At 48.6% G+C, this 71,054-nt stretch overlaps 1 protein-coding gene, 1 non-coding gene and 1 pseudogene across 4 annotated transcripts; 2 read left to right on the forward strand and 1 right to left on the reverse strand.

The window, feature by feature from the left end:
- Window positions 1–13,448: 13,448 nt before the first annotated feature.
- Window positions 13,449–39,571, reverse strand: PDIA4 (protein disulfide isomerase family A member 4). Of its 3 annotated transcripts, none has more exons than XM_024249665.3 (10): window positions 39,058–39,571; window positions 31,655–31,835; window positions 28,993–29,198; window positions 24,956–25,094; window positions 22,194–22,399; window positions 21,885–22,043; window positions 18,178–18,329; window positions 15,909–16,065; window positions 15,154–15,387; window positions 13,449–14,211 (listed from the first exon to the last, which is right to left on the reverse strand). In XM_024249665.3, exons 1-10 carry the CDS (start codon window positions 39,143–39,145, stop codon window positions 13,796–13,798), a joined length of 1,938 nt encoding a protein of 645 aa, XP_024105433.1. In that variant the 5' UTR covers window positions 39,146–39,571; the 3' UTR covers window positions 13,449–13,795. The 3 variants fall into 3 exon arrangements, with proteins under 3 accessions (XP_024105433.1, XP_024105432.1, XP_054416685.1); XM_024249664.3 differs by having other exon boundaries at window positions 15,909–16,068; window positions 39,058–39,556; XM_054560710.2 differs by having other exon boundaries at window positions 22,277–22,413; window positions 39,058–39,413.
- An 8,877-nt stretch (window positions 39,572–48,448) lies between these two features.
- Window positions 48,449–48,560, forward strand: LOC112134423 (U6 spliceosomal RNA). The gene has a single exon (XR_002915856.1). It is a non-coding gene; the product is annotated as a U6 spliceosomal RNA (small nuclear RNA).
- An 18,935-nt stretch (window positions 48,561–67,495) lies between these two features.
- On the forward strand, window positions 67,496–67,758 carry LOC100448563 (cytochrome c oxidase subunit 6B1-like; annotated as a pseudogene).
- Window positions 67,759–71,054: the final 3,296 nt, after the last annotated feature.

The following is a 71,054-nucleotide window of genomic DNA, read 5'->3' on the forward strand; positions in this document are numbered from 1 at the left end:
GTATCTACCCAGAGGGAAAAAAAAATGTCATTATATGAAAAAGATGCTTGCACATGCATGTTTATAGCAGTACAATTCGCAATTGCAAAAATATGGAACCAGCCCAAATGCCCATCAACCAACAAATGGATAGAGAAACTGTGGCATAGGGCTGGGCGCAGTGGCTCACGCCTGTAATCCCAGCACTTCGGGAGGCTGAGGCAGGCGGATCACAAGGTCAAGAGTTCGAGACCATCCTGGCCAACATGGTCAAAGCCCGTCTCTACTAAAAACACAAAAATTAGCCGGGTGTGGTGGCGTGCACCTGCAGTCTCAGCTACTTAAGAGGCTGAGGCAGGAGAATCACTTGAACCTGGGAGGCGAAGGTTGCAGTGAGCCAAAATCACACCACTGTACTCCAGCCTGGCAACAGAGCAAGACTCTGTCTCAAAAAAAAAAAAAAAAAGATAAAAGAAACTGTGGCATATATATACAATGGAATACTACTCAGCCATAAAAAGGAATGAATTAATGGCATTTGCCGCAACCTGGATGGAATTGAAGACTATTATTCTAAGTGAAGTAACTCAGGAATGGAAAACCAAACATTGCATGTTCTCACTCATAGTGGGAACTAAGCTCTGAGGATGCAAAGGCATAAGAATGATACAATGGACTTTGGGACTTTGTCAGGGAAAGGGCAGGAAGGGGATGAGGATTAAAAGGCTAAAAATTGATTTCAGCGTATATTGCTCTGGTGATGGGTGCACACCAAAATCTCACAAATCACCACTAAAGAACTTACTCACGGCTGGGCGCAGTAGCTCACGCCCGTAACCTCAGCACTTTGGGAGGCCAAGGCAGGCGGATCACGAGGTCAGGAGATCGAGACCATCCTGGCTAACATGGCAAAACCCTGTCTCTACTAAAAATACAAAAAAAAATTAGCCGGGCATGGTGGTGGGTGCCTGTAGTGCCAGCTTCCTCTCATGCTATGTAGACGTCACACCTGGTCCAATCCATCTTTGGGCCCCTGGTAAATCAGACACTGCCTCCTCAAGCCTGCCTATAAAATTCGATGCACTCCACTGAGGTCTGGAGGTCCCATTTGGGTGCACCTCTCTCTCGAAACAGACAAAGCTGTTCTCTGGGCCAGGCGGGGTGGCTCACTCACACCTGTATTCCCAGCGCTTTGGGAGGCTGAGGTGTGCAGATCACATGAGGTCGTGAGTTTGAGACCAGCCTGACAAACATGGAGAAACCCTGCCTCTACTAAAAATACAAAGTTAGCCGGGCATAGTGGCGCATGCCTGTAGTCCCAGCTACTCGGGAGGCTGAGGCAGGAGAATCATGTAAACCCTGGAGGCGGAGCTTGCAGTGAGCCAACATCGCATCACTGCACTCCAGCCTGGGCGACAGAGCAAGACTCTGTTTCAAAAAAAAAAAAAGAACTTACTCATGTAACCAAATACCACCTGTTCCCCCAAAATCTATAGAAATAGAAGCTTTTAAAAAATTAAAGGCTGGGCACAGTGGCTCACTCCTGTAATCCCTGCACTTTGGGAGGCCAAGGCAGGCAGATCACCTAGGGCAGGAGTTCAAGACCAGCCTGGCCAACATGGCAAAACTGTCTCTACTAAAAATACTAAAAGTAGCTGGGTGTGGTGGTGCACGCCCGTAATCCCAGCTACTCGGGAGGCTGAGGTAGGAGAATTGCTTGAACCCAGGAGGCAGAGGTTGCAGTGAGCCAACGTCACGCCACTGCACTCCAGTCTGAGAGACAGAGCAAGACTCCATTTCAAAAAACTTTTTTTTTTTTTTAAATGTTAGCTCTCAGGGTTCAGAATCATTTTCCCTGGCTGACTGGACACAAGCTAATAAGAAACTAACAGACATAAACTAACAAGGTAACAGACGCAAATTATCAGAGCTGAAGTTTCCCTTTTCAGTTAAAAAACAACAAATCTGACCAAGTACCAGATAAGAGAATCCCATACAGTAAAAATGCAAATACTTGTGTAGTTTCACAGAAGGCTGTCATTGTCCCCGAAGTCTGTTCTCATTGGGTGGAACCCAGGGCCCAGGGGTCAGTTTGGAGTCCCATATTTTAAAAAAGACGTCAACAAAGGAGAACTTCCCAGGGCAAGGTGAGCAAGATGGTGACACACACTTCCTCCAGATGAGTGATTCTTGACTTTGCAAAAATGCTTTCAACTAACAGTCTGGTGGTTCCTCAAAAAGTTAAATACAGAACTACCATATGATCCCAAATTTCCACTCCTAAGTATATATCCCAAAGAGCAGAAAACATGTCCACACACAAGTCTGAGCACAAATGTTCACAGCAGCACTATTCACAATAGCCAAAATGTGGAAACAACCCAAGTGTCCGCTGAAGCAAGGATGGATAAATGACGGGGGTACGCGTGTATAATGGAATGCTATCCATCCATAAAAAGGAAGGATGAGGCCGGGTGTGGTGGCTCACGCCTGTAATCCCAGCACTTTGGGAGGCCGAGGCAGGCGAATCACGAGGTCAGGAGATCGAGACCATCCTGGCTAAGACGGTGAAACCCTGTCTCTACTAAAAATACAAAAAATTAGCCGGGCGTGGTGGTGGGCGCCTGTAGTCCCAGCTACTCGGGAGGCTGAGGCAGGAGAATGGCGTGAACCCAGGAGGCGGAGCCTGAAGTGAGCTGAGATCGCGCCACTGCACTCCAGCACTCCAGCCTGGGTAACAGAGCAAAACTCTGTCTCAAAAGAAAAAACAAACAAAAAAAAAAAGGAAGGATGTTCTGACACATCCTACATGGGTGAGCCTTGAAAACATTATTCTAAGTGAAAGAAGCCAGACATAAAAGGTCACATATTGCAGGATTCCATTTATAGGAAATGTTCAGAACAGGCAAATCCACAGAGAGAATGAAGATCGGTGACTGCCAGCAGGTGCTGGAGGGCGTGACTGTTTAATGGCTACAGGATTTCCTTTGGGGCTATTAATGTTTTGGAACTAGTTTTGTACAACAGCAAGAATGTACTAAACGCCCCTGAACTGTACCCTTAAACATGGTTAATTTTATGTTATGTGAATTCCACCCCAGTTTTTTGTGTTTGTTTTTGAGACGGAGTCTCGCTCTGTCGCCCAGGCTGGAGTGCAGTGGCGTGATCTCGGCTCACTGCAACCTCTGCCTCCTGGGTTCAAGTGATTCTCCTGCCTCAGCCTCCCGAGTAGCTGGGACTACAGGCATATGCCACTATGCCCAGCTAATTTTTTGTATTTTTAGTAGAGATGGGGTTTCACCGTGTTGGTTAGGCTGGTCTCAAACTCTCGACCTCAAATGATCCATCTGCCTCAGCCTCCCAAAGTGCTGGGATTACAGGCGTGAGCCACCATGCCCAGCCCCCACCCCAGTTATTTAAAATACTTTCAACTAATAGTATCCCATTTGATCTGGTCCTCTTAACGGTCTTGTGAAGTGAGTAGGACTGGTGATATTTTTTCTTGTTTCCCGTTTGAGAAAAATGAGGCTGGGAGGTTTGCCCAGTTAGTAAGCTAAGTGATGGCAGATGGGGTCTCAAGGAGTCTCTGATTCCAGGACCAGTGTGGTCTCCGCCATTCCCCTCTGCATCCCTTTCATCGCACTCCACTGGTGCAACACCTCCCGGGGCACGGTGGGGTCATGGAGGGTGGTCCCATAGCCCTTGTGGTCAGCCCTGCAGAGAAGCCTGAAGGGGCTTTGGGGCCGTCTGCTGAGGTTCATGCTGCCTTGACCCTTGGACTTGCTCTCCTGGTCAACTGCAGCAGAAACGCAGTGCGGCACATGGAGCTGCTTCTTCCCAGGAGGCCAGGGCCAGGGCCACATCCACCGGCTGAGCCAGGTAGGACTCGCTGCAAAGGCTGAGGCTGGCGTGGGTGACGTGGAGTTGCTTCTGAATGTTACCTTCAATAGACAATGGAGGTAACGTTGAAAATCTTGGCCGGGTGCGGTGGCTCACACCTATAACCCCAGCACTTTGGGAGGCTGAGGCAGGCAGATCACCTGAGGTCAGTAGCTCGAGACCAGCCTGGCCAACATGGCAAAATCCCATCTCTACTAAAAATACAAAAATTACCCGGGCGTGGTGGCTCGCACCTTGGCATTGTGGGGCTGTGCCAGTGAGGCTCCTGGGGCACCCACGGAAAGGCGGTCTCACTCGTAGGGTGTGGGGCATGGGACTGGCACCACTCTGACCCTCCCATGTGTGAGCTGCTCTTTGTCTCCTCATCTGTTACTGCCCTGGATCAGAGGGAAATAAACAGGGGACAAAAACAAAAACCTGGGGAAACGACACTTAAAATTGTGCAAATACCAAAACCTGGAAGGAAGTCACGGCTTTTCCTTCTGCCCATGTAAACATCCACCTGGAGAGTGAGCTGGAAATCAAGTGTCTCTCTGCTTGAACCCTCCAGCCTTTATTTTTATTTTTTATTTTTATTTAAGTGCTAACCGATAGTAATCCAGCCTTTAAATTGTGAAAATAAAACTAACAATAGGCCGGGTGCAGTGTCTCATGCCTGTAATCCCAGCACTTTGGGAGGCCGAGGCGGGTGAATCACTTGAGGCCAGGAGTTCAAGACCAGCCTGGCCAACATGGCAAAACCCCATCTCTACTAAAAATACAAAAATTAGCCAGGTGTGGTGGCTCGTGCCTGTAGTCCCAGCTACTTGGGAGGCTGAGGCAGGAGAATCACTTGAACCCAGGAGGCAGAGGTTGCAGTGAGTGGAGAGCGAGCCACTGCACTCCAGCCTGGGCAAAAGGTCACATATTGATGGAGACTCTGTCTCAAAAATAAACAAATAAAACTAAGCAACAATAAAAAACAAAACAAAAAGTGTCCCAGAGCTTCCAGGGTCCCATGAGGGAACTGGGGTCCCTCTGACCTTCACAGCCACCTGGAAAGGGCCTGGGGTCTGAGTGGCCCCCTGCAGCCGGGGCTTCACCAGGGTTGTGCCGAAACTATGCCCTGTGCAGTCAGACCTGTGGTGCTGGTCCCTGCTTGATCTGCTTTTCCTGGTTCAGGTCACTGCACAGGCTGGAGTGGTCTTCAAAGTGAAAATGGGCGCACTTGGCTGCTTCCTGATCAGGCACCCGAGATTGCAGCTCTCGGCCCCTGTGGGTCATGTAACTGACACCCCTCAGCACAGCCAGGCTTGGGGCACTGGGTCTCGCATCAGCACCCAAGAGATGCTCAAGCCCGTGGCTCCTCCCTCCCTGAGGACCTTGGTTCATGACTTGGCTACTTTCCTTTCAATCCCTCAAAACACGAAGGGTCGCCCACATGCCCTTCCCCACTGTCCCCCCAGGGTGCTGCCATCGGCCATTCTGCAGCTTGCTGGGTGTGGGGATGGACATTTTCAGACCTCAGGGTGACTCCCAGGTGTTCCCCTGGTTACAGAAACGACTTTGTCTCAGGCAGCACTAAGTCACAAGTAACTGAAACTATAAAAATATCTATCCTTAGCCTTCTCTGGAATTTGAATGGCCTTTGCCTGGCCTGACCACCTCGTTTTCACAGCCTCAGCATCTGGGTTTTCCCTTACAGATTTCATCCTTTTCAAAAGGAGGCTGCCTCCTCTGTCCCTGTCTCTGTCTTCCTCACAAGTAGAGCCTCCTAGGGTCAGAGAGAAGGCTCACAGGCACCAGCTGGGTCCCCTTTGACAGGGTCAAGGGACATTCCCCTCACCTCCAGCCTGGTCCTGGGCCAGCCATCTTGCCTCAGTTGGGAAAGTTTTCTAAACAGCCTTTCTGAAGATCCAGGAGTTCTTTACCTGAACTCTTACGGGACAAGTGTGTGCTGCAAACAGCCCCTCTGGAGAGCAGCACAGGCCCCCGCTTTAGCTGCTTTGGTTTTCACAAAGAGGAGGGGATCTGGAAAGAGGGGCTGAAGAGGTAGAGCTACTGTGGCCTGTGATCAGAGTAGAGGGATTGTTTCCGGGCCCATGACTAGGAGCAGGAGCCTGGCAGCCACAAGGTCACAGCATTTAGGCACCTGGGCTGGCGGCAGCAAAGGGGACAGGTGGAGTCTACGCCTTGTGCTAACTCAGCAGAGAGCCTTGAACTCTCAAGGTATCGAAATGGAACATACTCGGCAAGCATTCAACCCTGTGCAGTTTGGGTTTCTAAATTATTTTTATTATTAGAGACTGGGGTCTTGCTATGTTGCCCATGCTGGACTCAAACTCCTGGGCTCAAGTGATCCTCCTGCCTCGGCCAACCAAAGCTCTGGGATTACAGGCGTAAGCCACTGCACCTGGCCTCCCATGCAGTTTTGAATACTTGGAAGTATCCCGGCCAGCTCTGTGGCTTTGGGCAAGGCCATCTCTTCTCCAATTCTCAGTTTCCTTAAAAGGAGGGAGTTTGGCCAGGTGCAGCGGCTCATGCCTTTAATCCCAGCACTTTGGGAGGCCAAGGCGGGTGGATCACTTGAGGCCAGGAGTTCAAGACCAGCCTGGCCAACATGGCAAAACCCCATCTCTACTAAAAATACAAAAATTAGCTGGGCGTGGTGGCGGGTGCCTGTAGTCCCAGCTACTCTGGAGGCTGAGTCACAAGCATTGCTTGAGGCAGAGGTTGCAGTGAGCTGAGACTGCGCCACTGCATTCCAGTCTAGGAGACAGAGTGAGAATCTGTCTCAAATAAAAAATAAAAATAAAAAAAAAAGAGGGAGTTCGAAGTGTCAAGGCTTTGGAAGGAACAGCAGATTCTGGTGGGCTTGAGCCTAACTAGCCCTGCCACCAGAGGACTGTTGCTGCTTCCATGACTCAAATTAGTCTTGGGGTGACCAAAAGGCAGTGATTAAAAAGTGGCCACTGGCCGGCTGTGGTGGCTCACACCTGTAATCCCAGCACTTTGGAAGGCCAAGGTGGGTGGATTACCTGAGGTCAGGAGTTCAAGACCAGCCTGACCAACGTGGCGAAACCCTGTCTCTACTAAAAATACAAAAATTAACTGGGCATGGTGGCACACACCTGTAATCCCAGCTACTCAGGAGGCTGAGGCAGTAGAATCACTTGAACCTAGGAGGCAGAGGTTGCAGCGAGTCAAGATCACACCACTGTACTCCAGCCTGGGCGACAGAGTGAGACTCTGTCTAAAAAAAAAAAAAAAAAAAAAGTGGCCACCAAGCACGAGGTGTAGCAGGTCTCTATGGCTCTATGGGGTATGCTACTAAGAGGTCAGAGAATGGGGAGGCTTCTGAGCAGGACAGCTCCTCCAGGCACTGTGACAAGGCGACCCATGGCATGAGCATTGAACCCCAGGCAAGGGACCATTCTTGTGTCCCAATGCGGTTGAAGCACTTATGCCGTGCACTCAGTAATCCAGCCAAACAACCCTGACTGCAGCCTCAACTGCAGCTCCAGACTGGAATCTTCAGCTTTTCTAAGGGAACTCCTCCTCCATTTTTAAACCTTTGTTACAATCGGGGCATCCTGTATGCTGGTTTGTTTCTTGAGGTTATAATACTATGAGGAAAAAAAGGGAGATGTTGACTTAGATCAGACGTTTCTAACTAAATGCAGCCCTTAAGTGCCTTTCTTTGGCCTATCCAGTGTTGATAAGACCATTTGAGTTAGATCTAACACTTAAAAATTGGGTGATTTCACATAAAAATGCCTGGCTTTTCTTGAAAAACCAGAAGAGTAACAGCAGGCTCAGATTCCCACCAGCAACAAGTGCCTGGGGCCAAGCAGCAGCACCTGCTTCAGGCAGGACAGAGGACCACAAGTGCACCATGGTCGCCACCACTCCCCATCACCCCTTGCCACACTTAACCTTGCCTGCCAGGTCCCTTGAACACTGGAGGTTTCAACCTCTGGCCTCCAGCAAACCCAACTGTCCATGAGTTCCAAGTAGGAGACTTTTGTAGCAGACTGGGGAGGGAGGATTCAAAGGCATGTTTTCAATTCAATCTGACCTGAGCCTACACTTGCTGTTAATAGATGAGAAAAGCCAGAAAGAATAGATAGAAGGGAATGGGAATGGTGGCTCACATTTGTAATCTCAGCATTTTGGGAGTCCAAGGCAGGCGGATCACTTGAGCCCAGGTGTTTGAGACCAGTCTAGGCAACATAGTGAGATCTCATCTCCACAAAAAAAAAACAACACAAAAACTTAGCCGGGTGTGGTAATGCACGCCCTGTAGTCCCAGTTTACTTGGGAGGCTGAAGTGGGAGGATTATCTGAGCCTGGCAGGCCAAGGCTGCAGTGACCCGTGATTGCGCCACTGCACTCCAGCCAGGGGGACAGAGTGAGACCCTGTCTCAAAAAATTAAAAAAAAAAAAAATTGACTCCTTTCCCACGACTCCTTCTCCAAGCTGTTTTCTAAAAAAACCCCTTCTGGCCCACGTCTGTAACCTCAGCACTTTGGGAGGCCAAGGCAGGCGGATAATTTGAGGTCAGGAGTTCGAGACCAGCCTGGCCAACATGGTGAAACCCACTCTCTACTAAAAATACACAAAAAAATTAGCCAGGCATGGTGGGGCATGCCAGTAATCCCAGCTATGCTGAGGCACGAGAATTGCTTGAACCTGGTAAATGGAAGTTGCAGTGACCTGAGATCGTGCCACTACACTCCAGCCTGGATGACAGAGCGAGACTGTCTTAAAAAAAAAAAAAAAGAAAAGAAAAACTTCTCACTTCTCAGTTTTTACTTTTCAACTAGAGGTCCTTTGTCCTCCTCCCTCTTCCACAGTCTCTCTGTAATCTAAGATGAGAACACGTTGAATTCAAGAGCTGTGCTCATCTTGCCTTGTGCTGAGCCGAGTGAAAAGAGTGTGGAGCGAGTGGTGTAGCTGAGGGGAGGGTCTGGCTTAGGTAAGAGAACCCCTTCTCTGTCTGGCCCCTCAAGCCTGGGCTTTCCAAGAATCTACAGTTCTCCATTTACTCATTCAAAAGGTGTTCAGTTACTGTTACTATGCGCTGGCCCTGGGCGGCCTCCCAGTTCCACCTCTATTTTTTTTTTTTTTTTTTGAGACGGAGCCTCACTCTATCACCCAGACTGGAGTGCAGTGGGTCAATCTCGGCTCACTGCAGCCTCTGCCTCCCAGGTTCCAGCGATTCTCCTGCCTCAGCCTCCTGGGTAGCTGAGATTACAGGCGCCCGTCACCTCGCCTGGCTAATTTTTGTTATTTTCAGTACAGACAGGGTTTCACCATGTTGGCCAGGCTGGTCTCGAACTACTGACCTGAGGTGATCCGCCTACCTTAGCCTCCCAAAGTGCTGGGATTACAGGCATGAACCACCACACCCGGCCCTACCTCTCACTTTTGCTTCCCAAGCCTTCTGCAAGATTTAAAAATACTAAGTACTAAAAACTATACTGAATACTGAATAAACATTAAATAGTCATGTCACTTAATAACAGGAACATGTACTGAGAAATGCATTGTTAGGCGATTCTGGCATTGCGTGAACATCAGTGCACTTCCACAGACCCTGATGGTACAGCCCGCTACACACCCTGGCTGGACGGTATAGTGTATCACTCCTAGGCTACAAACCTGTACAGCACGCTCCTGCGCTATTGTAAGCATTTGTGTATCTATGCATAGAAAATGTACAGTAAGAATATGGTATAAAAGATTAAAACAGTATGCCTATAAAAAGTACTTTCTATGAATGGAACTTGTAGGACTGGAAGTTGTTCTGGGTGAGTCAGTGAGTGGTGAGTGAATGTGAAGGCCTCAGACTTTACCGTCCACTACTGTAGACTTTATATGCACCACAAGCTTAGGCCACACTAAATTTCTTTTTAAAATATGGTAGCGGCCAGGCGTGGTGGTTCACGCCTGTAATCCCAGCACTTTGGGAGGCTGAGGCGGGAGGATCACCTGAGGTTAGGAGTTCAAAACCAGCCTGGCCAATATGGTGAAACCCTGTCTCTGATAAAAACACAAAAATTAGCCAGGCATGGTGGCACGCACCTGTAGTCCCAGCTACTCGGGAGGCTGAGGCAGAATAATTGCTTGAACCCGGGAGGCAGAGCTTGCAGTGAGCCGAGAATGCACCACTGCACTCCAGCCTAAGCGACAGAGCGAGACTCCGTCTCAAAGAAAAATAAATACATAAAAAAAATACGGTAATTTTGCTATGACGTTATGAAGGCTACAACATCACTAAGTGAAAGAAATTTTTCAGCTCCACTATAATTTTATGGGACCACTGTCATAAATGTGGTCCATCATTGACAGAAATGTCATTACTCGGTGCATGAGTGTACCTCTTTAATTCACTATAGTAGGAATCAAAGAATCAATCATGTCCACTCAGGTTCAATCCCTTTGCTGCATCTGGTAGGGTCTGAGGTTGTGCACCTGGTGGCCTGGAGGGTCAGATTTGTCCATGGGGCTCCTGGAGCCCTTCCTAGCTCACAGCCCTCACCCTAGGGCTGGCCCACCTTGACAGGGGACGCCTTGGTCCTTCCAAGGGCAGGTGTGTGCTCAGAAGACAGACTCAGCTGAGGAGACTTAGTGTTAGGAGAGCCGGTCATTCGGCAGCTCGTAGATCTGTGGGATGTGTAGTCAAAGCCAGGGACCTTGAAGTCAAAGGTCCTATCCATCTCCTGGAGGGAGACCCGGCCTGCCAGGGCTACAGGCTGTGAGAGGCTCTTCACCCAAGAACCCCACGGAAGTTTTCTTTGTTTGAGCTCCGTTATTTCCCAAGCCAAGTAACTCACAGATTCTATTCTAGTGGAGTGCATACTAACCTCCTTCGGAAGGCTTCAACACGTTCTAGGAGCTGCTGGTGCTCTGAAGGACACCTGTTCTGAGTTCTGCTCCAGCTTCCCAGTTTACCCGCCCTGCGGCTCTGGGGGAAATTCTTTAATATCTGAACGCTGCTTCCTTTTCTAGGAGGCAGAGGTGATATGACCTAGGCAGTCAAGACCTGTCCTGCCTCCATCACATCCTCAAAAAAAAAAAAAAAAAAGGCAGGGGTGGGGTGGGATAGGCACAGGTTTAAACATGGAGCAACATTTTGTTTTAGGTGGGTGATGAGTAAAGGGTGTGTGTCATCCCAGTCTCTTTACTTTTGCATATGCTGAAAAGTTTCATAAGTGACAAAACCCTTCATTCAGAAACCTGGGCATCTTATCCGTCTTCTCGGGTCCACTCACCCACCCTCAGCATCTGATCAGTCTCAGAGCCCCGGAGATCCTGCCCCCTTATCCCTGAGACCCACTGGCCACCCACAATGCAGTCCACCCTCGCTCCCTTGCTCCTGAGGGAGGTCCCACAGCATTGAGAGTGGCCTGCGCTCACATCCCCGCTCTGTTTGCTACTCAGCGCCACATCCCCCTCCTTTCTAGCTATAAAATGAACGCAAGAACCTACCTCACAGGTCACTTAAATGAGACAGTCTGGCAATGCTCAACATGGGTTCCGGCTTTTGCTTAAGGCGAGATAATGTTAACTGTTACTCGTTATCAATCTCAATCTCATCACATCACCTCCCTGCTTAAAACCATCAATGGTTCCCTGCAAACTAACGTAAAGGTCAAGCTCCTGAATGCAGGCCCCCCAACCTGGCCCCACCTCTCCTAACCTCAGCAACCCAGCCTCCCAGCACAGTGCTCCGTGGCTGGTGAAGGGGAAGGAGGGAAGTTCGCTTCCTCCTCCTCCTCCCAGCTCCTGAGTCGGCATCTCCAGGCCTGCACCTGGGACAGTCCCCTCTCTTGGGTTCCCATGGCCCCGTACATACCTTCCACCAATCACGCTGGGCTGTCATCAACCTACTTGCCCGTCTCCTTTCTGAGGTCCCTCACAGGTCCAGGGTAAATTCCTTCAGAGGTCCCGCCTTTTGCAGGCAATGTAGAGGGAGTTGACTCAGTTAAGACACTCTTGGGCTACCTGACTTCCATACTATTTCCAAAGAGGAAACATTTTGATTTTTGCCTCAGGGCCTTTGTACATGCTGGCCCCAAGCCTGGAACAATTACTCCTGGTATTTCCCAGACTTCAACATGCCTGTGACCCTCCTGGGATCTTCTTATACACAGAATAATTCAGTAGGACCGGGGCCCAGCCTGGGACTCCACATTTCTGACAGACATCCCAGTCATATCAAAGCTGCAGGTCCCTGGACACTCCTTTTTTGCCATCAACTCAAGCCAACTCCTCCTGAGGGTCTTGGCTTAGATGTCACTTCAGAGCAGGGCTTCCCTGACACCTACACGAAGTGAGGCCACATTGCTGCTCCTCCCCAGAGAGGGGCTGTCTTCCTCAGGGCCCTCTGAACCCATGGGAGCCCTACCAGGACACGAATCACTTTGTTCTCATGGTACAGCACTGAATGAATGGACTTCTGCTTCAGGAAACAGCCTTAATCGCTGCCCTACCCTGGGTCACAACTCCAAGCTTTTTGCCAGCGTTGAGGGAAGGGCCTTGAAAAAAGGGCCCATCCCAGGACTGAGGGCCACCTGCTCTCCTGATGTGAGGGAGGGCACGATGGTTGGGGGGTGGGTGCAGAGACTTCTCATCACACAGGGAACTTACAGAGCACGGCCCACCCACAACTCCCAGCCTGCCCTGGCCAGGCTTAACTTTACAGTGGATAATTGGGTAAGTCCACCAAGGCTACCCCTTCCTGGGAGACCCAATGCTTCCTGGCCCCACCAACCCCAGCAGCACACACTTGTCATTGCTTCAAGAGCTGCCATCAGCACAAGGATTTTCACCCTTGCCACTTTTCAGCCACAATTAGGAGCAGCTGAGTGACGGGGGAGGCATGGGGTGAGGAGGGTGATGGCTCATCTCGAACAAGCCCCTGTGATGAAATGAAGCCCAGGTCTCACTCAAATGCCCTGGAACCCTTACGGCACAGAATCACCTCTACACAAGGGCCGGTCCAGCTGAGCCCCCACCCCAGCAGAAGCACTGAGGGGAGACCTCTGAAGCTCCTCAACCTACGGCAGGATGATCCCCACCCACCTGTGTCCGGCAGCAGGTGGGGGCTACCTGCCAGGCCTCTGCACGGCTTCAGCTACACCCCGCTCCTGCCCCACCCCGAGGCTCCCAGCACAGACCAGATGTTTTCTAACGCGGTTCTTAATGTTCATTTTTAATCATGTTTTATCCCACTGTGACAGCCTACTCTACCTTTTCTGCCACCCCGCAGTATCTGCGTCTGGGTCCGGGGTCCTTTCTGCTCCGGCACTGGGGGCTCTCAAGAGGTGGGGCTGCCACACGGGTGGCCTCTCCCTGGAGCTGAGCCCACCCTGGGGGACCCTGGACCATGCCCCTTTGCCCCCGGCCCTTGGTTTGCAGGGAGGCTGCCTGGCGACGCCCAGCCTGAAACGGCACCCCTGGCAGGGTTGCTCAGTGGCAGCTCTCACTTTGTGCCAACAGGAAGCAATCAGAGACACATACCAGCAGTCAAACCTATGCCAACAATTTCTCAGACAACGAAAAAGCAAAGAGCAAAATCAACATGATTTGGCAAAGGAATTTTAAACCTTAAATTAAAAAAAGAAAACATTTTCACACAGAAGAATTATCTGCTTTGAGAAATAAAGAAATTAGAAGGTGTAAAAAAAAATTTTCAAACCCCAAATAATGATAAAAATAGATGTATCCTCTGTAAAAATCTGGACTAAACTATTCAGTCATTCATGGTTATTCAGTATTCAGAACATGAGGTGAAAACACCGAAGTATAAAAAAAAAAAAAAAAAAAAAAAGGAATCCGAGATATTGCCGTTTGTTGCCAGCCTCGGCGTGGACACCCTGACCACACGCAGGGAGTCTGCCTCCTCCCACCTTCCGCAGACCTCAGGCCTTCAAAGCTCTTCCTTGGTCCTGCTCAGTTTTGTGGCATGTTCTTCTATAAACTTGCTCAAATGCTCCAGATCTCTGTCTCCACCCTCAAATTTAACTGGGTTCTTTTTGTCCCCACTGGGGGCAAAGTAGATGGTGGGGAAGCCCTCCACCTTATAGCGGTCGCTGGGGATGTCGTTGGCAGTGGCGTCCATCTTGGCGATGACCAGGCCCTTTTGGCCCTTGTACTTCTTGGCCAGGCTGTTGTACACGGGCTCTAGCTGCTTGCAGTGCCCGCACCATGGCGCGTAGAACTCGATGAGGACGTCCTTCTTGGGGTCCATCACAATGGAGTCGAAGGTCTTTCCCACCACAACCTTGACGGGTCCCTTGTTGTTCTTGGGCACTGGCTGGGATTTGATGACTGGCTTCAGTTTTCCTGCCAAGGAAAGCAAGGCGGGAGGGGGCCGTCAGTGCTGTAAAGGCCAAAGATTCTGGGTGCTCTCTCTGGACCAGGCAGTGAGGCTGGTGTGGCCACCAGAGAGGCCAGTCACACAGGAAGAGCCCACTACTGTAGAAAGTAGTAGCCGCTACTCTCTACTCTCTCTGTCGCTGCAAAGGCCAGAGAGGTTGCAGGTGGCTCCAGCCCAGGCCTAATGGGCCATCGGGTCCTGTCAGAGAGGCCATCACAGGAGTCACTGCCCAGGCAGAGGAGTTCCCGTGAGCACTGGCACTGAGGGCCCGGGAGCCATGGTGGGGAAGTGCCAGGACAACCCACACACATTGGAAGAGCACAGTCTGCCCACAATGTGGCCAGCGCTGGGGGCCTGGGGCCATGTGCTCAGCCAAGATCAATAGAGAGGCTCTGTTTAAAGCCGCACAGCAAGGTGGCCGAGGGTGAAGAGGCTGTGAGTCAGGCTCTGAAGCCACAAGGGGTGTTCAGCGCACCCAGACTTTGCCCTGTCTGGGCTCCATCTTCAGATGCTCCCTCTGCACACCCCGGCCCTAGTCTGGAATTTTAGCACATCGACGCTGAAAATGTGCTAAGGCCACTGAGTGATGCTAGATAAGCCCTAAAATGGACTCCAAATCTTGCTTTTGCTTTCAAAGTAAACACTGGGAGAACTGCCAAGAAGAAAATAGTAACACTTGCAAATGTTCCTTCTTCTAAGCTATTCTGGTGCGTTGGAGTTTGGGGTCACACCCGACATTTCTCTGGACAAGAAGTCAGAGAGTCCCTCAGGGGTGAGAGGGGGCTGCTGGCTGACTTAGGGGGGTGTCGTGCCCGTGGCCAGAGCACCAGATGCCCCATGGCCTGTCTGGATTCTGCGTGAGGAGCACAGCAGCTGATGGGAGACCCCAGCCCCAGCCACGGGCTCACCTTTTTTGAAAGCAGTGACAAACTCGCGGAGGGTGTCGGAGTCAAACTCCTCCGGCTCCATGGCGAACTTCTTCCCACTCTCGTCAAGGATGGCGGCATTGACATCCTCCCCACTCTCGCTGAGTCCCAGGTCCTTCACCTCCCCAGCATAGTCCTCTTCGTCCGCAATGGCAAAGGTGTACTCAGGGAAGTCCTTGGCCACCTCTAGGACTTTGCTCCGCCAAAACTGAGTCGCTGAAAGGGACCAAGGGCCGTAAGCCAGGCGGCCACACAGAGCAAGTCCCAGCTCAGACTCTGAGATCACGCTTCAGGTCCTGTCGCTAACATTCTGACACTGCTGAAGCCCTGGATTTACCTCAATTGGAGGGAAACGCATTTCTGGAAAAGCCCCACTTGTCATGGGGGCCACGGCTGCAAGCCCAACAGGCCCATAAAACCTGTGCCCAGGTGGCAGGGCCACGCCTGCCTGGGGCCAGGGCTGGTCTAGTCCCAGCTCTGCAGCCTCTGAACTCCTCCAAGTCTCAGCTACCTCAACTCTAAGAGGGTTCTGGACCTGAATCTAAGCTCCCATCCTGCTAAAAAGGGACGCCATCAATTAAAAAATACACCTGAGTCATCAACGTGCAAGGGCCCCAGGCTGGGATTTCTGAGTGAGCCACGTACATACAGCCACACCTCCCTCAACACTCCACCTTGCCTGAAAGAACGAGTCCCCCCACCCCCCACGCCCGCAGGTCTTGGTGGGGGTCCCTCACCAGCTCTGTAATCAAAGCTGAAGTCCACACTGTAGTAGACGACCACCAGGGGGCGCCTGGTGTAGCGCTTAGCGTCGTTTGACGCCTTGCGGTGGCCAACCAGGGGCAGGGCATACTTCAGCACGAAGTCCTTGATGGCCGAGTCCTGGGTGGAGCCCTGCTTCAAAGAGGGAACAGGTGAGGGGGCCCACCATCTCCCCACCATTGTTCTTGAGTACAATGTTCGAGGGACTTCGGGGGAGTGGCGACTTTGAAGGGATCAGTCTCAGGAGGGAAAACACCCCGGGGCTCGACCCCACTCAAGCACAGCCCAGTCATTCCCTACTGTCTTTTGGGGCTCCTTTCCCTCCAGTGAACCGTAGGTGGCTTCTTGGGAAAAGGCAAACACCTTGGCCCTTTCCTTGGGGGTGTGAGCTCACTAACCCCAAAAAGAGACCACTCAAGGCAAGCCTGGCTCTTGGCAGACAGGAACGGTTATCACGGACTGGGCTGTGTGGAACTTTCCACCTTCAGCTTGTGCTATCTTCACGCAGGAGGTCCTGAGGGCTCACACTTCACAAGGACTGGAGTCCCTCACAGACATTGCCCTCCAGGGGTGGGCACAGCAAGGTCAGCCACCTGCCCAAGGCTGCACAGCCAGCAAGTGGTGGGTGGGCGGGCCTGTGAGCCCAAGGGTTTCTGTGGGGATGGCATAGTCAGGGAGGGGTCCTTGTGTGGCACTGAAGGACAGGAGGGCCCCGCTGGTGAGAAGGAAGCAGAAGGCACTCAGGGAGTAGGCAGCAGAGACTGAGGCAGGGCACGAGGCACAAAGAGGATCTGGCGTGACAGCACTGGAGGGCGGGATGTGCTGAAAAGGTGGGCAAGGAGGGCCTGGGAGACCATGCTAAGGCACAGATAATCCGACTATCTCCCAGGTGGCAGGAGGCCGTGGAGTCTTTAACCATGACATGGCGCTGTGTGCACTTCACTCACCAGGGAAACGCCGGAGGAACCGGGAGCAGCAGCAATGTGCCCAACAGACAAGACTGCACAGATCTTGAAGCATCTACTGAAAGCCACAGACCCCTTTCCTGGAACATGCACTCACACACAGAGCTGTGTCTGATTCTCGGGATCGATGGCCCCCCAAGCTCATCAGGACCCCTCTTCGGGCCCAGGATCTTATCTCTGGATGGAAAGAAGTGAAGCTGGGGGGAGGGGTCGCAGCAGCCACTGTGAGTCCAGGGAAGAGGAGAGCTGCCCTGAGCTTCAAGTTGGCAGAGAAACAGATGGGATGGACACACAGACCTTGAGAAGGAGGGACAGGACTAAAGACTGAGAAAGGAGACAGAGGACGTGGGGACCAGAAAGATTCAGGGTGGTTCTCTCCAAGGTACTGCCACGTTCTGGTGCAGGCCCCCGGGATTCCTGTCCTGTCACGCCCCCTCCTCCAGGTCCCATGAGAGCCCACAGGCCAAACAGCCAGGGTCCTGACACTATGGGCCAGTAGGATCTGGAAAGTCCCCTTCACCCCAATCTCAGCTCTGCTTCCCACCAGGAGCTGTGGGGTCCAGGGTGGGGGGTAGAGCTCACTTCTCTGCAGCCCAATCTCTGTTAAACAAAAGCTTCAAACTCAAACATCTAGGATCCTTTCAAATCTGAGATCTACTCACCGAAGTGCAGGGCCCCTTCTAAAACACTCAGAAGGCTGAATTGGCCCCAGGTTCCCCTTGGGCTGGGAACTCCCACTGCCCCTCTAGGGCTGAGTGTGTCACACTCTAGGAGGATGAAGTGCAGGGGTGCAATAATGGAAAGAAAGGCAAAATCCACCCGCCAAGCTCAACAGCTCCCTCTGGTGAACAGACAGGGCTGCTGTCCCTCCGTAGCCCCCAGCCCAAGAGGCCCAAACAAACACAACTTGGCCTCAACGGAGCACCACGTGCTGGCCCAGGCCAAACCCACAGTGGAACAGGCGCTGGAGGGAGACTGGTAATTGCCTGCCAGGAGGGACAAAGGGTGGCAGCAACTGTTCTGGCAAAACCAAGTGGAGCTCTGTCAGGCCCCAGGACCTGCCAGGTGTGCGGGAGCCCCAGACCTGTCCCTCCGGCAAACGCAGACCACGGGCCGCCTGCAGAAAACCTGTGTGGTGGGGAGAATGGGCTGGAAAAGGAGTTCCAGACCCTGCAGACAAAAGCAAAACCTCCAGGTTTGAAACCTCAGAGGTGGCTCAAAGCAGAGTCCTCACGCCTGCTGGGTGTCCAGGGCTGGCATGGCAGAGGGGCCCGCTTACCTGGACGTCCATCACATGGCTCCGGGGCTCATACTTGGACTGGAATTTCTCAGGCTGCATTACAACCAACTGCCCCTGGGAGACTTTCAAGAACTTTGCTATTTCTGTGCTGAAAGTGTGGTGAAATTTGTAATCTTCTCTCAGGTTGTTAGCTGAAACGTTAACAGAATAAGATGTAATTCTGAAAATTGCCTAAATGTCTGAGATTTAATTCGTTACCCCCATCAGCCAAAGCAAATGTTCTGAAAATGACCACTGCAGGCCGGGTGCGGTGGCTCACGCCTGTAATTCCAGCACAGTTTGGGAGGCCCAGGCGGGTGGATCACTTGAGGTTAGGAGTTTGAGACCAGCCTGGCCAACATGGTGAATCCCTGTCTCTACTAAAAATACAAACATTAGCCGGGTGTGGTGATGCAAGCCTGTAGTCCCAACTACTTGGGAGGCTGAGGCACAAGAATTGCTTGAACTGGGGAGGTGAGGTGGAGGTTGCAGTGAGCTGAGATCACACCACTGTATACTTTTAGCCTGAGGGACAGAGCGAGACTGTCTAAAAAAAAAAAGAAAAGAAAAAGAAAAAAGGAAAGAAAAAAAATCACCACCAAAAATTGTGTGGACAATTCCTATAACTTAAACACTTGAAAGGAGGTTCGTTTTTAAAAACTTGGTACAAGGTATAACATCTAAATCCTGGCCGGGCATGGTGGCTCATGCCTGTAATCTCAGCACTTTGTGAGGCTGAGGCAGGAGGACTGCTTAAGCCCAGGAGTTAGTTCATTTATTATTTATTTGAGACGGGGTCTTGCTCTGTCACCCAGGCTGGAGTGAAGTGACGTGATTTCGGCTCACTACAATCTCCATTTCTCAGGTTCAAGCCAATTCTCCTTCCCTGCCTCAGCCTCCCGAGGAGCTGGGACTACAGGCATATGCCACCATGCCTGGCTACGTTATGTATTTTTAGTAGAGACAGGGTTTCACCATGTTGGCCAGGATGGTCTCGAACTTCTGACCTCAAGTGATCCGCCTGTCTTGGCCTCCCAAAGTGCTGGGATTACAGGCATGAGCCACCGTGCTCGGCCAAGCCCAAGAGTTTAAGACCAGCCTGGGCAACATGGTGAGACCCCATCTCTATAAAGATAAATAACAACAACAACAACAACAAAAAAAAAAAACTGGAAAAGTTCACCAAAAAACAGCTAACTTGCCAGGAGCTGCTGTCGACTGATGTCTATCAGCAGCACGGATTCTTTGGCAGATGGAATATTCTGGAGCCCACATGAGCAGCACACAGTCCTATATCCCTATGTTGAGTTTTCACATCCAGCACCCTTCATGGAGGTTTAAATCTCCCTTCCTCGGGTTGGTGGGCTGCCTGTTTGTGGGCTGGAGTTCCGAATGAAGTTCTTTGGCTAAAGATACTTTTTACTTCAATCTGTGAAAATGCATGATGAAACCCCACGGTCTGAGGGCACCCTACCACAGGGCTGGGCGAACTTTCTTAGAAGGACTAGAGAGTAGTTTCGGCTCTAAGGACCACATAGTCTGTCCCAGCTGCTTAACTCTGCTGCTGCAGTGTGAAAGCAGCCGGACAGGGTGTGAACAAAGCTGTGTTCCAATGAGATGTCACACATGAAGACAGGCTATGGCCAGAATGGGTGTGTGGGCCACAGTGTCAACCCCTACCCTAGATCCTACAGGTAAACGCACCTTCAGTCCCTCCCCATTCTCCTCCCCGGGGCATCCAAACTCATCCTGGGCTGATTTTGAGATTTAAACATTGGGTGTCACCCTACCCTTGAAGGGCTCTTGGTCTAGAGGTTTGTGACTCTCAACTGGGTTATAGGACACATGTGGCTGAGATGGTAAACCATGTTTTTGGGAGGGCAGGGGATGGGGGAGCAGCCTGGATAAGCCTGTGGCTTTCAGAGTTAGATGGACTTAAATTCAAATGATAGTTTTGTGACCTACTAACTGTGTAGCTTTAGGCTTGTTAGTTATTAACCTTCCGAGCCACAGGCCCTTCTCTGTAAAACAGGGGCATTAAAATCCACTAAATAAGGCCACATGGGCTGGGTGCTGTGGTTCATGTCTGTAATCCCAGCACTGTGGGAGGCCGAGGCAGGAGGATCACTTGAGCCCAGGAGTTCAAGACCAGCTGGGCAACATGGCAAAACCTTGTCTCCACAAAAAAAATTAGCTGGATGTGGTGGCGCTCACCTGTAGTCCCAGCTACTTGGGAGGCTGAGGTGGAAAAATCACCTGAGCCTGGGGAGGTCAAGGCTGCAGTGAGTCGAGATCACACCACTGCAGTCCAGCCTGGGCAATCAGAGTGAGACCCGGTCTCAAAATAAATAAATAAGGCCACATCTATCTAGATGGCGCCTGTTTTAAGCCTCCAGGTGTCCCAGGGATTTGTAGTCAGTTGGCTTCAGGCAGACACAGACCCGCATCAAGAACTTCACCTCCTGCCCACCCCAGGACCACAAACTCTTTCATCCCACAGCCGCCCTCTCTGCTCCAGCCCCGCCAACCTGTCTGTAGAACATCTTGTGTCCCTGGGGCTAACCCCTCTCTCATAAGCGGGCAGACATAGCAGGCCCAGTGACTCTCGCCCCATCTGCAGCCCTAACCCTGCCCAAGCCAAATCATGGACTTTGACTCCTAGAAATGTGGTGCCAGGCCTGCCCGGGACCCACAGCACTGGAATCTGCATTTTTAACAAATTCCCTGGGGATTTGCATGCACATCAATGCACATAACTTGCAGTCAGACTTGGGGCTACGGAATCCCCTGCTGCCTACAACCCTGGGTGGGTTGGGGTTTCCTTCTGCAAGTTTCTTCCTGACTAGTTAGGCGTGAATAACAAGGCCACCTAATTAACAGATGAAGAGAATTTAGCTCTACTGGTTTTATACATTAATCTGCATTTGACTTATGCACAATTGTTATTGTAAAGCACAGAATCAGCACTAAGTAGCAAGCTGTGCATTTGAAAAATTATAATTAGTTAGCACTTAGCCAAGCTGGTTTTGGTGGAGGGGGAGAGGGTGGCACTCAGAAGACATCAATGAGGATGGCAAGGACCCTGAGTACACCCGTCCCCAGGCATCAGGAGCCAGACCAAGGCAGACGATGGATTTCAGGATGGGGCAACTGCTGCCTGCCCCTACCCCCGCAGAACACTATTGCTGACAGCTGTTCACAGTCATTTCACTCCTCAGGCTAGCAAGACTAGCATTTATAATGCACTTAGCATTATCAAGCACATTGCTAAGCACTTCATCTACATTATCTCAGTGTAATAACCTCTCAGAAAAGACCACCACCTTGGGCAAGAGACCACTAGGCTAACTGAGTCACCACCTGTGGTCACAGTGATAATAACTGGAAGAGCCAGGCCTTGAAAGCTGGTTTGATTCAGAATCCGGCACCTTACGGCCTCAAGACCTGCCCTCCTGGGCTCTGGAAGGCAGACATGGAGCTGGGACCAGTCTGACTGTGACCCTCCCCTGCACCGAGGCCAGGAGGGGCACAGGGGACCCATCTCCAGCCCCAGCCCCAACTCCAACCCCAGAATGGAAAGCTTATTCCCAGAGATGGCTCATCAAACCACCCCCTAATGGATGTCCCAGGAGCTTTCTGAAAAACCAGGCAACCGCAGACAGCCCAAGGCACGCACATTTTGTTCAGCCCAGAGGGCCACAACTCACCGGCATCCTGGTATTGCTGGTAGGCTGGGTCACTCTCCCCCTTAAAGACCCCGATGATGATGACATCATCTCCATCCTTCAGGAACTCCTGGACCTGCTTCAAGGTCAGAATCTCCTTGGAGGGAGGCCCGGACTGCTCGATCATGTAGTCAACGATTCCTGGGAGCAGGGCACATACCTGAGCAGGGGCACTCAGAACTGCCCACCTCCCATGGCCCATGCCTGCCAGCCCCCAGCACCTTCAATGGCAGCTTCCTGTTAGGGAGTTTCCCTTCCCCACTGTAGTGGGAAAGAAGGGAGTGGCCATACCGTATTTTTCTCGTGGGCCGTTGTAGTCATAAGGCCTTCCTTTGCGGAAAATTTTCAGGGTGGGGTAGCCAGAGACATCGAACCTCTTGGCCAGGTCTGTTTCTGCGATGGCGTCGACCTTCGCCAGGGGAATTGGAGGAGAACGCTTGCTGAGCTCCTTGGCGGCCTTCTCATACTCGGGGGCAAGTTTCTTGCAGTGTCCACACCTGCCAAGAGGAAACTGGTTTGTCAGGGGCTCATTCTAGTGTGGACTCACTTTCTAGCTAAACGAGCTGCAGAAACCCATCCTGTGCTCCCTAGTAACCCGGCCACACCCAGTAACCCTCCGAATGCCTCCTAGACCCTCAGGCCCTCAGGTGCTGTTGAGGGCGCTACCGCTGGACAGACACAAAGTTCATCCCATAGCATTCACACACTGGGGGTGGAGCATGCGTACACACACGTACAGGACACAGACAGGACATCACTAACTGCAGCACAGGGGAAAACAAGGAGAGGCCAAGAAAGACACTGTCCTGAGGAAGAGGACTTTCTTGGTTGTAGAGTTGGGAGCCAGCAAGGATAGAAATCACAGATGGCTTCAGAGAAGGAGTAGCAGTAGAGCTAGGATCCAAGGGACAGCGAGGAATTAGCCAGGAGGCCACGGGAAGTGGAGCAAAGAGAGGGTCGGCAGGTCCAGGTAATAAGAACAGAGGCATGGAGAACAGAAGAGCATCACAAACCCTCACTGACACAGATCACCCAGGGAGGAGATGAGAGAGAGTCCCCTGGAGTCAGTATTGCGTCACACAGCCCATTGCCCTCAAGAACTGGCCGGGCGCAGTGGCTCACTCCTGTAATCCCAGCACTTTGGGAGGCCGAGGCGGGCGGATCACCTGAGGTCAGGAGTTTGAGACCAGCCTGGCCAACATGGCAATACCCCGTCTCTACTAAAAATACAGAAACTAGCTGGGCAGGGTGGTGGGCGCCTGTAATCCCAGCTACTCGGGAGACCGAGACAGGAGTATCGCTTGAACCCAGGGGGCAGAAGTTGCAGTGAGCCAAGATCGCACCACTGCACTCCAGCCTGGGCAACAGAGCAAGACTCCGTCTCAAAAAAGAACCAACATCCCACACCCAGCTGGGGCCTGGCACACAGGAGGCTCTGTCCTGAGTTAAGATAAAACACCATCCTGTCAAAGTCCTTAGGACACCCAAATGAATTAAAGGGTGCATCCTGCAACTTCAAAACCATTTGTTGGCTGGCACAGCGGCTCACTCCTGTAATCCCAGTGCTTCCAGAAGCTGAGGCGGGAGGGTCGCTTGAGGCCAGGAGTTCAAGACCAACCGGGGCAACATAGCAAGACCTCATCTCTAAAAATATTTTTTATATTAGCTGGGCGTGGTGGCACACACCTGTGGTCCCAGCTTCTAGGGAGGCTGAGGCAGCACAATTGAGCTCAGGAGTTCAAGGCTGTAGTGAACTATGATGGTGCCACTGTACTCCAGCCCAGGTGACAAAACAAGGCCTTATCTCAAAAGAAACCTAAGAAAACAAAACAAAAAAACAAACAACCTCCCATCACACACACAAAAACACATCAAAAGACCAAAAAACTGTTCGTGAATAAATGGATAATTATCTTCTGAGGCATCATCAACCAGATCAGGGAAATCGCACTACACTCGCTGAGCGTGCACTGTGCAGCAGTCAGCTCAACCTGGCTCCTGAGCGAGCCACAAAGCAACCCACCAGTTAGATGTGCAGCTGCCACTCTTTCCTCTCACACCTCCCACCCATCAGGCCAGGGCCCCACGCATAGCAAAACAAGGGTCTGTGTCTCTCCAGCATCGCAGGGGTTAGGAGGGTGCCCCACATGTCCCAGACGCTTCCTTCCTTCTCTCCCAGATCATTTCCTTCTCTAACCACCCATCTGACTTCACTTTTCATCTGCACATCCAGCAACTCCCAGGTTTCTACGGCAGAATCCGTGGCCTCAGGTTTGGGCTTATCCAGGCATTGCCTGGAACAAGGGTGTCCTGGTCCCAAACTTGACCCCACAGTGCAGAAGGTGCAACCCGCCCCCACACCTGTGCATCAGCCATGGCCTCCACCTGCTGGTTCTAGGCCCAAAAGCTTCCTCTGCTTACTGACTCTCCCGGAGTCACCACAGAACACACCCATCTGAGGCGGTTCCTGCTGGCCTGATGGTCAGACGTACCAGGACTGCTCAAGAACCAGAACCACAGCTGACCCACCACAATATCACCAAGACAGATGGTACCCTGGGCCGTCTCCTGGGAAGGCAGATGGTCTCTCCTGAAGCTAGGCTCCCCTCTCCCTTGAGAGCCGTCTTTCTTCCGCTCTGCTGTCTACTCTGACTGCTCCCAGCTTATCCACGCAACTGGTTGTACGTCCCTCCTCTCCCCTCCCCATGAAGCAGCCACCTCAGTTCCCCAAGCTGGGCAGCTCAGACCAGCCACTGTACTTGCTCCCACTCCGACCACCTCTCTTTCTGCCATCTTCTTTCCTTTGGGCCCCTTCTCCCACCCAAGAATGGACTGCTTGGCAGCTCCTTCCACATCCACTCCCCCAACAGCTCTCTTCCATCCACACTTCTTCCAGAAGACCTGGAGCCTCAACCCTGGCCTACAACTCGTGCCCACCTTGCGCTCCTCTGCTGTTCCTGCCTCATGGGCAGGGGCCTGCCATCTGCACCTGCCACCCCGCACCTAGTGCCCAGCAGGGTACTGAATATGGGAAGGGCCTGACACCACCTTACCATGGGGCGTAAAACTCCACCAGAATGATATCTGCATCATTCACAACTTCATCAAAGTTCTCTTTGGTCAACGCAAGCGTGACTTCTGGTGGAGGCGTCCAGTCGGGCTGGGAGACTTCTCTGACCTTGGCAACAATTTCTGAAAGAAACCAAGCAAGACTGAGCACACAAGGCCCAAACTGGCAGGCACTTCACCTCCCTCCAGAAGCAGATGGGGAGGGGGAAGAAAGCAAGCGTCAGGGCCCACAAGAACAGGAGGTGTCTGATTTCCTGAAACCTGGCTGCATCTCTGCAGTTCTGGGGACACAGCCAAGAGTCAGAAGGTTCGCTGTTTCCCAACAATTGTCCATCGCATTTCCAGCCTGCAGACTTCTCCAGATGGCCTAAGACTTACTGATGATTGAGACTTCCTTTACCATCAGGCTATGGTACTAACTCCACGCAAACCCTCACCAACTCCCAATGGTTTTGATTACATACACCTATGGATAGCACTGTGGGGTATCTCCTGAACACATACAAAATGTATATATATTTAGTCATTCACATCTAATGTTACTATATTACATATGTCATAAGATGTACGCAAAAAAAAAAAAAAAAAGGAAAAATTTAAAAGAGGAGCAGTAGCTCCCATTGATCAAGGTGCAGTAGCATTACCTGAGAAGGCTTTTAAAAAATGCCCGTCTGTGGCCTCATTCCCCAGAAACGGATTCCAGGGCTGGAGTGGAACAATAAATTTGTTCTTAGGACGAGTGGTTGCAAACTGTCACTCTTTTTCCCCACTGCAGAATCTACCAAGGAGCCAAATCTAGAACCACTCCTGCAAAGTTGCAGTCTTCAAACTGAAACGTGCACAAGCACCTCCTCTGTGCACTTGCAGCATGAAGTGTCTGTCCTCTGCCCCCAGCCCACACCCAGGGGTCCTGAGGCACTTAACATGTAGGAGGCCTGTTTATCAAAACATAGCATACACTGCTGTCAAGTTTGCAAAACAGCCAAGTCTCTCGCAGTCAAATGTTGGCCACAGACCTTCAAACACATATGCCTGTTTACTTCGCAACAATAGAAGTACTCAACTTTTAGGCCAGGGGTGGTGGCTCGCCTGTAATCCCAGAACTTTGGGAGGCCGAGGTGGGTGGATCATGGGTGGTCAGGAGTTCAAGACCAGCCTGGCCAACATGGTGAAACCCTGTCTCTACTAAAAATACAAAAATTAGCCAGGCGTGGTGGCACATGCTTGTAACCCCAGCTACTCAGGAGGCTGAAGCAGGAGAACCCACTTGAACCCCGGAGGTGGAGGCTGTTCGGTAAGCCAAGATTGCACCACTGCACACTCCAGCCTGGGGGACAGAGGAAGACTCCATCTAAAAAAAAGAAGTACTCAACTTTCAACTTGTTTCAGATTAAGTTCTTTATGTACTGATATGGCTAAAACATATCTGTTAAATAAAAACATGAAGGTACAGGATAGTATTTGACATACACTAATAACTGTAAAAATGAGAAAATCTCTCTCAGACACATACACACACACACCTGCTTTTATGTATACAAAATATCTCCAAACAACACAGAAGAAACTTGTTACACTAGTGCCATTTTTTTTTTGAGACAGAGTCTCGCTCTGTCGCCCAGGCTGGAGTGCAGTGGCGTGATCTTGGCTCACTGCAACCTCTGCCTCCCGGGTTCACACCATTCTCCTGCCTCAGCCTCCTGAGTAGCTGGGACTACAGGCGCCTGCCACCACACCCAGCTAATTTTTTATATTTTTAGTAGAGATGGGGTTTAACTGTGTTAGCCAGGATGGTCTTGATCTCCTGACCTCATGATCCACCGACCTCGGCCTCCCAAAGTGCTGGGATTACAGGTGTGAACCACCACGCCCAGCCTACTAGTACCTTCTTAGAGGGGAGCTGGATCACCCAGGTTCAGGGAAGAAAGACTATTCATTAATCTACCTCTCTGAATTACCAAGTTTATAAACGTTATTACCCAGTCAACAAACTGTGACACTAAATATCAACGGAAGCGAATCCATTTTCTTTGTATACCCCACAGTGAGTACCATTGCTTAAAGGAGCAGAAGAGAGCCTCTTACACCATCTCAGAGATGTGATCTCAGATCACATCCAACTGACACCATGCTCCACAGATGAGATGCCAAGGCCTGGCAAGGGGAAGGCGCTCGTCCAGAACACAGGCCTATCTTATGTCTATGAGGACCGGAAGCCTATTCAACGCTCTTTCTCCTACTCCACACTGGGAATGGAAAATGCAGCCTCATCTTTTTTTTTTTTCTGCCAGTGATTAAGAGAGATTTGCCCTTGCTAAAGGACACCATGTTCATTACATAAAATTAAATAATTTTATTAAAATAAGAGGCCGGGCACAGTGGCTCATCACGCCTATAATCCCAGCACTGTGGGAGGCCGAGGTGGGCGGATCACCTGAGGTTGGGAGTTTGAGACCAGCCTGACCAAAATGTAGAAACCCCGTCTCTACTAAAAATACAAAAATTAGCCGGACGTGGTGGTGTGCCTGTAATCCCAGCTACTCTGGAGGCTGAGGGAGAAAAATCGCTTAAATCTGGGAGGCGGAGGTTGTGGTGAGCTGAGATTGCGCCATTGTACTCCAGCCTGGGCCACAGGAGCAAAACTCTGTCTCAAAAAATAAATAAATTTTATCAAAATAAAATTAAATAAATTTTATCAAAATTAAATAAATTTTATCAAAATTAAATTTTATCAAAATAAAATGAAATAAATTTTATCAAAATAAAATTAAATGAAAGTTAAATCATTTGTTCATTCATTTAATAAAATGTATGTAGTGTCTAATGTGAGCCAGGCAGGGATCCATCAGGCCAGACTGCAGTCATCCTCAGAGAATCCCTGGATGTGGCTCTCTGCACCTGTGGTTCTCAGCACATGGCTTTGAGCCAGCAGCAATGGCGAGCCCTGCACGCTTGTAAGAAATGCAAATTATTGCCCGGGCGTGGTGGTTCACGCCTGTAATCCCAGCACTTTAGGAGGCCAAGGTGGGTGGATCAGGAGGTCAGGAGATCGAGACCATCCTGGTTAACACGGTGAAACCCCGTCTCTACTAAAAATACAAAAAATTAGCCAGACGTGGTGGCGGGCGCCTGTAGTCCCAGCTACTCAGGAGCCCCAGGCAGGAGAATTGCTTGAACCCAGGAGGCGGAGGTTGCAGTGAGCTGAGATCATGCCACTGCACTCCAGCCTGGGCAACAGAGTGAGACTCCATCTCAAAAAAAACATAAAAAAGAAATGCAAATTATCTGGCCTGACTTGTACTGTATCTGGCCTGAAATGTGCTGAATCAGAAACTCTGGGGCTGGGGCCCAGCAATCTGAACAAGCCCTCCAGATGACTGACGCTTGCTAAACATTAAGAACCAGTGCTCTAGACCACCACCAAGACCCGTGACCTCTGATGTCATTTCTTAACACTCCTATTTATTTATTTATTTATTTTTTGAAATAAAGTCTCACTCTGTCACCCAGGCTGGAGTGAAGTGGCACAATCCCAGTTCACCACAACCTCCGCTTCATAGGTTCAAGCGATTATCCTGCCTCAGCCTCCCAAGTAGCTGGGATTACACTCATGAGCCACTACACCCAGCTAATTGTTGTATTTTTAGTAGAGATGGGGTTTCACCATGTTGGTCAGGCTGGTCTTGAACTCTGAACTCAAGTGATCCAGCTGCCTTGGCCTCCCAAAGTGCTGGGGTTACAGGTGTGAGCCACCATGTCTGGCCCATTTCCTAACACTCCTGCCCATGTTGAGTTTCAGAGTCTGAAATGTAAAGGTGCCTCGCCCCAACCCACCCTGCCCGCCCCCCTACTCCCCCTCCTACACCCCCTGCCCACGCCCCAAGAACAAATGAACATTCCAGAGGGCTAAGGCTCCTGAGAAGTCAGTCCCTGGTACCCTCAGCTTTTCTTCCTCTATTAACCAAATTCCCATTCCCTGCGGGAAAGAGTTCTTCCTCCATGAGCTCAGGTACCGGCTCACCTTCCTGGGTTCTGGAGCCCTCGTAGTCTACAGCCTGCCCCTTCTTAAGGATCTTGATGGTGGGGTAGCCACTCACATCAAACCTGCTGGCCAGCATAGACGCTGAGGTTGCATCGATCTTGGCAACAGGAATGGGAGGATCATTATCCTTTAATATGTTGGCAATTTTTTCATATTCCGGAGCAAACTGCTTGCAATGTCCACACCTAACAATTAGATTAGGAAGGGTGAAAAATGTTAACTGTACCCATGGAGATTTAAATCCAACAATAATACATACTACTATGGTTTGGATGTGGTTTGTCCACACCAAAATGTTGAAATCTGATCCCTAGTGTGCCAGTGTCGGGAGGTGGGGACCTAGTGGGAAGGGTTTAGGTCTTAAGGGTGGATCCCTCATGAATATGCAAATGCACTTTCAGGAATGTAGTTTAAGAGCTTGGCGTGGCCGGGTGCAGTGGCTCACACCTGTAATCCCAGCACTTTGGGAGGCTGAGGCAGGCGTATCACCTGAGGTCAGGAGTTTGAGACCAGCCTGGCCAACATGGTGAAACCCCATCTCTACGAAAAATACACAAATTTAGCTGGGTGTGGTGACAGGCGCCTGTAATTCCAGCTACTCAGGAGGCTGAGGCAGGAGAATCGCTTGAACTGGGAGGTGGAGGTTGCCGTGAGCCAAGACTGAGCCACCACATCCCAGCCTAGGCGACAAGAGCCAAACTCCGTCTCAAAAAAAAAAAAAAAAAAAAAAAAAGCAAGCTTGGCTTTTTCCTGGCCGTGTTCTCTCTGTACACGCCCACTCTCCCTTCCACTTCCTGCCAGGAGTGGAAGCAGCATGAGGTCCTCACCAGAAGCTGAGCAGATAGATGTCAGCACCATGCTTCTGTACTTCCCGGCTCACAGAACCGTGACTGAAATAAATCTCTTTCCTTTATAAATTACCGAGCCTCAGGTAGTCTGTTATAGCAACACAAAACACATCAACACACACACAAAAATGGGAACTTTTGGAAATATCTGCAGTTAAGAGGAGAGACACAACAAAACATAAAGGGGAAGACCAAAGGAGCTTCAAAGTCAAACAGGTCTAGGTTTAAACTCCAGCTCTGCCCTAGGGCAAATACTTTCAATATCTAAACCTCAGTCTTTGGCCTCACGCCTGTAATCTCAACACTTTGGGGGTCTGAGGCGGGCAGATCACTTGAGCCCAGGAGTTTGAGACCAGCCTGGGCAATATGGCGAAACTCCATCTTTACAAAAAATACTTTGGGAGACCAAGGCAGGTGGATCACTTGAGACTAGGAGTTCAAGACCAGCCTGGCCAACATAGTGAAACCCTGTCTATACTAAAAATACAAAAATTAGCTGGGTGTGGTGGCAGGCGCCTATAATCCCGGCTACTCAGGAGGCTGAGGCACAAGAATTGCTTGAACCCAGAAGGTGGAGGTTGCAGTGATCAGAGATCATGCCACTGAATTCCAACCTGGGCAAAAGTGAAAATGTCTCAAAAAAATTTTTTTTTGATTTCTCAGTTTTAACTTCAAATATGATAAATATTGATAAACACGACCCATATAAAAAGCCCTCTGAGGTCCTCACTTTTAAGAATGTTAAGGTCTCTTTGAACTAAAAAGTAAGAAATCTGATAATTTATGAAAGAGCAATATAACCTCATAGAGTCTTGCTCTGTCGCCCAGGCTGGAGTGCAGTGGCACGATTTCAGCTAGTTGCAGCCTCCCCCTCCCAGGTTCAAGCAATTCTCCTGCCTCAGCCTCCCGAGTAGCCGCGACTACAAGTGTGCACCACCATGCCTAATTTTTGTATTTTTAGTAGAGATGGGGTTTCACCATGTTGGCCAGGCTGGTCTCAAACTCCTGGTCTCAAATGATCTGCCCACCTTGGCCTCCCAAAGTGCTGGGATTATAGGTGTGAGCCACCATGCCCAGCCTATTTCGATGTTTTAAATATAACACTTGCTATGTGCTATGCTTGACCCTCAGGCACTGGACAAAAGTGAGTGTATCCTATTTGGTCTCAGAAGTGAAACAGAGAGGGCATGAGACAGAAAAGCAAAGCAGGAGTCATGAGATACAAAACAGTAGAGGAGAAGTAAGGGATGAGGTGGCACGAGAGCTCTAACGGACTGCACTAGGAGGGGTAAAGACAGGAAAAGAAGTGGGGATGCCTGACTGGTCCCCCCGCAGGGCCTATATGTGTAGTAAAAAATCCACCACACAGGCCAACAGCCTGCACTTGGGGCAGCTGCCTGAGCACCAGCCTTTGAGGGAAGAGGAAGGCAGGGTGGCCTGAGACAGGTCGGGGCAGAATCTATAACAAGTACGTGTCTGTTACCAACACAGGGCTCTGTGTCATTGCTGCTTGTTAAATGCCCGTCCCCCAGCTGTGACCATCAGAGGACGTATTCATGTTTAACCCACTGGACTGAGACAAGAAGACATCGCCTTCCATGAGGGCTGCCTCACTGGCCGTTCAACGCACAGTGGTAGAACGAGTGAGCTCCCAGTGTTCTTAAAGCTAGAGTGCAAATTCCTGCACCCAGACACTCCTATCCCACCCCCCAAGGTCTGGATGACTGGGTGAAGGGCTGAGCGAATGGGGCACAGCGCTTGTCCACCCGCAGGAATTAGAACGCAGTCCTTACCATGGAGCATAAAACTCCAGCAGCACTGTGTCTTTGTCAGCCACAAAATTATCAAAGTTTGCATCATTTAGGACCAAGACACCATTTTCTTCCTTAACTTCCAAGTCCTCTTCTTCCTCATCATCATCTTCCTCCTCCTCCTCCTCTTCATCCTCAATGGCATTTTCTCTGTTAGAAGAATCTGAGTGGAAAACATCCAGACTGGTTACAAAGCTGGTGGCGACTCTCCTTAAAACTTTCCTGGCTGGGCGCGGTGGCTCACACTTGTAATCCCAGCACTTTGGGAGGCTGAGGTGGGTGGATCACGAGGTCAGGAGTTCAAGACCAGCCTGGCCAATATGGTGAAACCCAATCTCTACTAAAAATACAAAAATTAGCCGGGCATGGTGGCACACGCCTGTAGTCCCAGCTACTCGGGAGGCTGAGGCAGAAGAATCGCTTGAACCCAGGAGGCGGAGGTTACAGTGAGCAGAGATCGCACCAATGCATTCCACCCTGGGTGACAGAGTGACACTCCATCTCAAAAAAAAAAAAAAAAAAAAAAAAAACTTTCCTAAAACTCATACACTTCAGAATGTGTCAAGTCCCGGGTGGTCCCTGGAGGCCCACCACGTGATTGGCTGGTAACATCAGGCCTCCCTCATGCCAGCAATTCTGTTCTAAGTTTGCTACTTAAAATTTCATTCAGAGGGAGGTCATGGCTAAATATTTGAAAACCACAGCTCTAGAATATAAAGTCCAAATGTCCCAGCAGAAGTTGGAGGGCAGCACAGACTACCCTTCCAGAGTCGCGGCCCCCTGCCTTGCTCTGCAAACCCTGCCCTGAGCCCAGATAGCCTCCGCATTGGCTACCTCCTCCCTACTTCCTTGTACCACCCTCTGCAGTCTTCCCGGGCCTTGCTCCTGTAGCTTGGGCTCCCCTACCCACGTCCCACACTCTGCGTTTCAGGGCACCGCATTTCGTGATCTCGCCCTAGCTTGTCTGTGTTCAAAGGTTATCGCTCACTGATGTGCCTCCTCCGCCTCACCCTGTATGCTTTCCACAGGCAGGGGCCTCAGTAACACCTCCCCCATCAACAAATTATCTGCCTGGCCCCAAGAGTACCAACAGGAAACAAGTACTCAATCTTGACTTTTCACTGCAGAGGATGGAATACTAATTCCATTTCTGAAAGGGGGTGGCATTTTACCTCATACCCATAAAAAATAGCCCTTCAGGTCTTACAATCCTTGAGGAAAAGGCTCAAGTGTGAAGGGGAAGAGGGTGGAAAATCACATTTTACTTATAAAGGCACCCCTGAGTAATTTCCAGGATGACAAATATAGAAATTGATGGGGTCAACATGTATCAAAAATCACACCTTTGCTTGGAAGCTAAGTTTTCCTCGTAGAATGTGAGAAATTGTGTATATTTTATTTTCAAGGTTCAACTTTTTTTATTTTATTTTTTTTTGCCAAACCACAGATACAAAGAACATGGAATTGCCGCTTTTATTAACCAGGTTCTCTGGCTACTGTCACACCAGTAAACAGAACTGGGCACAGCAAGCACGGTAATTTCATTAACGCTGAAGCCAGAATGTTTCCGGGGCCAATTATTCTTTTCTGGAGATGTGTCCCAGGAAGTAAATGAACGCTGCTAGTTACTGTTTTGGGCTGTGGGTGAGGTCAGGGTCTGAAAACCTGCCCCCGGGATCCCAGAACTCCTGGGGCTCACCAACTCTGATGATGGAACTCTGCGTGGACTCTGTGGCTGCCTGGCCACAGAGGCAGCCTGCACCCACCCCACATGGCCGTGCCTGCCCTCTGCTCCTCCAGCCTACTCCTTGGGTCTGTGTGGGGCAGGGAAAACGGGGAAGCTTTGTTCATCACTGTCAACATTTACCAATCTGCAAACTTTACAAAAAAGCCAACAAGAAAGTCCACCGGCACACTAGTCACCCGCACTCAGTCCTTTTCCTTTTAAGCATCCCACAGCTTTTCCTGACTTGCACATTCCTGTTCCAACTTAAGGCCTAGGATCCTCTTTTGTCGGAGGAGGGAGAAACAGCTCTAAAATGCCAAAAGCAAACCCACCCATCTGAGATGAGCCTCCTGCCTGCCACCCCTCCCTCCACACCAGGAACTCCCTAGGCACTGTCAGAAGTTCGTGGAGGGCAGAACACAGAGAAAGACAGCCTGGGCGCAGGCCCACCTCCCCTGGGGTCTCGGGACTGCGTGTGTCTGACAGTACAGGCAGGGGCCAGGCTGACATCTCTCCAAGGAGCAGAGGGAAACCCAGTGTTCCCAAGGTTTTCTGGTCTCCCTTTTCAGATCATTCTAGACCCCCAAGAGGGAGAAAAAAGAAAAGATCCTCTGCTCTGTGCTATTTAGAAAATCTTGCCCACTCTATTTACCTGTGTCTTTGAAAGAACCGTGTGAGGCTGAAAAACACATCTTGCTCTGATGTCATTAAGACTAAGCCCAAGTATTAGGTTGGTGCAAAAGTAATCGAGATTTTTGACTTTTTTTTTTTTAAATCCTGGGTGGTCCCTGGGGGAGACCGCCAGGGGCCCCGGCTGGCAGTTAAGTAGTGCTTTTGGACCATCCATATCCACTCTCACTACCTAGCTGCTCTGCCCAGTAGGAGTCAAAGTTACTTGCAAGCAGATGGGAAGATTGGAGGAAGGTCGGAAATAACGCACTGGGGAACTTAATCGACTCTTCCAGCTAGGAATCACAGCTAGGAGAGGAAGGGAAACTCACTAATTGGCTTGGTGCACAGCATAAGACTGACGTTTGCAGTGAAGAGGCCTAAAACATGACCACATAGACAACTCCTTTACAGGGTGAATTTTACAAAAAACAAAGACGTGTTCTTACCTACAGTCAGCCTCAAGTGGGCTCTCAACACTACAATGTGACAGAGCTCTCATGATTAAGTGGGAGCTGACTAGTCACCATGGGACACAGCATTCCTAAGAGGCAACTTCTTTCTTGACCCTTTTAAACAATGAATTTTGGCGAGACACGGTGGATCACGCCTGTAATCCCAGCACTTTGGGAGGCCAAAGAGGGTGGATCACCTGAGGTCAGGAGTTTGAGACCAGCCTGGCCAACATGGCAAAACGCTGTCTTTACTAAGAATACAAAAATTAGCTGGGCGTGGTGGTGCATGCCTGTAATCTTAGCTACTCGGGAGGCTGAGGCAGGAGAATTGCTTGAACCCAGGAGGCAGAGGATGCAGTGAGCCGAGATCATGCCATTGCACCCCAGCCTGCGTGACAAAGCGAGACTAACAACAAAAAAAAAGAATCCCATTATCTTTTTAAAGAATAAACAAAATGATAGGACATTCCCTATGTAATGAAGGACTCTCAAGGCCCCTACCTTTCCATTCCTCCCCAGCTCACAGACAAGCCCAAGATTGATTCCTCTGCAATTTGGGAAGGTGCTGGCTCTAGATTTCTATCTACCAGAAACCCACACATCCCTGCAAGCAAAACAGTCCACACTTTAGTGCGGGAACACTTTTCACTGCGCTTCATTTTTAAAGGTGGACATTCTAGGATAGAAAATACATCCAGGGCTGGGCGTGGTGGCTCACGCCTGTAATCCAAGTGCTCCTCTGGGAGGCTGAAACGGGCAGATCACGAGGTCAGGAGATCAAGACTCTCCTGGCCAACATTGTGAAACCCTGTCTCTACTAAAATACAAAAAAAAGTTAGCCAGGCATGGTGGCACATGCCTGTAATCCCAGCCACGCGGGAGGCTGAGGCAGGGGAATTGCTTGAACACAGGAGGTGGAGGTTGCAGTGAGCCGAGATCGCACCACTGCACTCCAGCCTGGCAACAGAGCAAGACTGCCATCAAAAAACAAAAAACAACAACAAAAAAGGCCAGGCGTGATGGCTCACGCCTGTAACCCCAACACTTTTGGAGGCCGAGGCAAGCGGATCTCCTGAGGTCGGGAGTTCGAGACCAGCCTGACCAACACGGAGAAACCCCATCTCTACTAAAAATACAAAATTAGCCAGGTGTGGTGACACATGCCTGTAATCCCAGCTACTCGAGAGATGATGCCATGGCACTCCAGCCTGGGCAACAAGAGTGAAACTCCATCTCAAAAAAAAAAAAAAAAAAAAAAAAAAAATACATATATATATATATATATATATATATATATATATATATATATGTATATGTCCAGAGCCTTTCAGCACCTTCTGAAAAGATGCAACCTTCCTCAGCATGAGACAAATGAATTCCCACGTTCAGCTCCACATTGCTTAGTCCACATGCTAAGGCCTCTCCTGAAATGTGGGACCCTCACCTAAGCAGGTTGCCGCAATCCCTGTCCACTCCCACGGGGCACACCTGATGACAACACTGGGTCCCTGCTTAGACGCATGCAGCTCCTTTTAGGATGTCCTCACTCTCCGTCCTCAGCTGATCACTCTCATCTCCCCCAGAGAAGTGCCTGAAACAGTTGCATAAACTCTACCATGCAGCCAATACTGAAGAGTTTGTATTAAACACAGAAACAAGAACTGTGTTATCAGCTATGGTAACCATTATAGCTGGTATTTATTGCATGTACCAGGCACTGTGCTGGGCTCTTAAACACACCACTTCACCCCTTAAGGGAGACTGTATTACACGTTATATTATACCTTACAGATGAAGAAACTGAGATGCAGGAACTTGAGTCACCTGTCCAAAGATCACAAAGCTACTTAGTGGAGGGTCCTGACCACTTAACTGCTATGCTGTATTGTCACATTAGATTTTCTTCCCAATACGCCCAAAGTTTTTGGTGGAATCATTTAGATTTTCCACATTTTTATGGCTCCGAAAATAATTATGTCTCAGGAATGAAAAGAGGAGGGCAGTTTAACAGTTCCTTAGCATGAAAAATAGGTGAATTTCCCCTTACTTTTAAATCTAAACAAACCAATACCACATAAAAGCAGGCAACAAACAGGATCAGAATATTTTCCTTTCCTATTTTAGCAGGAAGCATGTGTAGAGCGCAGGCACCTTCTAATCTGAGACACGGAAAGCCCTGCAACCGGAGGCTTAAGCCATCGGAGTTTAGGGTGTATTTAGTAACTATGTTAGGGGAAGGAGGGTATTTAAGTACCTAGACACCACTGTGCTGTCTAAATCTAAAATGTAACAGAAGCAAAAAGAAAAAAAAAAGCCTCGAGACTTGAAACACTTGAGGGGTGAGGTAGTGCAGACTTGAAATAAATCTGTTGGACAAGTTATCAGTGAATCTACGACAGGTTTTGACAATGAAAGGCCGAGGGATGCCCTCAAGGATGAGAAAGGGTCAAGGTAAGCCCACACCGTGGCTCACGCCTGTAATCCCAAACACTGGGAGTTTAAGGACGGAGGATTGCTTGAGGCCAGCCTGGGCAACATAGTGAGACCCCATCTCTACCAAAAAAAAAAAAAAAATAGCCAGGCTGGGCACGGTGGCTCACTCCTGTAATCTCAGCACTTTGAGAGGCCAAGTCAAGCGGATCACGAAGTCAGGAGATGGAGACCATCCCGGTTAACACGGTGAAACCCCGTCTCTATTTAAAAATACAAAAAATTAGCCGGGTGTGGTGGCACGTGCCTGTAGTCCCAGCTACTCGGGAGGTGGAGGAAGGAGAATCACTTGAACTCGGGAAGCAGAGGTTGTGGTGAGCTGAGATCGCATCACTGCACTCCAGCCTGGGCGACAGAGCCAGAAAAAAAAATTGGTCAGGCGTGTTGGCAAGCACCTACAGTCCCAGCTCCTTGGGAGGCTGAGGCAGGAGGATCCCATGAGCCCAGGAGTTTGAGGCTTAAGTAAGCCATGATCGCGACAGTGCATTCAAGCCTGGGCAACAGTGCGTGACCTTATCTCGAAAAAAAAAAACAAACGAACAACAACAACAACAAAAAAAACGGAGCTAGAAGCCCCAGGAGGCCTGCCCTTGGCCATGATGACCCCTGGGATTCCTAGGCTCACCCCAGGAGGAACTGCTTCCCAGGAACTCTGTTGTGTTAAAGACCTCTGACCGGAAGGATAAACTTGCTGGTCCTAACAGCTCCTAAAGCCACTCTCCCAGGCCTCTCAAGAATCCCCACAAAAACAGAATCACTGGATCAAAACCAAGACAGTGCTATATGCTTTTCCGCTATGTTCCAAAAAGCATCTTCCACCCACACTGGTCCTCAAACTTCACTGTGCCTCCCGAAGTTAATTCTATGTCTCAAGGGAGAACTGACTTAAAACGCAGATTCCGGGGCCCACCCCTGCATTCTGCTTCAGTGTATTTTGGGTATCAGTATTTAAATCAACACTATTTAAACAAACATGATTTGGGTAAAGGTCTCAAGACACAATTTGTAAGCAGTCCCGCTATCAGATTCCTTTCGGCAGGTGTTTTTCTCGCCGAGTGTGGGTTTTTACTTCCTTTTCTATTTGGGCAAAGACTCTTTTTGAATCAGTGACCCACACAGAAGTTACTCAATCTGTTTGAAAGAGTATAAAGTTCACAATTTCCCTACACACTAACATTATAAAAGAGTGTATATTTATATTGGAACAAACTCAGAAGGTTAAAAAAAGCTAGTGATTAAAAGTAAGGGCAGAGAGAAAGAAGGTTAAGACCAGTACCTGGATGCCTTATTCTCTAGGAATAACAACCTTTTCTTAATTAGTACTTCCTAATTTTCAGAGTTCTTATGTTTGCAGCTAGCTCACTTCGAAGAAAAATGCAGGAACCATGAAGTAGTTGCTACTATTCCTACTGGAGTGCGCGCTTCACGGGCAGGGACCACGCTCACCATCTTTTTCTCCCAGAGCCCAGTACAGGGACTGGCGCACAGTAAATGCTGAATAAATGCAGAAGGAATGATATCTCTAGTTTCTCAAAGGTGCAAACCAAGCCATCCCCTTTTCCAGAATCTTTGGATTAATCATTTCCAAATCTACAGACCACATTTTAGGAAGGAAGGCTTGCTGTTCCAAAGAACTCGCACTTGGTTCTTCACGCCCTCGCCCCTTCTCTCCAGTGGCTCCCTCTCCCCACTGCCTGGGCGCGTTCGCCTGGAGTTAGCCTGGACCTGAAGAAAATCTGCAAATTAGGGCGAAAGACCCAGCTGCAAAAAAGGCGCTCTGCAGCCCTCTCCCAGCCTCGGGTGACAGGGGGCTTCCAGGGCGTCGGAGCCCAAGAGACCCCGGCCACCTTCCTCTCCCGTGAACCCCAAATCGATCCTGCCACTGCCACAGCCACCGCCCCCGCCCCTTCAACTCCGCCAAGTTTACCCCGGGCTCGGCGCCCGTCGCTAGTTCTGGAGCTGACCGCGCGGAAGCCCGCCCGCCGGGGTCGCAGTGCCCAGGCCCCGGCAAGCACAGCCCGACCCGCGGCGCGCTTACCGCTCACCTTCGTCCGGGCCCTCGGCACCCGCCACGGCCAGCAGCTGCGCCAGCCCCAGGAGCAGCAGGAGCAGGCAGGCTTTCCGGGGCCTCATGGTAGCGGGGGCGGAGCGCGGCCTCCTCGCGTCGGCGGCCGCTGAGCACACCGAGAACTCGGGGTCTGGCCGACCGCCCGTCGCTCCTTAGCGACGCGGCAGAGCCGGAAAACCCACGGGAAGTCGGCCCGGGCGATTGGCAGGGGGCGGAGGAAGCCGCGGGCCGGCCAATCCCAGAGTGACGCCGGCGGGTACGGCGTGTGCCTCGGCCGCGACTAGTCGGCTCCGCCGCCCTAGGCCCTCCCCAGTCCTGCGCGCGACCCTCGGCTGCGCGTTTAAAACTCCGAGCCCTAACGTGAGGTGCCCCCTTCTGATTGGCTGCGCCAGGACCACCAATCAGCGGCTGCCACTCGGTTTGCCGGGAGCGCACAGGCCAAGAGAGGGAGCAGGGGAGAACAAAGGCGGCGGGCCGGGCACGGGGTGGGCGGGACCCGGCTACGCCTCGGGGCGCTATTGGCAATCGGTGCCGGGGGCGGGGCAGGAGAGGCGGAGCCTGGGAAATGTCAAGCGGGGCGGGGCTTGGCTCAGCATCCTGCGGCCCAGCTTGGCAGTAAGAACACGTGTCGGTACTGGAGCGGTGGGGAGCAGTGGCGAGCAGGGCGGTCCTCGCAACCCGCCGGGGCTCTGGGAAGCTGGAGACCAACGCGGGCGGAGGGGCACGAGCCTGTCTGTTGCTAGAAAGGGGAGAACGGAGCTTCCAAGTCCGCTACATGTTCGTGGCCTTCTTAACTTCTTTTTCTGCTCGAGCAAATAAAAGTTTCATTTCTCTCCAGAGTATTGAGCTAGAGAGCAGGGAAGAGCATGTAGTAAAGTGAATCCAGACTAGAATCTGGGGAAGCCTTTCTCCAAGGTTTCATCTCGGAGAAACAAGCCATCAGATTCTTGTCTAAACTTTGCCTCGTCTTATTTAGTCCTCTAGTGATTCTCTGCAAAAGGAAATACCAGATAGGCAATCCAGTGGTTTACATAGATCTGAATATAAGCTTGAGGTTTTCCCTCTTGACCACTTTGGAGAAGAAAACTAGGTTAAGATGACGATTTTGTATGTCAGAAAAGAAGTCTGTAATGTGCATTAAGTTTGAGACCTTTTTTTTTTTTTAACACCTGGGAGTTTTAGAAGGCAAATAGGGAAAAGAAAAAAAATAGAAACTCAAGTTCAGGAGTATTTTCTCGTGTGTGCAGATTATTACGTGAGGAAGGAAAAAGGGTAACTCACAGAACAGCAATTAAAAATACTTAATTTTTTTGTTGAATGCCTATTAATCTGATGGTTCCTGGTCAATTTTGTAGGGCAGAACATTATGCAACTAACTCTATAGTACACACTGATTTATTGGAGTGCTATGAATGTGGGCTACCAGACAGTTCGGTATCATGTTATTTTATTTTTTGAGACAAGAGTGTCGCTCTGTCACCCAGGCTGGAGTGCAGTGGTGCCATCTCCGCTCACTGCAACCTCCGCCTCCTGGGTTCAAGTGATTCTACTGTCTCAGCCTCCTGGGTAGGTAGGACTACAGGCGCCCGCCACCACTCCCTGCTAAATTTTATATTTTTAGTAGAGACAGGGTTTCACCACGTTGGCCTGGCTGGTCTCAAACTCCTGACCGACCTCAAGTGATCCACCCACCTCAGGCTCCAAAAGTGTTGGGATTACAGGTGTGAGCCACCGTTGCTCAGCCTTAATATCATTTTAAAGATAGCCATGTTCTTCAAAAAGACAAGTCAGAGTTCTCATCTTTCTTCTTGTTTCCTATGACTCTGTTAAACTGAGAGGAATGAGGACCCCATTTGCTCAGTGGTGGGAGAAACACAATTTCACTGGCGTTTTGTTGGTACAAAGATAGGAAGAAGGCTCTTGAAGTGCTGTCTGTATATGTGTATAAACACACATATATCTTGTGAAATTAAAGTAACAGTGTTCTTTTTGAAAGCATTTAGGGTATAGCTATAGAAGTTCATTCAACAAAACAGGACTTTATCAAGTTGGAAAGCTCCTTTCTCTTTATCCCTGAATTTATCACTCAATTTTGTTACGGGTACAAACAGGCTGGGAGACAGCACTGTGTTGAGGGTCAGAATGGAGAGAGATGAGAAATGATACTTTCATGAATATATCCAAGATCTCCACAATTGGTTGTTGTAAGTGTAGAGAGGCTGTCTGTCAAATCATAGATATGAGGCCGGGCACAGTGGCTCCCTCCTGTAATCCCAGCACTTTGGGAGACTGAGGCAGGCAGATCACCTGAGGTGGGGAGTTCCAGATCAGCCTGGCCAACATGGTGAAATCCTGTCTCTACTAAAAATACAAAATTAGCTGAGCATGGTGGCGCGTGCCTGTAATCCCAGCCACCTGGGAGGCTGAGGAGGCAGGAGAATCACTTGGAGGCAGGAGAATCACTTGAACCCTGGAAGCGGAGGTTGCAGTGAGCTGGGACTGCACCACTGCACTCCAGCCTGGGCGACATAGTGAGACTCCATCTCAAAAAAAAAAAAAAAAAAAAAAAGAATCATAGAAATGGACCCTAGTTTGGAAATTCATTCATGTAAATGAACTTCTCCCTGGCTTGTCCCCAGAGCTGTGATTTAACGCTATTATGCTGGGTTTACAGACCAATTTGAACATGAATTTTCCTCTGCTTCTGCACAGACTCCCTAGAGAAGTGATCACACCACTGCATTCAGCCTGGGTGACAAAGCGAGACCTTATCTCAAAAAAAAAAAAAAAAAAATCAAAGATCAATCTTAACTATAAATTCAATCTCTTTAATAGATATAGGGCTATTCAGGTTATTTCTTCTTCAGTGAGTTTCAGTAGTTGGTGGGAATTTGTCCATTTCATATAAGTTGTCAAATTTATTGACATACAGTTTTTAGTGAAATTTGCTATGGTCTGAATATATCTCCCAAAATTTGTATGTTGAAACTTAATTGCTAATGTGGTAGTAATAAGAGATGGGGCTTTTAGGAGGTGATAAAGTCACGAGGGTAGAGCCGTTATGGGTGGAACTGGGGCCCTTATAAAGGGCTTGAGGGAATGGGTTCATTCTCATCAACCATGTGAGCACACAGTGTTCATCCCCCTATGCTCTTTCATGTTCCGCCTTCTACCATGTGGAGATGTATTAATGACAAGAAGGACCTCACCAGACACTGAATGCCAGCACCTTTACCTTGGACTTCCTAGTCTCCAGAACTGTAAGAAATAAATTTGTTCTTTGTAAATAACCCAGTCTATTTTGTTATAGCAGCAAGAATGTGCTAAGAGAATATTCTTTTCTCATGCTTTAAATCACTTTAGAGTCTGTAGTGAGGTCACCTCATTACTGATACCGATAATTTTTGTCTTCTCTCTTTTTTAATGATGAGTCAGGCTAATGGTTTATAAATTATATTGGTCTTCTCAAAGAACCAGCTTTTGGTTTCACTGATTTTCCTTATTGTTTTCTATTTTCTATTTCATTGGTTTCCATTTTAATTTATATTATCTTTCTTCTGCTTATTTTAGGTTGTATTTACTCTTTTCTTTATAGTTTCTTAAAGTGAAAGCTGACATCATTGATTTGTGATCTTTCTTCTCCTTTAATATAGGCACTTTGTGCTATAAAATTATTCCTACTTACTGCTTCAGACCTTAAATTAGGCAGGTGGAGATGGTGGCTATAGGGGAGTCTGTATAAAGAATTAGAATGAGGAGAATTTGAAGAAAAGCAAGTTATTTGGCAAGCTGACATATAGTGAAAGGAGGTGAAACAGGGGATAATAAAGATGGAGAAAGAAGGAGCCAGGCGATAAAAGGCTTTAGCCTGAGGGCAGTAAAGTATCAGTGAAGCAGGTGAGTGTGGCATGATAATATTTGCATTTTATAAAGATCACTCTGGGGGCTGTGTGGGAGCGGATGTGACTAGAGTCAGAAGACCAAATAGAAGGTGGTCTCACACTAACCGTTTTTTTTTTTTTTGAGACGGAGTCTCGCTCTGTTATCCAGGCTGGAGTGCAGTGACACCACGTTGGCTCAATGCAACCTCTGTTTCCTGGGTTCAAGCAATTCTCCTACCTTAGCCTCCCAAGTAGCTGGGATTACAGGCGCCCACCACCACACTCGGCTAATTTTTTTATATTTTTAGTAGAGACGGGGTTTCACCATGTTGGCCAGGCTGGTCTCTAATTCCTGACCTCAGGTGATCCACCCGCCTCGGACTCCCAAAGTGCTGGGATTAGAGGTGTGAGCCACTGCGCCTGGCCTGTTCTCACAGTAATCTTGATGACAGATGGTGGTTATAGTCGGGGGTAAAGAAAAGTAGGTAGCCTAGGCCGGGCGCAGTGGCTCACGCCTGTAATCCCAACACTTTGGGAGGCCGAGGCGGGCAGATCACGAGGTCAGGAGATCGAAACCATCCTGGCTAACACGGTGAAACCCCATCTCTACTCTATTTTGTAAAAATACAAAAAATTAGCCGGGCGTGGTGGCTGGCGCCTGTAGTCCCAGCTACTCGGGAGGCTGAGGCAGGAGAATGGCGTGAACTCGGGAGGCGGAGCTTGCAGTGAGCCAAGATCGCCACTGCACTCCAGCCTGGGCGACAGAGCAAGACTCCGTCTCAGAAAAAAAAAAAAGAAGAAGAAAAAGACATAAGAAGAAAAAAAATCTATAGTCCCACTACCCAAAGATTACTACTGTGAATGTTGTGCTTTCTCTCCTTCTGGTCTTTTTTTTTTTTATTCTTATCAGCATGCATACACAATACACACATTGACACACATAATTTTTTGAGACAGGGTCCGGCTCTGTCTCCCAGGCTGGAGTGCAGTGGCGCCATGTCAACTCACTGCAACCTCTGCCTCCCAGGCTCAAGTGATCCTCCCACCTCAGCCTCCCAAGTAGCTGGGACCACAGGTGCGCACTACCATGTCCGGCTAATTTTTGTGGTTTTTTTTGTAGAGACGGGGTTTTGCCATGTTGCCGAGGCTGGTCTTGAACTCCTGGACTCAAGCGATCCACTCTCCTTGGCCTCTGAGTGCTGAGATAATAGGCATGAGCCACCAGGCCCAACCCAGAGTTTTCTTTTTTATTAATTATTATTTTTTTGACTGTGTCTGCTCAGCAGGGCTACCCCATGGGCAATGTGCTGAGACGATTTTCTTTCACAAAATTGAAATACTATGTATACAGTCTTTGGTGCTGGGTGTTTTTTTTTAATTCCCACTTTCATTATATTAAAAGTATTTTTCTACTTTATAGGCATTTTATTTAGAGAATAGAGACAAGATCTCGCTATGTGGCCCAGGCTGGTCTCGAACTCCTGGGCTCAAGTGATCCTCCTGCCTCGGCCTCCTAAAGTGCAGGGATTACAGGCATGAGCCACTGCACGCAGCCTACTTTGTGAGTATTTTTAAATAATTATATATAGACCAGGCACAGTGACTCATGCCTGTAATCCCAGCAATTTGGGAGGGTGAAGCAGGTGGATCACCTGAGGTCAGGAGTTCGAGACCAGCCTGGCCAACATGGCGAAACTCCGTCTCTACTAAAAATAAAAAAATAATAATAAAATAAATTAGCCAAGAGTGGTGGTGGGCACCTGTAATCCCAGTTACTCAGGAGGCTGAGGCAGAAGAATCGCTTGAACCCGGGAGGCAGAGGTTGCAGTGAGCTGAGACTGCACCAATGGACTCCAGCCTGGGCAACAAGAGTGAAACTCCATCTCAAAATAAATAAATAAGTAATTATATATAATGGAAAAATAGGGACAAAACATGATTTTTTTTAAGACAGAAAACCCATTTTAAAGAAAAATAGAGAAAAATCCTTTTAAAGGTAACACTCAGAGATGAGAGGTGCACTTTGTCCTCATTACTGTGGCGAGTATCTAGCTGAGTTAAGCTGTCACTGACAGGACAGAAAGGAAACCCATATGACAGCACACGCATCTTCAAGGAAAGGAAGACTTAGGCACTGGCAAAGCTAGATTTGAACCATTCGAACCTAGTAACTGGTTGTGTACAATTCATTAGTTGACATTTTGATAGTATCAGAGCCACATATGTTCTTGATAGAGGATGTGGGGAGAAGCACACTAAGACAAATGTTGACTGGATACCAACTGTGGGGTTAGGGGTGGAGTTAGGCCCAGGGACACAGTGGTGACCATCAGTTACTATCATTTCCCTTGGGAAATTTATGAACTTGGGAAATTAGTGACCCCAGAACGTGATTTGACAGGCGCTGTGGTAATCATTTAAACCTAAATTTTTTTCTATTGAAACCCCACAGTAACCTGAGTATTACCTCTGCCTTCATTTTACAGAAATCAGACTGAGACTTGGCAAGCCTGATTATCCTGTCCTGGGTCGTACAGCTGTTCATCATCAGAGCTGGGACAGGAACCTTCTGTCTGACTCCAGCATGCTTGTTTGGAATCTCTCTGTGAACTCTGACACTTTATAAATACATACACCTTATTTATAAATACATACACCTTATTTATAAATACGTACACCTTATTTATAAATACATACACCTTATTTATAAATACATGCACCTTATTTATAAATACATGCACCTTATTTATAAATACATGCACCTTATTTATAAATACATGCACCTTATTTATAAATACATGCACCTTATTTACTTTTCTTGAAAATGTATAAACATGTCATGAAGAAACAGGGCCACGGTGGTGCCCAACTCCAGGAAGCACCATTCATGTCGGAATCTCAGTGAATGGCCAGCCCTGGATCACAGCCACAGAGAATACGGTGTGAATGGCACTCCTTACAGTGGGACAGTGCCGTCACCCTGCATTTCTTGAAGGAAAGTAGAAAACCAAGACAGTCCATTAAAGATGTTTTTTGAGGGGGTGGGGGGGGGTGGGACTCAACCAGGATATAAACCCAGGAAGAAACTGTTTTTACAATCTGCAATTTACTGCTCAAACCTACAGACATTCCACAGATGACATAATCCATAAAGAATTCAATTTAGGCAGGGTGTGGTGGCTCACGCCTGTAATCCCAATACTTTGGGAGGCCAAGGCAGATGGATCACTTGAGGTCAGGAGTTCGAGACCAGCCTGGCCAACGTGGCGAAACCCCATCTCTACTAAAAATACAAAAAGTGGCTGGGCATGGTGGCTCATGCCTGTAATCCCAGCACTTTGGGAGGCAGAGGCGAGTGGATCACGAGGTCAGGAGTTCAAGACCAGCCTGGCCAAGATGGTGAAACCCTGTCTCTACTAAAAATACAAAAAAGTAGCTGGGCGTGGTGGTGAGCACCTGTTATCCCAGCAACTTTGGAGGCTGAGGCAGAGAATTGCTTGAACCCAGGAGGTGGAGGTCGCAGTGAGCCGAGATTGCACCACTGCACTCCAGCCTGGGTGACAGAGCGAGACTCCGTCTCAAAAAAATAATAATAAATAAATAAAAATACAAAAATTAGCCAGGCGTGGTGGTGGGCGCCTATAATCCCAGCTACTCCACAGGCAGAGGCAGGAGAATCACTTGAACCCAGGAGGCAGAGACTGTAGTGAGCCAAGATCATACTGCACTCCAGCCTAGGTGACAGAGTGAGACTCTGTCTCAAAAAAAAGAAAAAAAAATTCAATATAAAGAAACCAGATCTGTAGCTATAGACTTGGCACACTAAATTGGTCCAGCCGAGAGATCAGACCCATGTGCTTAATCTCATAAGTACGGTGACATATCCAATGGAACTATCTATCTACTGATAGGAAATAAAACCCATTTGAGGGTACAATCATTTTCAGTGAAGGCAAGTCTTGGGGTCACTGGGTGATGAGGACAAGCCGATGGGAGGCCGATGTGGGAGGATCACTTGAGGCCAGGAGTTTGAGACCAGGCTGAGCAACAAAGCAACATCAACCCCTCCCTCCACCCTACATGAACTCTGTCTCTACAAAAAAACTTTTAAAATTTAGCCTTGCATGGTGGCACACATCTGTGGCCTAAGACGAGAAGATCCCTTGAGCCCAGGAGGGTTTTTTTGTTTTGTTTTGTTTTTTGTTTTTTGAGACGGAGTCTCGCTCTGTCGCCCAGGCTGAAGTGATGTGGTGCAATCTCGGCTCACTGCAAGCTCTGCCTCCTGGGTTCAAGCAATTCTCCTGCCTCGGTCTCCCAAGTAGCTGGGATTACAGGCGCCCGCCACCACACCTGGCTAAGTTTTTGTATTTTTAGTATAGATGGGGTTTTACCATGTTTGCCAAGCTAGTCTTGAACTCCTGACCTCAAGTGATCCGCCTTTCTCGGCCTCCCAAAGCGCTGGGATTACAGGCGTGAGGCACCTTGCCTGGCCAAGCCCAGGAGTTTGAGGATGGGATGCAGTTAGCTCTATGATTGCACCACAGCACACCAGCCTCAGCCTGGATGACAACTGTTTGTTTGCTTTTTTTTGAGATGGAGTCTCGCTCTGTCGCCCAGGCTAGAGTGCAGTGGTGCGATCTCAGCTCACTGCAACCTCCACTTCCCGGATTCACGCCATTCTCCTGCCTCAGCCTCCCGAGTAGCTGGGACTACAGGCGCCTGCCACAACGCCCGGCTAATTTTGTTTTTGTATTTTTAGTAGAGACGGGGTTTCACCGTGTTAGCCAGGATGGTCTTGATCTCCTGACCTCATGATCTGCCCGCCTTGGCCTTCCAAAGTGCTAGGATTACAGGCGTGAGCCACCGCGCCCGGCCGACAACTGGTTTTTTTTTTTTTTTTTTTTTTTAAGATAAGGCCTGGCTCTGTCACCCAGGCTGGAGAGCAGTGGCGCGATCTCAGCTCACTGCAACCTCTGCCTCCTGGGCTCAAGCAACCCTTCCACGTCAGCCTCCCAAGTAGCTGGGACTACAAGAACGCACCACCATGCCTGAAGACCCCATCTTAAAAAACAAAACAGGCCGGGCGCGGTGGCTCACGCCTGTAATCCCAGCACTTTGGGAGTCCGAGGAGGGCGGATCACGAGGTCAGGAAATTGAGACCATCCTGGCTAACGCGGTGAAACCCTGTCTCTACTAAAAATACAAAAAAATTAGCCGGGCGAGGTGGCGGGCGCCTGTAGTCCCAGCTATTCGGGAGGCTGAGGCAGGAGAATGGCGTGAACCCGGGAGGCGGAGTTTGCAGTGAGCCCAGATCGCGCCACCGCACTCCAGCCTGGGAAACAGAGCGAGACTCCGCCTCAAAAAAAAAAAAAAAGAAAAGAAAAGTTTGATATTCCTTGATATTTTAATATTGAATAATTTTACGGTGCCCTTTTTAAAACTACAGAAGTATTTAGGTGAATTACATTAAATTGTCATCACTTGCTGTCTTTGGCAGCAATATACTAAAAAGAAATAAATAATTGGAATGATACAGAGAAGATCAGCATGGCTCCTGTGCAAGGATGACACACAAATTCGGGAAGTGTTTCATATTTTAACATAAACTAATAAATTCTCATCAAAGCTGACTTCATTGCTGTTGTACAAAAAGCCTTACAGAAAGATACATATTCTTTTTTTTTTTTTTTTTTTTGAGACGGTGTATCACTCTGTCGTCCAGGCTGGAGTGCAGTGGCATAATCTCAGCTCACTGAAACCTCTGCCTCTCAGGTTCAAGTGATTCTCCTGCCTCAGACTCCCGAGTAGCTGGGATTACAGGCATGTGCCGCCATGCCCAGCCAATTTTTGTATTTTCAGTAGAGATGGAGTTTTACCACGTTGACTGGCTGGTCTTGAACTCCAGACCTCAGGTGATCTGCCCGCCTCGGCCTCCCAAAGTGCTGGGATTACAGGCGTGAGCCACTGCATCCAGAAGAAAAGGCTGTTTTCCTCCCACAAATCAGACTTCTATATACTGCTAAATTCAGGAGAAAAACTATGCAATGAGGACAGGAAAAGGAATCATATCAGAGTTCAAACTTGTCTAGTATAAGATTAGACAATACGTGACATATTGTGTCCTAGTTTAGGACATTATAGTTTTATTTAGAAATCCAGAGAATTGGCCAGGCACGGTGGCTCACACCAGTAATCCCAGCACTCTGGGAGGCCAAGGCGGGCAGATCATGAGGTCAAGAGATCGAGACCGTCCTGGCCAACATGGTGAAACTCCATCTCTACTAAAAATACAAAAATTAGCTGGGAGTGGTGGCGGGTGCCTGTAGTCCCAGCTACTTGGGAGGCTGAGGCAGGAGAGTCGCTTGAACCCAGGAGGAAGAGGTTGCAGTGAGTCAAGGTCGCACCACTGCACTCCAGCCTGGAGACAGAGTGAGACCCCGTCTCAAAAAAAAAAAAAAAGAAAGAAATCCAGGAAATTATCTATGTGGCTCAGGCCAAAATAAACTAAAGTTAAAAAAAAATCTTTTTTTTGAGACAGAGTCTCACTCTGTCTCCCAGGCTGAAGTGCAGTGGCACTATCTCAGCTCACTGCAACCTCTCCCTTCCAGGTTCAAGCAATTTTCATGCCTCAGCCTCTCGAGTAGCTGGGACCACAGGCATGCACCACCACACCCAGCTAATTTTTTTTTTTTTTTTTTAAGACAGAGTCTCACACTGTCGCTCGGGTTGGAATGCAGCGGCGTGATCTCGGCTCACTGCAGCCTCTGCCTCTCAGGTTCAAGTGATTCTCCTGCCTTAGCCTCCCAGGTAGCTAGGACTACAGGCACAGGCCACCACGCCTGGCTAATTTTTTGTATTTTTAGTAGAGACAAGGTTTCATTATGTTGGCCAGGCTGGTCTTGAACGCCTGTGCCTGACCTCCTGATCCACCCGCCTCGGCCTCTCAAAGTACTGGGATTACAGGCATAAGCCACTGCACCTAACCAATTTTTATATTTTTAGTAGAGACAGGGTTTTGTCATGTCGGCCAGGCTGATCTTGAGCTCCTGACCTCAAGTGATCCGCCTGCCTTGGCCTCCCAAAGTACTGGAATTACAGGCATTAGCCACCGTGCTTGGCCTAAAACACAATATTTTAATTTTATTATTTTTATTAATTTGTTTATTTTTGAGACAGAATCTCACTCTGTCACCCAGGCTGGAGTGCAGTGGCATGATCTTGGCTCACTGCAACCTCTGCCTCCTGGGTTCAAGCAATTCTCCTGCCTCAGCCTCCCAAGTAGCTGGGATTACAGGTGCACGCCACCACACCTGGCTAATTTTTATATTTTTAGTAAAGATGGAGTTTCACCACGTTGGCCAAGCTGGTCTCCAACTCCTGACCTTAGGTGATCCACCCACCTCAGCAACCCAAAGTGCTGGGATTACAGGCATGAGCCACTGCACCCAACCTCATAAAATACAGTATTTTAAAATTCCCTGTGTCTTAACGTATTTTTTTTTAATTTAAAGAGTCTTTAGAAATCTCATGAAATCAGTGACTAAACCAATGTCTTTTAGTCTTAGACAAGGGGAGATAACTATGTACTCTCAAAGGTTATTCTTTCCCAAGGTATAATTAGAAATTTAGTAATGTGTATAAAAGTCTTGGTTTATTTACTCCCTGGAAAATGAAGGCAGAAACAAAACCAATATAATGCATTGCAGGCTCTTCTTTTATGATGTGACGTACTTCAACACATTACCAAATGTTTTTACTTCTCAGAAATCAGCCTTGGATATCCCAAATGTTTAAGAACGAAAATAAACAAAACAAAAACACAACCTGTCTCTATGCCTCTAAATGTAGGTTCGAATTTTTGCCAGGATACTGGGGCAATTTTGAAAGCCTGAATAGTTGAATCCTCTTCCATAGATATTAATTCCCAACCTATTTGAAATAGAAAAGTTCATGGATAAAACTAAGAAAATGGCCAGGCGCAGTGGCTCATGCCTGTAATCCCAGCACTTTCGGAGGCCGAGGCAGGCAGATCACCTGAGGTCAGGAGTTCAAGACCAGCAAGGCCACCATGGTGAAATCATGTCTCTACTAATAATACAAAAAAATTAGCCAGGCGTAGTGGCGCACACCTGTAATCCCAGCTACTCAGGAGGCTGAAGCAGGAGAATTGTTTGAACCCGGGAGGCGGAGGTTGCAGTGAGCCGACATTGCACCATTGCACTCCAGCCTGGGCAACAAGAGCAAAACTCCATCTCAAAAAAAACACCAAGTTTGATTTGGGAAGACATACATAGAGGTTCAGTTTGCTTCTTCTAAAAACTTGGTCTGGGCCAGGCATCGTGGCTCTCGCCTATAATCCCACCAATTTGGGAGGCTGAGGCAGACAGATCACTTGAGGTCAGGAGTTCAAGACCAGCCTGGCTAACACGGTGAAACCCTGTCTCTACTAAAAATACAAAAAATTAGCCAGGTGTGATGGTGCATGCCTGTAATCCCAGCTACTTGGGAGGCTGAGGCAAGAGAATCACTTGAACCAAGGAGGCAGAAGTTGCAGTGAGCCGAGATCGTGCCTTTGCAGTCTAGCCTGGGTGACAGAGCGAGACTCCATCTAAAAACAAGTAAACAAAAAAAGAAACAAACTTGGTCTGAAAGTGTTACCAAAACACCAGAGATTTGGTCTAGGTCCTGCTGCTTGTCGCACAGAAAGCCAATCACTGAGACAACTAGTATTGCCAAGGAAAAAGGCTTTAATTGGGTGCTGCAGCTGAGGAGATGAGAGCTCAGTCTCAAATCCATCTCTCTGACTAAAACAAGGGATGTATAAGCAGGGAAAAAAATGTAACAATGTGTAAGAAAACAGGAGCTAGGGAGGGGAAGGAGGCATCTGGTGTGATGATCTGGTGAGTTTCAGTTCTTTGATACTTCCTGAAGGTCCTTTCCTGAGGAAGGGACTCAGATAAAACAAAAACAAGTTTCAAGCTTTAAGAGCAAAAGGGTCAATTTCTATGTGTATCTGAAAACAACTGTCTATGGGACTATGGGGCCAGTTTCAAAAGCGTATCTCTGCCTCTCAGGCTAGACCAGTCATCACCAGCCTGTTCACCCACTTAGCCCTTGATCATCCTCTCCTCCATGTGTTAACCTCACTGTGCTCCACCTCAAAATGCCTGCACTCACTTTCCTTCAATGACCTACCCAAGTTTCACCTTTTCCTGAAGACTTACCCAGTTATTCCAGCCCACATTAAACTCTTTCATGCTTGGCATTTCATTATTTGCTTTTTTTTGAGACAGTCTCACTCTGTTGCCCAGACTAGAGTGCAGTGGTATGATCTCAGCTCACTGCAACCTCCGCCTCCCAGGTTCAAGTGATTCTCCTGCCTCAGCCTCCCAAGTAGCTGAGATTACAGGCGCACCACCATGACCAGCTAATTTTTTTTGTATTTTTAGTGGAGATGGGGTTTCACCATGCTGGCCAGTGTTGTCTCGAATTCCTGACCTCAAATGCTCCACCTGCCTCGGCCTTCCAAAGTGCTGGGATTACAGCCATGAGCCACCGCGCCTGGCCTTGTTATTTGCTATTGTAATTGGTCTTTATTTAATGTACATTTGTCTTCCCCTGCAAACATTATATTCACCGAGTGAGGTGGTTTTTTTGTTTGTTTGTTTGTTTTTTTTTGACACGGAGTCTCACTCTGTTGCCCAGGCTGGAGTGCAGTGGCATGATCTCGGCTCACTGCAAGCTCCGCCTCCCAGGTTCACGCCATTCTCCTGCCTCAGCCTCTCGAGTAGCTGGGACTACAGGCACCCGCCACCACGCCCGGCTAATTTTTTTGTGTGTATTTTTAATAGAGATGGGGTTTCACCGTGTTAGCCAGGATGGTCTCAATCCCCTGACCTAGTGATCCGCCTGCCTCGGCCTCCCAAAGTGCTGGGATTACAGGCGTGAGCCACTGCACCCAGCCTGAGTGAGTTTTGAAATACTGTTGCCATTTTCCTACACCTGAATTAAAGTGTCCCCCAAAATTCATGTCCTTCCCAGAACCTCAGACTGTAACCTTATTTGGAAACAGGGTCATTGCAGATGTAATAAATTAAGATGAGGTTGTATTGGAGTAGAGTGGGTCCCTAACCCAATCTGAGTGGTATCTTTATACGAGGAGTCACAGACATACGGAGGGAAGATGGCCATGTGGTGACATACGCAGGGATTGCAGTGATGCAGCTACAAGCGGAAGAACACCAAGAATTGTTGGCAACTGGGCCTGGCGAGGTGGCTCACACTTCTAATCCTTTGGGAGGCTGTTAAAAAATAAAAACAAAGCCGGGCACAGTGGCTCACACCTATAATCCAAGCACTTTGGGAGGCCGACACAGGCAGATCACCTGAGGTCAGGAGTTCGAGACCAGCCTGGCGAAACCCTGTCACTACTAAAAATACAAAAATTAGCCAGGCTTGGTGGTGGGTGCTTGTAATCCCAGCTACTTGGGAGACTGAGCAGGAGAATCGCTTGAACTCAGGAGGAGGAGGTTGCAGTGAGCCAAGATCGTGCCATTGCACTCCAGCCTGGGCGACACAGTGAGATTCTGTCTCAAAAAAAAAAAGACTAGAAGGGACAATTTCTATGTTTATCCAAAAAAAAAAAAAAAAAAAAAAAACTGTCTATGGGACTATTGGGTCAGTTTCATATACATAAAAGACTCATCTTGAATTCATTTCCGTGTTGCCCAGAAAACATTCCCCATATGGGTTGTTAGAACAATGACAAAGCAAGAATTGGACATGAAAGGACCCACTGCTGTAAAAATTTAGATAAATAAAGAGTCGATGCACTGAGAAGTGTTCAGGAAGGCTGGGTAGGAGAGTTCATGGGTCAGGGGAAGGAATGCCCAGACATAAAACGACTCCACAGCCACAGCTAAGGCAACGAGTAGAAAAAAAGAAGAAGCCTTTCAAGGGAAGCTGCAGATATTTCTCCCGTCAACTGTGAGTGAGGAATTGGGGTGGAGGCTGATGGGACACCAGCAATTGCAGCTCAACTGCAAGGAATCGGACATGGGAAAACCTAGCCTGTGAAGCCTTAACACACACAGAACAGAACCCAGGTGTCCCTAGAGAAGTGCTGAAACGAGATAAGAAATGGGAGCTAACTTGAGATACTACATTTATTTGTAATATGAATAGCAAAATATATCAGGGGCACATATCGGGACCTCTTGAGGCTGTGTCATGGAAATAAAAAAAATTTAAAACAGGCCGGGCGTGGTAGCTCATGCCTATAATCCCAGCACTTTGGGAGGCCGAGGCAGGCAGATCACTTGTGGGCGTGGTGGTGCATGTAGGAATCCCAGCTACTCAGGAGGCGGAGGCAGAAGAATTGCTTGAAGCCAGGAGTCGGAGGTTGCAATGAGCCGAGATCGCGCCACTGCACTCCAGCCTGGGCGACAGAGCGAGACTGCATCTCAAAAAACAAAAATTAAATAAATAAATAATAATAAAAATAAAAACTCATGAACTAAGAAAGAAATACTTCCATGTGACAATTTTTCTTTCTTCCTAGACTCAGAGCCAGTTTAATTGAAGGAGTGTAGTCAAGTTAGAAAGAACACTAGACAGAGTTAAAATATCTGGGTTTGGCTGGGCGCGGTGGCTCACACCTGTAATCCCAGCACTTTGGGAGGCCAAGGTGGGTAGATCACCTGAAGTCAGGAGTTTGAGACCAGCCTGGCCAACATGATGAAAACCCATCTCTATTAAAAATACAAAAATTAGCTGGGTGTGGTGTTGTGCTCCTGTAATCCCAGCTACCTGGGAGGCTGAGGCAGGAGAATTGCTTGAACCCAGGAGGCAGAGGTTGCAGTGAGCTGAGATCGCGCCATTGCACTCCAGCCTGGGTGACGAGAGCAAAACTCTGTCTCAAAAAATAAATAAATAAAATAGGGTGAGGACAACTTCTCTGGGCTTTAGAACCTTTATCTCAGACATAGAAAGAGAATATTTCCAGTGTGTCTTCCCAGTCTTCCGCTGTGACTCAGCTTGGGCCCATCAGAGTTGCACTGTCCCTCTAAATCCACCCAGGGCTGCACGTCTTTTATTTACACAGACACACATACCCGCAATTTCATATATGTGTGTGTGTGCATGCATGTGCATGTGTATGTATGTCTATATATTAATATATAATATAATGTATACCATAAATCGGCCAACGAACAAGCCAGCATCTCTTATCCCATCTAGAAGATCCAAGGCCTACTAGTTGTCATTTCCATTTCCCAAACCCGAATCCTGCCAATATGACAAGAATACTAAGAAAAAGAATTTGGATCATGCCAATGTATAGCTTCAAATGTCAGCAGCCTAATCCCGTCTAACTTGCTCCAAACAGCCACGCTTTAATGCTCTTCAAATACAAATGCTCACTGGCATGAAGGTGAACCACCCTTTCCATTTTCTCCTTTCCCTCTTGGTCCCTGAAGAATGGATCTCCCAGCATTTCAATCTGGGATATCAAATCTGTTGTCGGAATGGCGTAGTCTGCACAGAGAGGACATCATGAGGTGGTTTAGTTTCCTTGAGCTTTATGTGTGAAAGCACAATCAGGGGTGCTAGAATTCCCATATTTTACTACAGGCACAAGATACTGGGGGACATAAAATCAAAACAAAACCCCCAAATCCTGAAGACCCTGTGATGCCAGGAAGAGAAAATGAAGCCACTCATACTCCCAGGATTGTAGCCTTTATTTGGAATTGTGGTACCCATTTTGCTACACTTTTCATGCAACTAAAAAGCACAGTGTGGCATATATTGTATGGTAGTAGTGGAAATACTGCTGTAGGAGGCTGGGTGCGGTGGCTCACGCCTGTAATCCCAGCAATTTGGGAGGCTGAGGCGGGCAGATCACCTGAGGTCGGGAATTCGAGACCAGCCTGGACAACACAGTGAAACCCCATCTCTACTAAAAATACAAAAAAATTAGTCAGGTGTGGTGGTGGGTGCCTGTAGTCCCAGATGCTAAGGAGGCTGAGGCAGGAGAATCTCTTGAACCCTGGAGGCGGAGGTTGCAGTGAGCCGAGATCACGCCATTGCACTCCAGCCTGGGCAACAGACAAGAAAGAAAGAGAGAGAGAGAGACAGAGAGAGCAAGAGAGAAAGAAAGGAAGGAAGGAGAGAGGGAGGGAGGGAGGGGGGAGAGGAGGAGAGGGAAGGGGAGGGGAGGGAAGGGATTGCTCCAGGATAACGTTGTCAGGAATGCTGCAGGTAGCAGCTCTCACCAGCATCTAACCGAAATAAAAGGGCCTTGCTGCTCAGAGCCCAACGGCTGTTCCAACTGTTTTCCAAGGGGCTGGACAACAATGTCCAAGAAGTAAGCAGTGGAGCTGACTGGGTTGTAGTTTAGGGAGCAAATGCCGGAAGACAGTGGGAGCCCTGGAGTGTGGAATGGGGAGTCTGGGACTGGAGGCCTGCAGATATTAGTCCCAGTTCCCTCCTTACAAGGACTTGGATCTGCCTTCCGTCAAAATCATACATGAACTGTTTTAACCAAAAACACATTTCTGACCAGGCACGATGTTGCCCAGGCTGGTCTCGAGCTTCCAGGTTCAAGCGATCCTCCCACCTCGGCCTCCCACAGTGCTGGGATTACAGGCCTGAGCCACACACCACCTAAAGTCATTTTAAAAAATAGATTTAGAGGCCAGGTGTGGTGGCTCACACCTGTAATCCCAGCACTTTGGGAGGCTGAGGCAGGCAGATCACTTGAGGCCAGGAGTTTGAGACCAGCTTGGGCAATATAGTGGGATCCTGTCTCTACTAAAAATACAAAAATTAGCCAGCCATGGTGGTGCAGGCCTGTAATACCAGCTACTCGGAAGGCCGAGGCATGAGAATTTCTTGAACCCAGAAGGCAGAGGTTGCAGTAAGCTGAGATCACACCATTGCACTCTAGCCTGAGTGACAGAGCAAGACTCTGTCTCAAAAAATGAATAAATAATTAAAAAATTGGCCACGCACGGTGGCTCATGCCTATAATCCCAGCACTTTGGGAGGCCGAGGTGGGCGGATCACGAGGTCAGGAGATCGAGACCATCCTGCCTAACATGGTGAAACCCCCTCTCTACTAAAAATATTTTAAAAATTAGCTGGGCTTGGTGGTGGGCCCCTGTAGTCCTCAGCTGACGCTGAGGCAGGAGAATGGTATGAACCCGGGAGGCAGAGCTTGCAGTGAGCTGAGATAGCACCACTGCACTCCAGCCTGGGGGACAGAGCGAGACTCTCTCTCTCTCAAACAAACAAACAAACAAACAAAAAGATGTGGAAGTACAGCATGGTGACTACAGTTAACAAAATTGTGTTGTATACCTGAAACGTGCAGAAAGTAGGTCTCAAGTGTTCTCACCACACAAATGGTAACTAGGGAAGGTGGAAGATATGTTACAGCTTGGTCGTGGTCATCATTTCACAGTGCACATGAATATCAAATCATCACATTGTACACATTAAATACATGCAATTTTTATTTTTCAGTGAGACCTCAAAAAAGCAGTAAAAATGTTTAAAGATATGGAAATAAGTGTATGTGTAAATATGTCTCTGTGCTCCAGGTATGCATGTGTTCCATGTATGCACGTGTGTTCTATGTTCACATGTGTGATCCATGTACGCACGTGTGTTCTGTTTGCACATGTGCTTCATGTGTGTACGTGTGTTCTGTGTTCGCATGTGCCCCATGTGTGCACTGTGTTCTGTGTTCGCATGTGTGTTCTGTGGTGTTCGCATGTGTGTTCTGTGTTTGCATGTGTGTTCCAGGTATGCACATCCTAGCTCTGCCCACTGAGAGGACCTGGACATGGCCACACTTAAATAGCCACAAGCACATCCTGTGTCCAGTTCTTGGCTTCTAACCATTCTCCATTAAAAGGAGCAAGGGCTCCTTTGAGAAATGGTTGATTCCAGTATCAGGACAGGGAAAATATAAATGAACCCAGAACATCTTTTTGTGCCAGAGAGAGCAAGTAGGTTGCCCAAAGAATGCCAGGGACATGCAAAAGGCACAGATGTCTGTGTACAGGGCTCCCACTGGCCAAATCTGAGACAGAGCATCAAAATAATGAGAGAGAAGGATTACAACGCATGGGATAAAACAGGACTACAGGAAATGATGAGTCATAGAGGTATAAAATCTGCAGAGGAATAAATGAAAAACTAAAAACTCGATGAGGAATGGGATATTCACATGATTTCAAATTACCCCCAAAAAATCACAAAAATACTTGAAAGTTATCAAGAGGGGGGAAAAGGGGCCGGGCGTGGTGGCTCACGCCTGTAATCCCAGCACTTTGGGAGGCCGAGGTGGACGGATCACGAGGTCAGGAGATCGAGACTATCCTGGCTAACACGGTGAAACCCTGTCTCTACTGAAAATACAAAAAATTAGCCGGGCGTGGTGGCGGGCGCCTGTAGTCCCAGCTACTCGGGAGGCTGAGGCAGGAGAATGGCGTGAACCTGGGAGGCGGAGCTTGCAGTGAGCCGAGATTGTGCCACTGCACTCCAGGCTGGGCGACAAAGCGAGGCTCCATCTCAAAAAAATAAATAAATAAAAATTAAAAGTTGGGGGGAAGCAACTTCCTTATTTATAGTGGAAGAATCTGGCAGACACTAACTTAAGTGATCAAAGTGAACATCACCAGTAATGAAACAAATTGGAATCGTGTGCCACCTGCTGAGATGCAACAGAACACAGAATCACTTCCGGACATGCTCCTGAAGAAATGACCCTGAACCTACTCATGAAGGCAGACATACTGGACACACCCAAATTAAGGGGCATTCGACAAAATAACTTTTCTGTAGTCCTGAAGAGCAGCAAGGCCACGGAAGTCAAGGACAGACTGAGACTGTTCTAGACTGAAAGAGACTAGAGAGACAGGACAGCTGAATACAGCAGGCGACTCTAAACTTGCTCCTTTTGCCAAAAGGACATTATTAGAACGATTGTCAAAACTCAAAGGGGCCCTAGGGATTGGCAGTTTCATTCCAGATTCCTGGTTTTCATGGTTATGGTATCATTTTAATGGTATCACTCCAGTTTCCTGATTTTGATGGTGCCATTGTGGTTATGTAGGAGAATGTCCTTGTTTGGAGGGTAATGGAGCCCCAGGCAATTTACTCTCAAATGACTGAGAATAAAAGTTCTCTGCATTGTACTTCCAAGAATTGAGAGGACAGGATAAAGATGGATGGGCTTGGGAGGCCAAGGTGGGCAGATCACGAGGTCAGGAGTTCCAGACTAGCCTGGCCAACATGGTGAAACCTCATCTCTACTAAAAATACAAAAATTAGCTGGGCGTGGTGGCGGGGGCCTCTAATCCCAGCTACTCAGGAGGCTGAGGCAGGAGAATTGCTTGAAACCAGAAGGCGGAGGTTGCAGTGAGCCGAGATTGTGCCACTGTACTCCAGCCTAGGCAACAAGAGCTAAACTCCGACTCAGGAAAAAATAAAAAAATGAAAAAATAAAAAAATAAAAAAATAAAAAATTTTTAAAAATACGGATGGGAATTATTTTACTAAGTGCAATCATGCTCTTCATACTATTCTTTTTTTTTTTTTTTTTAAATAGATTTGGGGGGTAGTCTCACTATGTTGCCCAGGTTGGTCTCGAACTCCTGGCCTCAAGTGATCCTCCCACCTCGAACTCCCAAAGTGCTGGGATTACATGAGTCACAGCTCCTGGCCATAATTCTTTTTTTTTTTTTTTTTTGAGACGGAGTCTTGCTCTGTCGCCCAGGCTGGAGTGCAGTAGCGCGATCTCAGCTCACTGCAAGCTCTGCCTCCCAGGTTCATGCCATTCTCCTGCCTCAGCCTCCCGAGTAGCTGGGACTACAGGCGCCTGCCACCACACCCGGCTAATTTTTTGTATTTTTAGTAGAGACGGGGTTTCACCACGTTGGTCAAGCTGGTCTCGAACTCCTGACTTCGTCATCTGCCCACCTTGGCCTCCCAAAGTGGTGGGATTACAGGCGGGAGCCACCGCACCCGGCCTCCTAGCCATAATTCTTAATAAAATCATTAATTTAAATTTTACCTGAAAAAATTTAAATAGAAATTAAATGTGAAGAAATTCCTTAAGTTTAGAAAGGGGCTCTCTTAGCAAAGCCATATTTCTCCCTTCTTTGTTTACAAACTGACCAGTTTCAGGATAAGGCTGTTTCTTTTTTCTAGATATTTGTTGAGGGCTGAAACAAGCAAGCTGTTAATGCCTGAACTTTTTCCCTACCAAGTCCCTAGTGCTTCATATTCGTATGTACATGGTCAGGTCCCGAGAAACAGCAGGTGATAGCTCCCACCCAACAAAGACTGTCAACTTCCTGAACCAGGACAGTCCTCACTTCCCTCCATCCCACTCTTTGCAGCCAGTTCCATAGTTTAGGATCTGTTACTTGCAACCCCTCATTTAGTTAACAATTTCTATGTCAGTTACGACTCTTTATTTTGTAAGAGAAAATTCAACTTGAAAGTGTCTTAAACAAGAAGGGAATTTTATTAGTTTTTATAACTGGCATCCTGGCGTAGTATAACTTCAGGCGTAGCTTAATCCAGGGCTCCAATAATGTTAACAGGAGGAGGTTTCCCTGTCTCAGTTCTGCTTCCGTGGTTCCATGGTGTTGGGTCAGCAGTTCTTACAGCTATATCCTTCCTCTTTTCTATCCAGTAGGAAAGAGGCTGTTTTCCCCCCATCAGTCATTCTCACTGAATAAGGCAGTTCTACTGTAATTTTCTTTTCTTTTTTTTTTTGAGACGGAGTCTGGCTGTGTCACCCAGGCTGGAGTGCAGTGGCATGATCTCGGCTCACTGCAACCTCTGCCTCCCGAGTTCAAGCAATTATTCTCCTGCCTCAGCCTCCCGAGTAACTGGGATTACAGGTGTGTGCCACCACATCTGGCTAATTTTTTTTGTATTTTTAGTAGAGATGGGGTTTTTGCCATGTTGGCTAAGCTGGCCTGGAACTCCTGACCTCAGGGGATCCACCTGTCTCGGCCTCCCAAAGTGCTGGGATTACAGGCATGAGCCACCGCACCTGGCCTAATGTAATTTTTTTTTTTTTTTTTTTTTTTTTTTGAGACAGAGTTTTGCTTTTGTTGCCCAGGCTGGAGTGCAATGGCACAATCTCGGCTCACCGCAACCTCCACCTCCCAGGTTCAAATGATTCTCCTGCCTCAACCTCCCAAGTAGCTGGGATTACAGGCATGTGTCACCACGCCTGACTAATTTTGTATTTTTAGCAGAGATGGGGTTTCTCCATGTTGGTCAGGCTGGTCTTGAACTTCTGACCTCGGGTGATCTACCCGCCTCGGCCTCCCAAAGTGCTGGGATTACAGGTGTGAGCCACCGCGCCTGGCCTGTAATTTTCAAATAGTAAAATTACAGGTAGTTTTCTCTTCTCCCTGCATGAAAACTCGAAGGGAATGGCAGAAGGGGATAATTTTCTGTACAGTTACTTTCTTTCACCACTATGTGGATGCCTCATTGAGTCACTGCTGAATCTTCAATGCAAAAGTGACTTTAAAATGAAAGATGTGTCAGTTTAAAAGTCATCGAATGGGTAGGTCAGTGATATTCAAAACGGTGAAGAGAAAGAATAGAGGTATTGGCCGGGCGTGGTGGCTCACAACTGTAATCCCAGCACTTTGGGAGGCCGAGGCGGGCGGATCACGAAGTCAAGAGATCGAGACCATCCTGGCTAACACGGTGAAACTCCGTTTCTGCTAAAAATACAAAAAATTAGCCGGGTGTGGTGGCAGGCGCCTGTAGTCCCAGCTACTCAGGAGGCTGAGGCAGGAGAATGGTGTGAACCCGGGAGGCGGAGCTTGAAGTGAGCCGAGATCCCGCCACTGCACTCCAGCCTGGGCAACAGAGCGAGACTCCATCTCAAAAAAAAAAAAAAAGGAATAGAAATATTTTGAAGTTTCCCAGAGTTTCCCATACTTGATAGAGCAAAGTGAGATTCTGATGACTAAAGTTAGGAGGGAACTTGATTCAAGAAAGCAACTTACAGTAAACACCTCTCACTAAGATCTGTCCCCGTCCTAACCAGGCCATGGCCTCCAGAACTTTGATCGTATTTCTGTTTCATTACTTTTTCATATCCAGATGCTGGTCTTGGACAGCTTCCTTTCCCACTTTTCTCAGTGTCTATACAAAAGCTTTACCATATTACTTAAGTTCCCTACTTCCATTGTTTATCATCTTCATCCACAGCAGATATTTCATTTTCAGAGGCAAAAGGGACATAAACTTCTCTGCCTTCTGCACCAGTGGTGGTGGGCAGCCTCCAAGATGGTGCCCAGCAACCCCTGCTCTCCTGATCTGCTCATCTTTCTGCAGGCCCCTCCATCTGACTGAGCATGGAATGGACTTACTGCCTCCCTTCTCACACACAGGATACCAAGGAAATTATGAGCTATCACTTTTGAGATTAAGTTTTTAAAAGACGATGGCTTCCATAGCGAGTGAGATCTCTTGTTCTTTCCTCCATAGCGAGCAAGCTCTCTTGTTCTTTCCAGCACTTGCTCTCCATCTCTCTCTGTCTGTGTCTCCATGGTGGAAGCCAGCGGCCATGTTGTGAAGCAGCTCTATGGAGAGGCTCACGTGGGAGGGACTGAGGCCTGCCACCAACCACAGGAGAGAGCGTGGCAGTGGAGCCTTCCTTCAGTCAGACCTTCAGATGAGACTGCAGCTCCAGTTAACAGCTTCTGGAACCTCATGAGAAGCTTTAAGCCAGAGGTACTTGGTTAAGCTGTGCCTGTATTCCTGTACAACAGAAGTTGTGAAATCATAAATGCTTGCTGTTTTAACCCACTTAGTATCGGGGTAATGTTTTACACAACAATAGGTAATAGGTAGTTTATCAATACTTAGCTCCAAAGGAAGGTTGGGTCCTTATTCCTTTTCAAAAAGAGCCCTTAGTCCCATCCCCTGGACCCCATCCCCTGTTTGCTTCACAAATTATGTCCTCTTTTTTTTTTTTTTTTTGAGAAGGAGTCTTGCTCTGTCGCCCAGGCTGGAGTGCAGTGGTGCAATCTCGGCTCACTGCACCTCTGCCTCCCAGGTTCAAGCAATTCTCCTGCCTCGGCCTACCGAGTAGCTGGGACTACAGGCATGCGCCACCATGCCCAGCTAATTTTTGTATCTTTACTAGAGACAGGGTTTCACCATGTTGGCCAGGATGGTCTTGAACTCCTGTTGTCAGGTAATCCACCTGCCTCAGCCTCCAAAAGTGCTGGGATTACAGGCGTGAGCCACTGTGCCCGGCTGCGTCTTCATTCTTAAAAATCCTTACTTTGGGGCTGGGTGCGGTGGCTCACACCTGTAATCCTGGCACTCTGGGAGGCCGAGGCGGGTGGATTACCTGATGTCAGGAGTTCAAGACCAGCCTGGCCAACATGGTGAAACCCCATCTCTACTAAAAATACAAAAAAAAAAAAAAATTAGCTGGGCATGGTGGCAGGTGCCTGTAATTCCAGCTACCTGGGAGGCTGAGGCAGGAGAATTGCTTGAACCTGGGAAGCAGAGGTTGTAGTGAGCTGAGATCACGCCATTGCACTCCAGCCTGAGCAACAAGAGCGAAACTCCGTCTCAAAAAAAAAAAAAAAAAAGCTTACTTTGGATTCTTCTTTCACTTTGTAAGGTTTCTTCTTTATAAGGTTTTTTCCTCCCTTAACCATCAAACCTGAAAGAAGGCCAGGTATGGTGGGTCATACCTGTAACCCCAGCATTTTGGGAGGCTGAAGCAGGTGGATCACTTGAGGTCATGAGTTCAAGACCAGGCTGGCCAACATGGCGAAACACCGTCTCTACTAAAAATACAAAAATTAGCAGGGCATGGTGGAGCACGCCTGTAGTCCCAGCTACTCAGGAGGCTGAGGTGGGAGAATTACTTGAACCTGGGAGGCAGAAGTTGCAGTTAGCCGAGATTGTGCCACTGCACTCCAGCCAGGGCAACAGAGTGAGACTCCGTCTCAAAAAAAAAAGAAAAGAAAAAAGAAAAGAAAAACCTGAAAGAACAGTCGCCCACATAACAGGCTGGGCTTCCTCCACTGCCTCATCTTCCATACTTAATGCAATTGGTTTCTACTCCCTATGAACCCTAGAATCTCAGCAATTGCCAGTGATGACATCTCTCTCTCTCTCTCTGTCACTCTCATTTTTTTTTTTTTTTTTGAGATGGAGTTTCGCTCTTGTTGCCCAGGCTGGAGTGCAGTGGCGCGATCTCAGCTCACAGCAACCTCCGCCTCCCGGGTTCACGCCATTCTACTGCCTCAGCCTCCCTAGTAGCTGGGATTACAGGTGCACGTGACCACGCCCAGCTAATTTTTTTTGTATTTTAGTAGAGACGGGGTTTCACCATGTTGGCCAGGATGGTCTCGGTCTCTTGACCTCGTGATCCGCCCGCCTCGGCCTCCCAAAGTGCTGGGATTACAGGTGTGAGCCACCGTGCCCGGCCCCTCTCATTTTTTTTTTTTTTTTTTTTAGAGACAAGGTCTCACTCTGTCATCAAGACTGGAGTGTAGTGGTACAATTGTAGCTCACTGCAGCCTTGAATTCCTGGGTTCAAGGTATCCTCCTACCTTGGCCTCCTAAAGCACTGGGATTACAAACATGAGCAACTGTGCCCGGCCAACCAGTAACACCTCTCATCACCACTTTCAAAGGTCTCTTCCTGTGCTCTATTCCTGCATGAGGACTGTCTGACTGGGACTTACCTCACTGATTGCCTCCTGGCTGTTTAGGCGAGTAGCCACACTCACCACAAGTATTCACATCCTTGACTTCTTTGCAACAATTCTCTACTCTAGGGGTGTCCAATCTTTTGGCTTCCCTGGGCCACATTGGAAGAACTGTCTTGGGCCACACATAAAATACACCAACATTAACGATAGCTGATATGATGGTTAATACGGAGTGTCAACTTGATTGGATTGAAAGATACAAAGTATTGATCCTGGATGTGTCTGTAAGGGTGTTGCCAAAGGACATTAACATTTGAGTCAGTAGGCTGGGGAAGGCAGACCCACCCTCAATCTGGGTGGGCACCATCTAATTAGCTGCCAGCATGGCTAGAATATAAGCAGGCAAAAAATGTGAAGAGACTGGCCTAGCCTCCCAGCCTACATCTTTCTCCAGTGCTGGGTGCTTCCTGCCCTTGAAACTTGGACTCCAAGTTCTTCAGTATTGGAACTCTTTCCTTGCTCCTCAGCCTGCAGATGGCCTATTGCGGGATCTTGTGATTGTGTAAGTTAATACTTAATAAACTCATATATATATAAACAGACATATATATATTCCATTAGTTCTGTCCCTCTAGAGAACCCTGACTAATACAGATTTTAGTACCAGGAGTGATTCTAGAGGAACAGAATATTAAGGATGGAGTTCTTTTGTTGGTTTTGGGGTTTCTGGAGTCAGCTGCTTAATATGATTAGAAATGCTAAGGACTATACTTCTAATAGTTTGGAGAACACTGATAGTCCTTAGCATGAACTGTTTAGAGAGTTATGCAAAATAAATGCATTCGACACTCCTGATTCATTGCTTGTGAGAGGCAAGGAGTTTTGTGACTCTGTACCTAATACCTTTCACCATATGTGGAGAACCAAGGAACAAAATGAAGCTGGTTGGTTGCTTCTAAATTCAGTGGACAGAGCGATGAAATAAAATAATGAACTCAGGGATTCTATTTCCCAGCTTCAGAAGCAGACACTGGGCCTCAAATCTGCTAAGATTGCCCTGAGAGTCTCATCTCCTGTAGAGAAAGAGCTGAAATTGTGGAAAAACTGACACAAGCTCTTATCATGTGAGTGGCTGACCTGCAGTGAAAGGTGCATGCACAGCCTCACCAAGTGTCTACTGGTTTTTTTGTTTGTTTGTTTTTTTGAGACAGAGTCTCACACTGTTGCCCAGGCTGGAGTGCAGTGGCCCGATCTGGGCTCACTGCAAGCTCTGCCTCCCGGGTTCACGCCATTCTCCTGCCTGAGCCTCCCATGTAGCTGGGACTACAGGCACCCACCAGCTACAGGCGCCAGCCACCACGCCTGGCTAATTTTTGTTTTGTTTTGTATTTTTAGTAGAGGCAGGGTTTCACCATGTTAGCCAGGATGGTCACGATCTCCTGACCTCGTGATCGGCCGCCCACTTTGGCCTCCTAAAGTGCTGGGATTACAGGCGTGAGCCACCGCGCCCAGCCAGGTGTCTACTATTAAAGTGAGGGCATTGATCGGAAAAGAATGGGACCCTGCAACTTGGAATGGGGACGTGTGGGAGGACCCTGATGAAGCTGGGGGCACTGAGTTTGTAAACTCTGATGAACCTTTTTTGCCAGAAGGAACAGCTTCCCCATCTCCAGTAGTGGCAACATCCCTCCCTGACTATGCTGCCATCAGCCTTTCCACCTGTCTGAGGAGATACAACCTGTGCTGCCTGAGACAACAGTGATGGCCTCCTCTGAGGCAGTTGCCAGGCAAGATAATGTTGATTCTCCTCAAAAACCACCCCAACACCCCTGTTTGCTTCTAGACCTATAACTAAAGTCCCGGTGGGCCCCTAGAGGTGAGGCTGAGAGTGTGACCCATTAGGACATGTGCTACACTCAAAAAGAACTGCTTGAGTTTTCTAATTTATATAAATAGAAATCTGGAGAACAGACATGGGAATGGATATTAAGGGTGTGGGATAATGGTGGAAGGAACAGGTCGGGCACAGTGGCTCATGCCTGTAATCCCAGCACTTTGGGAGGCCAGGGCGGGCGGGTCACCTGAGGTCAGGAGTTCAAGACCACCCTGGTGAACATGGTGAAACCCTGTCTCTACGAAAAAAATACAAAAATTAGCTGGGCGTGGTGGCGGGCTCCTGTAATCCCAGCTGCTTGGGAGGCTTAGACAGGGAGAATTGCTTGAACCCGGGAGGCGGAGGTTGCAGTGAGTCCGAGATCATGCCACTGCACTCCAGCCTGGGCAACAGAGCGAGACTTTGTCTCAAATAAATAAATAAATAAATAAATAAATAAAAAGATGGAAGAAACATAGGGTTGGATCAGGCTGAATTTATTGATTTGGGCCTACTAATTAGGGACTCTGCATTTAATGTTGCAGCTCAGGGAGTTAAAAAAAAAGTTCTAATAGTTTATTTGCCTAGTCAGCTGAAATATGGATTAGAAGATGGCCCACTGTGAGCAAGCTGTAAATGCCTGATCTCCCTTGGTTTAATGTAGAGCAAGGGATCCAAAGGCTTAGGGAGATTGGGATGGTGGAGTGCATTAGTCACTTTAGACCTACTCGTCCCAGCTGGAAAGGTCCAGAAGATATACCCTTGACCAGTGCTTTGCAAAATAGATTTGTGAGGGCAGCACCTGCATCTTCGAAGAGCCCTGTAATCACTCTTCTCTGTATGTCAGATCCAACAGTGGGAACCTCAGTCACTCAACTACAAAATTTAAATACAGAAGTTGCATCTAGGGTGCCTTTGGGATTCAGCACCATGGTGGAAGAAGACATCGAGACCAAAATCAAGAACTACAAGACTGCCCCTTTTGACAGCTGCTTCCCAACCAGAACCAGACCAGGAACTGCTGGCAGAACTACCTGGACTTCCACTGCTGTCAGAAGGCAATGACCGCTAAAGGAGGCGATATCTCTGTGTGCGAATGGTACCAGCGTGTGTACAAGTCCCTCTGCCCCACATCCTGGGTCACAGCCTGGGACGAACACTGGGCTGAAGGCACGTTTCTCAGGAAGATCTGAACTGGCTGCACCTCCCTCTCCTCTGTCCTCTGTCCTTCTCCCAGGGTGGTGAAGGGGGACCTATACCCGGTGATCCCCACCCCGGGATCCAAAATCATGACTTCACTGCTAATAAAAACTCATTGGAAAAAAAATTTAAATACAGTGGGAATAACTGGATCTCAAGTTGGCAGAGACCAAGTGGCAGCACTCAATTGTCAAAGACATGGTGGGCATAGCTACCCTAACAGAGAGCAGAGGCAAAGTGGCAATCAGAATAGTCTGACTCGTGTAGAACTCTGGCATTAGCTAATTAATCAGTGTTCCTAGAAGTGAAATTGATAGGCAGCCTACTGCATTCCTACTTAATTTATATAAGCAGAAAAATAACAGTTAAGGTCCAATGCAAACAGAAAGGGTCAGGAAAATGGACTGGACATGGTGGCTCACATCTGTAATCCCAGCACTTTGGAAGGCTGAAGCGGGAGGATCACCTGAGGTCAGAAGTTCAAGACCAGCCTGGCCAACATGATGAAACTTCATTTCTACTAAAAATACAAAAATTAGCCAGGTGTGGTGGTGGGCACCTGCAAACCCAGCTACTCAGGAGGCTGAGGCAGGAGAATCACTTGAACCTGGGAGGCAGAGGTTGCAGTGTGCCAAGATTGCACCATTGCACTCCAGCCTGAGCGAGAGTGAGAATCTGTCTCAAAAAGAAACAAAAAAAAAAGGAAAGAAAAAAAGAAATCTGGGGAAGAGGTATGTGGATGGAGCCTCTCTGAGTGGTCAAAAACTGAAGATATTTGTATTCCATGTGAGTGCTCTGCTAAGTGACCTCAGCAGAGAAGGATTTTAATAATCAAGTGGATAGGATGACCCATTCTGTGGACACCACTCAGCCTCTTTCCCCAGCCACCCGTCATCACCCAATGAGCCCATGAACAAAGTGGCCATGGTGGCAGGGATGGAGGTTACATGTGGGCTCAGCAAGATGGACTTCCACTCACCAAGGTGGACCTGGCTCCGGCCACTGCTGAGTGCCCAACTTGCCAGCAGTGGAGAGCAACACTGAGCCCTTGATATTGCACCATTCCATCAGCCAGCTCCCTGGTGGCAGGAAGATTATATTGGACCTCTTCCATCATGAAAACAGTAGAGGTTTGTCCTCACTGGAATAAACAATTTACTCTGGATATGGGTTTGCCTATCCAGCATGCAATGCTTCTGCCAAGACTACCATCTGTGGACTCACGGAATGCATGATATTCCACACAGCGTTGCCTCTGACCAAGGCACTCACTTTACGGCTAAAGAAGTGTAACAGTGGGCGGCCGGGCGCGGTGGCTCATGCCTGTAATCCCAGCACTTTGGGAGGCCGAGGTGGGTGGATTACGAGGTCAGGAGATTGAGACCATCCTAGCTAATACGGTGAAATCCCGTCTCTACTAAAAATACAAAAAATTAGCCGGGTGTGGTGGCAGGCGCCTGTAGTCCCAGCTACTCGGGAGGCTGAGGCAGGAGAATGGCGTGAACCCGGGAGGCGGAGCTTGCAGTGAGCCGCCAAGATCGTGCCACTGCACTCCAGCCTGGGCGACAGAGTGACACTCCGTCTAAAAAAAAAAAAAAAAAAAGAAGTGTAACAGTGGGCTCATGTTCATGGAATTCACTGGTCTTACCATGTTGCCCATCAACCTGAAGCAGCTGGATTGATAGAATGGTGGAATGGCCTTCACTGTAATTGAAGTCACAATTACAACTCCAACTAGGTGACAATACTTTGCAGGGCTGGGGCAAAGTTCTCCACAAGACCATGTATGCTCTGAATCAGCGTCCAATATATGGTACTGTTTCTCCCATAGCCAGAATTCACGGGTCCAGGAATCAAGGAGTTGAAGTGGAAGTGGCACCACTCACCATCACCCCTAGTAATCACTAGCAAAATTTTTGCTTCCTGTTCCTGTGACATTATGTTCTGCTGGCCTAGAGGTCTTAGTTCCAGAGGGAGGAACGCTGTCCCCAGGAGACACGATTCCATTAAACTGGAAGTTAAGATTGCCACCTGGACATTTTGGGTTCCTCCTACCTTTAAATCAACAGTCTAAGAAGGTAGTTACAGTGTTGGCTGGGGTGACTGACCCGGACTATCAAGATGAAATCAGTCTACTGCTCCACAGTGGAGGTAAGGAAGAGTATGCCTGGAATAGAGAGATCCATTAGGGTGTCTCTTTTTTTTTTTTTCTTGAGACGGAGTCTCGCCCCGTCACCCAGGCTGGAGCGCAGTGACGCTATCTCGGCTCACTGCAAGCTCCGCCTCCCAGGTTCACGCCATTCTCCCACCTCAGCCTCCTGTGTAGCTGGGACTACAGGCATCTGCCACCACGCCCAGCTAATTTTTTTGTATTTTTAGTAGAGACGGGATTTCACCGTGTTAGCCAGGATGGTCTCGATCTCCTGACCTCATGATCTGCCTGCCTCAGCCTAGGGTGTCATTACAGGTGTGAGCCACTGCGCCCAGCCTAGGGTGTCTCTTAGTATTACCATGTTATCACATGTACCATGTTATCACACTACCATGCCCTGTGATTAAGGTCTACCGGAAACTACAACAGCGCAATCCCGGAAGGACTACAAGTGACCCAGACCCTTCAGGAATGAAGGTTTAGGTCACTCCACCAGGAAAATACCACGACCTGCTGAGGTGCTTGCTGAAGACAAAGGGAATACAGAATGGGTAGTGAAAAAGGTAGTCATCAATACCAGCTATGACCGCGTGACCAGCTGCAGAAAGGAGGACTGTAATTTTCATGAGTATTTCTTCCTTTTGTTAAAAACGTGTTTGTGCATTTATACACTTGTACTTAAGAAAATATCTTCATGTTAGGCCGGGCGCGGTGGCTCACGCCTGTAATCCCAGCACTTTGGGAGGCCGAAGCAGGCGGATCACCTGAGGTCAGGAGTTCAAGACCAGCCTGGCCAACATGGCGAAACCCCATCTCTACAAAAAAATTAAAAAATTAGCTGGGCGTGGTGGTGCACGCCTGTAATCCCAGCTACTCAGGAGGCTGGGAGGATTGCTTGAACTCAGGAGACAGAGATTGCAGCGAGCTGAGATCATGTTATTACACTCCAGCCTGGGCGACAAGAGCAAAACTCCATCTCAAAACAAAAACAAAAACAAAAAAAACCCATGTTATTTCCTTTCTCCTGTATCACATGACATTTAGATTTATTGACTTCACATCAGCATTTAAGTATTGTTAACTTTATGTCATAGTATTTGGGTTGGGGATTGGTGCGTTTCCAGTTGTATGAAGGAC

Source organism: Pongo abelii, chromosome 6, assembly GCF_028885655.2.
Source record: "Pongo abelii isolate AG06213 chromosome 6, NHGRI_mPonAbe1-v2.0_pri, whole genome shotgun sequence".
NCBI classification, from domain to species: Eukaryota; Metazoa; Chordata; class Mammalia; order Primates; family Hominidae; genus Pongo; species Pongo abelii.

Bases quoted from the DNA above. Each gene is read 5' to 3' on its own strand.
- PDIA4 (XM_024249664.3), bottom strand. From the start codon at position 39,145: ATGAGGCCCCGGAAAGCCTGCCTGCTCCTGCTGCTCCTGGGGCTGGCG. The intron at 31,836-39,057 runs GTGAGCGGTAAG...TTTTCCACTCAG, and splicing joins TGCCGAGGGCCCGGACGAAG to ATTCTTCTAACAGAGAAAAT. The intron at 25,095-28,992 runs GTGAGCCGGTAC...GGTTTCTTTCAG, and splicing joins GGGCTCCAGAACCCAGGAAG to AAATTGTTGCCAAGGTCAGA.